General features: G+C 36.6%; 3 protein-coding genes and 3 pseudogenes across 3 annotated transcripts; 2 read left to right on the top strand and 4 right to left on the bottom strand.

The window, feature by feature from the left end:
• Positions 1-31,123: 31,123 nt before the first annotated feature.
• On the bottom strand, positions 31,124-34,158 carry LOC113304599 (DNA-directed RNA polymerase III subunit RPC10-like). Its single transcript, XM_026553743.1, has 4 exons — positions 34,049-34,158; positions 33,179-33,338; positions 32,988-33,081; positions 31,124-31,458 (listed from the first exon to the last, which is right to left on the bottom strand). The coding sequence occupies exons 2-4, from the start codon at positions 33,290-33,292 to the stop codon at positions 31,334-31,336; spliced, it is 333 nt and encodes a 110-aa protein (XP_026409528.1). The 5' UTR covers positions 33,293-33,338; positions 34,049-34,158; the 3' UTR covers positions 31,124-31,333.
• Positions 34,159-34,516: 358 nt separating this feature from the next.
• On the top strand, positions 34,517-36,268 carry LOC113302423 (annotated as a pseudogene).
• Positions 36,269-37,942: 1,674 nt separating this feature from the next.
• Positions 37,943-40,750, bottom strand: LOC113306869. Its single transcript, XM_026555795.1, has 6 exons — positions 40,291-40,750; positions 40,064-40,166; positions 39,785-39,978; positions 39,672-39,699; positions 38,443-38,551; positions 37,943-38,361 (listed from the first exon to the last, which is right to left on the bottom strand). Exons 1-6 carry the CDS (start codon positions 40,582-40,584, stop codon positions 38,280-38,282), a joined length of 810 nt encoding a protein of 269 aa, XP_026411580.1. The 5' UTR covers positions 40,585-40,750; the 3' UTR covers positions 37,943-38,279.
• An 11,413-nt stretch (positions 40,751-52,163) lies between these two features.
• On the bottom strand, positions 52,164-55,149 carry LOC113304603 (DNA-directed RNA polymerase III subunit RPC10-like). Its single transcript, XM_026553747.1, has 4 exons — positions 55,036-55,149; positions 54,166-54,325; positions 53,975-54,068; positions 52,164-52,444 (listed from the first exon to the last, which is right to left on the bottom strand). Exons 2-4 carry the CDS (start codon positions 54,277-54,279, stop codon positions 52,320-52,322), a joined length of 333 nt encoding a protein of 110 aa, XP_026409532.1. The 5' UTR covers positions 54,280-54,325; positions 55,036-55,149; the 3' UTR covers positions 52,164-52,319.
• A 176-nt stretch (positions 55,150-55,325) lies between these two features.
• LOC113301637 lies at positions 55,326-57,041 on the top strand (annotated as a pseudogene).
• Positions 57,042-58,874: 1,833 nt separating this feature from the next.
• LOC113301206 lies at positions 58,875-61,806 on the bottom strand (annotated as a pseudogene).
• Between the last annotated feature and the right edge of the window lie 10,283 nt (positions 61,807-72,089).

Raw genomic sequence — 72,089 nt, 5'->3', positions numbered from 1 at the left:
ACTGGTAGTTGAGCCGAGTATAATTAATTAGGGTGTTGATCATGGGATCAACATAAAAATATTAGCGTTTGAATCTGGAATTATGAACCTTGGATTCAAAACCCTAATTATGATCAACTGCTGAATTGATGATTTATTGAAAATCATTCATGAAATGAAAAAGGGACCGGTTACATGGGATGATGAACCGACCATGTAGAGCCCAGATTCTCAAGTGAGAAAAATACCCAAGTCTCTGGAAGACCCGTTGGTGAAAAGATGATTAAATGCTGGTTTAATCATTTATTAAAATAGTGCTCGTGTGAGCATCAGGTAGTAGAACCTGATTATGGAGAGATGAGGAACCGACCAAAAGGGCATAAAACCGGCTCTTGGTGGTCGTGGGACCAGCTGGTGGTCGTTCGAGCAAACTCCAAGTTGTTTGAGAAGAGTTTGGACCCAATATGAGCAATTGAGCAAATTAGGTCAAAATTGTTAAAACACGTAGGACCGGCTCTTTGCAAGCCTCAGGGCCGCCCTTGGTAGGTCAAGGAGACATGCCCGTGTAACCATAATGTCCGTGTCTCAGTCCTGAGAGTTTCCATATTTTCTGATACGCGTTTGAGCAACATTTTGAGAAAATATGAAGAAATCATGGATTTTTCCTGAAACTAGGAAAACTTCATGAGATGAAGGAGCAAATAATAAAATAATGAAGTAATCATGAAGTGTGGGACCGGCTATGACCAAGGCATGGCCGTCCGGCCAAAGAGCCTGATCCCAAGGCACTTTTCCTAATTTATAATATTTTCATGATTTTAGAGAAATATCATAAAATCCAAGAGTTTGTTGAAACCAAGGAATTTGTTGAGATCAAGGAGTTTACATGAGATTAGGGAAACATAAACAATAATAATAATAAAATAAGGGGCATGTGGGACCGGCTAGGGCATGACTGGCCGGCTAGGGCCCGGTCCCATGGGTTTCTCTAATTTTACATTATTTTTATGACTTGAGGGAGATTTCAAGAATTCAAGGAGTTTGCTGAAACTAGGAGTTTCCTTGAAGTGGAGGAGTTTCCATGAGATGAGGGAAACTAATAATATGAAAATAATGAGACAAGGACGTGTGGGACCGGCCACGGTTAGGGCATGGCCGGCCGGCCAATGAGCCCGGGTCCCGTGCATTTTCTCCCTAATTTTATATAATTTTCATGAATTTAGGAAAATATCATGAAATCAGGGAATTTTCATGGGATGAGGGAAATAATAAAATAATAAGGATTCATGAGGTGTGGGACCGGCCACGGCTAAGGCATGGCCGGCCGGCTAGTGGGCTTGGTCCCGCAACACCTTTCCTAAATTTTATTATTTCTTTGATACGAGGAAACACCATGAGACTGGGGAATTTCCTTAAGATGAAGGAGATTTGTTCAAATGAAGAGATTTTCATGAGATCAGAGAAAAATAATAAAATATGATAAAATATAGAATTGGGCGTGGGACTGGTGGGCCCAGTTCCCAACGCCTCGATTAATATTTTATTATTTATTATTTTCTTCCTATTTTTCATAGGTTCATCGTTCCTTCGTGTTTTGGAATGCTCGTTTGTGCATTCAGGTGCTCATTTATGCTTTATTGCTGAGTACACTTGCACCATTTTGGCCGGGGCTTACTCGAGAGCTGCTCAGATGCCCACACATTGAATTTTTATCACTAACCCGTGGAATTCTGCTGGGAAGAACCATAAGTTGAAGTGACGAAATATTACGAAGAATCGTAGAATATTACTGAATATTCAGTTAACGATTAGAGATAATTAATCGATGGATATATACTAGCAGACATGCTGTCTAGGAGCATTAATTATCTGAGAATTGAGAAACATGAGCTTGTTGAAACGTCATATTTCTTTCGTATAGTCAGGGAAAACCTTGTTGCATCCTGAAGACGTTATTGCTCTATACTAGCAGGCTGTCTAGGAGCCGTCCAATCTTTCGATTTTATAAAGAAATAATTACTGATATTGCTCAGTATTCATGAGATGTGTCGTTGCCTCAGCTGAGAGATTACCCATCCACATATACTCTGAGAGACAGCCTTCTCAGTCAAAGATTTTATGGCATGAGCTTTCATGCTTCAATGAGAGACATGAGCCTCAATACTCATCTGATTTCCGGATCAGGAGCATGTATAATTATGGTTTTACGATTTTAACCCTTTATAGAAAATCCACCATCTACAAACGCTTATACATTTCCTCTTCAAATTCATTCCTTTTTTTTCTTTTTCTCTAATTTTCTTGCTCTCTTCTCCCTTTTCATTGAATCATCACTGCTTTCTTCTATTTCTTCTCCTTCATAGTTATTCTTTTCTTTATCTTCATTATCACTCTCAGTCATACTTCGAGTTTTCCCCCATGATACCTTCTGTTAGAGCATAGCTCGGTTGAACCCACCAAGCGTTGGCATGTCAAGTTTGGTTGTCATATTTTAGTGAAACAAAACTCATGTTAATAGTCGCTTGATTATGTACTAGAGTCAACTTTGTATAGATTAGCTTGAAAATATTAGGATATATAATGAGACTTTACAAGTGTTGCGAAGACTTGAAGATGTGAAGAAGCAAGGAGCTACAACGACAACATCATCCTTCCACTTGAGGTTAGTTTTATTTGACTTGAACTGTTTCATTTCCTAACGTATCTTTCAAGTCGTGCATATTGAAAACAAAACTGCGAAGCATGATTGAGCTCTAAATAGACATAGTATTAAGGAATACAATACAATGTCTATTTCTTAACCATTAAACTTTGTAGATAAGACATCGCCATAATCATTTGAATGCTATTGTGATTATGTATGGGTATGAGGTGAGGATTTCATCCTAGGGAACAATGTTTACATGTGTTCTAAGGAAGTAAATTCATGAACTTGGTTTTTGAATCGAAAAGGAATTCGCCAAGTGTTATTGGTATTGTTATTCATTGCATATCTTTTGAACAACCAATATGTGTGATTAATATAACCGTTCATGACTTGTTTGTTTTCTTGGTAAAACTATTCACAAAGGCATGACTTATGCATTAGTATGACTTTTATTAGTGAAACCGATCTTAAGTAATCACCTGAGATGGTATGATCGAGTTTGTGATTTTATGTCTGACCAAATCTGGGTAACGGGGAACCGATCCTAGTAAGATGTGTAGTACATCACAAATGGGAATCGATCCTTGTATGAGATGCAGCAGGTTTATAGCAGAAAGAGGAACCGATCCTATGGACATGTGCAACACATTTTTAGGCAAAGGGGAACCAATCCTATGGACATGTGCAACACATTCAAGTTAGATAACATATATATGTGGGGAACCGATCCTAGTACCTAGTCAACCGAATTTTGGAAAGCTAATGTGACTATGCACAGTACTCACATGGAGGTAGAACCAAAACTTGTTTTGGTAGAACCGTTACAACCATGTTTTCTGATTGAATGTTATTTGATCAATCACATAGTTCTTGAAAGTCAGATGAACCAATTCTAAACTTGTTTATAAGAGTGGCAAGTCGGTTTCAAGGTTGTAAGCACGAAAGAGGACTTGCAAAGTAAGGATGTCGACACACTTTGAACACGTGCTGTGAATGTTTATATTTAATTGTTCAAAGTTATTCCTTAATAGCTAAGGGAAGAGAATCCCAGGATCGAAACATAAATAAGTTAAGAATCTTTTAATTAAGGTTATTAATTTTATTTTTAGGAAAATAAGAATTAGTAATGTGCATTTACTAATTAGAGATTTTCTGAGAGATTTCGATCATTATTTTTGGACAGAGCATTTCCAGGAATTATGGAAACCGAATTTGTGATTTAATGAATATCTTGAGAATATTTTTGGTTTTGGAAATTCCTTTGTGTCCAAACTTCCTAGTCTATAAATACTTGAAGTTTGCATTTCTAACAAACGAATCCTTCGTAACAGCAAACTACCTCTTTTTGTTCTGCTACTGGTAAAGCCGCCTATTCGGAGAGGAGAGTAACGTAATTAGGCGAAATCTCTTACGACCTCTCAGTTTAAAGTCTTTTTTGGGATTGAGAAGCTCTATTAGTACCGTTGGTGGGAAACTAGATAATTGCGGTTTATCTTTTGTTTTCATTTATTTGATTGACTAACGGTGGTTGAACTTTGATTGCACCTAGTTTATTTATGCTTGAGGATCTTCTCTTATGATATAAGATTCACTCAAACTAGTTCAGAGTTTCGACAGGGATCTTTAGACTGTTTGTAGTTCTAAAGACGATCTTGTGATAATCCATTATTAGCAGACTCCGTTCTGAGCGTGATTGATCACAAGAGATTCAAGTGATTGTGTGAAGGTATTTATTGAAGATCTAAGAAGATTTGAAGACAAAGAAGATGTGAAGACAAAGAAGATATTGAAGATTTCTGATTTCGGGTTCATAATCTTTGGTGTGCACAATACTTGTTTCGGTAAAAAGAGGATCCAACTAGTAATCGGTTTTATCCTTGTGATAGAATTGGATTGATTAGTTGAGTAGATCGGCATCAACACAATTCTTTGGATTAAGAGTGTTGATTGCAAAATCTTAACGATTACTTCGGTAATTGAACATAAGATAAATCTAAGGACCTGACGAATGAGTTTATGTTAAGATAAACAAAAGAGCCTTTGTCCGACTCATATCACTTGGTTGAAGAGAGTTGATACCAAACATATTTGTTGTTCCTTTACTGTTTGGAATACGAACCAAAGGAATTGTTCCAAGCACGTGACTTATTTATAAGTTGGAGGCGTGGGAATACAGACGGAACTAACTATAAGTTTAGTTTCTTGGTCTCAACTATATGAAGTTAGGTGTAATTTTTTGTAGCGGCTTAATCCTGAGAGTATTCAATTCTGGACAAGGTCCCGGGGTTTTTCTGCATTTGCGGTTTCCTCGTTAACAAAATCTTGCTGTGTCATTTACTTTTATTTTCCGCATTATAATTGTTTTATTATAATTAAAGTAAATTACACAAACGTTAATTCCTATTTACTTGATAAGTAATCCTATTGTGTTTGGTTAAGTACGAACCTTTTTATCAAGTAAACATACTTCGTTGTTGTATTTTCTCGATCTCGTATCCATAGACGATCACATGAAGTGTGAACCGAATAGTTCACTTTCGGAGAAAGGACTTATAGGTAGGAAAAGTTTTAGATCGAGGTATATTTGGGTACCCTCGTCTTTTCAATTGGTATCAGAGCAGGCAAACACGAAAAGATCTAACAATCTGTGTTTGGTGCGATACAACCTATAAGAATGAAGTCGAGTTTCATGAATCGACTTCAATTAACGTACCGCCAAGATTTGACAAAACAAACTATCTATGATGGAAATATGCTATGAGATCTTTTCTTCAATCACGAGACTTTAATAGATGGCTATTAGTCATCGATGGTTATATTCTTCCAAAGATAGAAAATTCAGAAACTGAGTTTAAGCGCTTAGTAGAATTTTGAACGAAGAAAGGGCACTTGCAAAGAAGAATTCAGATGGGTTGAATGCTATAATACATGCTGTAAGCCGTGATCTACAACATCATGTATCAACATGTCAAACTTCGAAAGAAGCTTGGGATAATCTTCAGATCGTATTCGAAGGAAATTCACCAGAGAAACAAGCTAGACTTCAAACTCCCACTTTCGATTGGGAAAACCTTCGAATGGATGACAACGACACTTTGGAAGAGTTTCATATTAAACTCTCTGAGATAATTATTGCTTCTTTCTCATTAGGAAAGACTATTTCTGAAAAGGATATAGTATGCAAAATTCTCATATCGTTGTCATCAAGATACGATTCTAAGAAGCATGCAATCAAAGAAGCAAATGATCTTTCAACTCTCTCATGAAGCACACTCGTTGGTAAGTTAAAGATATTTGATCATGAACCATAGTCTATTCAAGGTAAAGGAAACGCTTTTAAAGCTGCAAGAATTCTGAAAGCTCCAATGGAAAGGAATAGACAAATGGATGATTCATATGAACAAATTGTTGAAAATTCTGATGATGAATTTGAACATTCATTATCATTGATTACTAGACAGTTTCGAGATCTCTTAAAGAAAAGAAATAAGAGATTCTTTAAGGATACTCATCGATCTTCTCGTCCACATGATCGAGTTCCTGTCAAAAAGTATCATGAAGAAGATGATGATTATCAGCCGCAATGCTTCAAGTGTAAAGGGTTTGGTCATATTGCTAAAGACTGTCCCAATCTTAAGAAATACACTAGAAGCAAGGCTCTAGCTGTAACTCTAGATGAGACCTCCGATTCATATGATTCTGAAGAAGAGGAAACAACTAATATTGCATTAGTTGTTAATCCTATTCCTTCCTCCTTCATTAGTGATTTAACCATTTTAAGAATGGACATGTCTTCCGATGTTATTAAATCACCTAATGGTAAAGGTAAAAATAAGACAAGATGCAAAAACTGTCTCAAAAACAGAATTTCTAAAAGTTGCATATGCAATTCCAGTCAATCTCAAGATACTTCGTTAGTTCGGGGTAACAGAAGGAGATATTTTCATACTATACTAGATCAAGAACACTTTGATTGTTAAAAATTCCATAATGAGAGAAAATCTCATACTAATGCCACTTGATAGGTATTAGAATTCTTTCCTCACCACGTGTGCCAAATCTTTGAGTGAGGAAGAAGAAAAATCAAGGCACTTTTGTGTAGATTATGGAAATAATATCTAGTATTTGAAGATATTTGATAGTATGAAAAATATATAAAAATATCTTTCTCCTAATTTGGTCATTCCTTGTCCGAACTATGGGTCTGGATTAAATGGCTTCTCTGGAAAAGATGCTAGGTCAGAAAGATCACTTGAAGAATAAGCCAAGACCGTCTCTTGCTATTAAGAGTAAAATCAAAAAAGGAGATTGTCTTAGCAAGAAGGAAAGAGAGAATACGCTGAAGAAAGATCAGTGTATTGAAGCATTGACACACTTTTGTGTTCAATCAAAGACAGAATTACATGTTCTTGCAGAATCCTTCACGAAAATTTCTCATCTGCAAGAAATTCTGGTCAAGCAACAAGGTTTTATACTTGAAGAAATTCAAAATCTGAAGAGTAGTAATCCGCCTTCATTTATTACTGACATGAAGGACTGAGTTGTAGTAAAATAGACATCAATTTTTGATTCCTTTCAATGATTGTATTGGTCTATTATGAATAAAACTATTATGAATAAAACTATTATGAATAAAATTATTATGAATAAAATTATTTGATTTATAATTTTTCTTGTGATAGTTTTCGGTTTACATAGCATGTGCTTAAATGCTTTATATTATTGCTATGTATGTTTATGGGATGTTTGATTTCGGTTTCATAACCTTGATATTCGATCTCATAATGTTGTGAACCCTTGTGGTTTGGGTGACTTTTTGATGTAGCAGGATTAAGTTCTAGACCATGTTGGTAGGCTTTATCAAAGAATCATGAGGGATTCTGGTAGAAACAATATGTGAAAAAGTCACAATATGTTGAACCGGTTTTGGTTTAGCGTAAAAGAATACGTGTTTCGACGGTTTTCAACTTTTGCTTGCAATTGTTAAAACCGATTTTCAACCTTTCTCTGGTAAAGGTTGGTTGTTGTTATTCTTTTGTTTTGCATAAGGATGAAAACATGATGATATTTCGATATCAATTCTCCCTGGATGAAGATGCAAACATTTTGGAGAAGTGGATGCGAAATTTGAGGTAACGAGTTTGTTAGTTAATCGTTTTCCTGTTTAAGAAAAGCCTGAGTTTATTTCATATATATTTATTGCTTTTGCTTAACAAAATTTTGGAACAATTGATGTTTATTCCATTATATGTGTATGGATGTTTATGTAATTCAATTGTTTCCGGTTAAGAAAAAATATTGTTATCTTGCTTTATTGTGTGGTATAAATTGCTTAGGCTTACAAAATTTCGGTGCAATTGCGGTGCTTTAATGTCTATGTTGTTTCAATTGCTTCCAGTCGAGGTGAATAATTAAAAGTTTATTTATTTGGTTTGTATGAATTATTTATGGCTTAACGAAAGAAAAGGTTTACAGGATGAGTTGTTTAGTCTAATTCGATTCCGGATAAGAGAAACTAAGTTAATTTTGATCTTAGTTAGACTTATCGAAGTGAGGTTTCGGTTATTCAAGTCTAATCGAATGCCTTAACAATAAATGCTAGTTAACTAACCTAGTACTTGTCTTGTTTAAAATTGAAAGGTCTAAGTTTATGGATAATTAGAACCTGATGAGAAAAATAGAGTTATCTTTATTTTGGTCTTATCGAATAAGCGATTATTTTTGTACAATCGGTTTAGCAAAGGAACTAAGATGCTTATTTGATTTTTGGTTTGCTAAACTAAAATGGAAAAATTGTTTCGGACAATTGTTTCCTTGGTAACATATCAAAATAAAACTACTTGTAGTTTCGGTTTTGATATTGGTTATCAGAACATGGTGGGTGGAACCCTCGTGCTAACTCTACAGGTTGCAAGTCTATTTTGAGATTTGTAAGATTCTTTTCGGTTTGTCCTTTATTTTTTCGTTTCTTTGTCATTTTGTGACAAAAAGGGGGAGAAATATATGGAGTAAACAAGTGATACTGGCATTGATTTTATATTGATTGGTATCACTAAGGAAAAGAACATTGGTGCTTAAACGTTTATCAAAACGAAAGAGTGAAAGCACAGACTAAGGGGGAGTAACATATCATATTAATTGGTATAAAAAAGACGTGTGGATTGAAAATCTACCTATCTTCCTTAGGGGGAGTATTAGCTTTATTATTATAATGTCAACAACGACATTTTTAAGGATTGAATGTATGCATATTACTGTGCTGATGAATTCGGGAATCAAGCGTATGTGTAATGAATTCTTGTAATTTGTTTATCCATATGATGTAAGAGTTTTGTTACTAAAATTGACAAAGGGGGAGATTGTTAGAGCATAGATCGGTTGAACCCATCAAGCATTGGTATGTCAAGTTTGGTTGTCATATTTTAGTGAATCAAAACTCATGTTAAGAGTCGCTTGATTATGTACTAGAGTCAACTTCGTGTAGGTTAGCTTGAAAGTATTAGGATATATAATGAGACTTTACAAGTATTGCGAAGACTTGAAGATGTGAAGAATCAAGGAGCTACAACGACAACATCATCCTTCCACTTGAGGTTAGTGATATTTGACTTGAACTGTTTCATTCCCTAACGTATCTTTCAAGTCGTGCATATTGAAAACAAAACTGCGAAGCATGATTGAACTCTAAATAGACATAGTATTAAGGAATACAATACAAGGTTTATTGCTTAACCATTAAACTTTGTAGATAAAACATCGCCATAATCATTTGAATGCTATTGTGATTATGTATGGGTATGAGGTGAGGATTTCATCCTAGGGAACAATGTTTACATGTGTTCTAAGGAAGTAAATTCATGAACTTGGTTTTTGAATCGACAAGGAAATCGCCAAGTGTTATTGGTATTGTTATTCATTGCATATCTTTTGAATAACCAATATGTGTGATTAGTATAACTGTTCATGACTTGTTTGTGTTCTTGGTAAAACTATTCACAAAGGCATGACTTATGTATTGGTATGACTTTTATTAGTAAAACCGATCTTAAGTAATCACCTGAGATGGTATGATCGAGTTTGTGATTTTATGTGTGACCAAATCAGGGTAAAGAGGAACCGATCCTAGTAAGAGGTGAAGTAGATTACAAAGGGGAATCGATCCTTGTATGAGGTGCAGCAGGTTTATAGCAGAAAGGGGAACCGATCTTATGGACATGTGCAACACGTTTTTAGGGAAAGGGGAACAGATCCTATGGACATGTGCAACACATTCAAGTTAGATACCATATATATGTGGGGAACCGATCCTAGTACCTAGTCAACCGAATTTTGGAAAGCTAGTGTGACTATGCACAATACTCACATGGAGGTAGAACCGAAACTTGTTTAGGTAGAACCGTTATACCCATGTTTTGTGATTGAATGTTATTTGATCAATCACATAGTTCTTGAAAGTCAGATGAACCAATTCTAAACTTGTTTAGAAGTGTGGAAAATCGGTTTCAAGGTTGTAAGTATGAAAGAGGACTTACAAAGTAAGAATGTCGACACACTTTGAACACGTGCTGTGAATGTTTATATTTAATTTTTCAAAGTTGTTCCTTAATATCTAAGGGAAGAGAATCCCAGGATCGAAACATAAATAAGTTAAGAATCTTTTTATTTAGGTTATTAATTTCATTTTTAGGAAAATAAGAATTAGTAATGTGCCTTTACTATTAAAGATTTTATGAGAGATTTCGATCATTATTTTTGGACAGAGCATTTCCAGGAATTATGGAAACCGAATTTGTGATTTAATGAATATCTTGAGAATATTTTCGGTTTTGGAAATTCCTTGGTGTCCAAACTTCCTAGTCTATAAATACTTGAAGTTTGCGTTTCTAACAAACTAATCCTTCGTAACAGCAAACTACCTCTTGTTGTGCTGCTACTGGTGAAGCCGCCAATTCGGAAAGGAGAGTAACCTAATTAGGAAAAATCTCTTGCGGACTCTCAGTTTAAAGTCTTCTTTGGGATTGAGAAGCTCTATTAGTACCGTTGGTGAGAAACTAGATAATTGCGGTTTATCTTTTGTTTTCATTGGTTTGATTGACTAACGGTGGTTGAACTTTGATTGTACCTAATTTTTTTATGATTGAGGATATTCTCTTCTGATATAAGATTTACTCAAACTAGTTCAGAGTTTCGACAGGGATCTTTAGACTGTTTGTACTTCTAAAGACGATCTTGTAATAATCCATTGTAAACAGACTCCGTTTTGTGCGTGATCGATCACAAGAGATTCAGGTGATTGTGTGCATGTATTTATTGAAGATCTAAGAAGATTTGAAGACAAAGAAGAGATTGAAGATTTATGATTTCGGGTTCATAATCTTTGGTGTGCACAATACTTGTTTCGGTAAAAAGAGGATCCAACTAGTAATCGGTTTTATCCTTGTGATAGAATTGGATTGATTAGTTGAGTAGATCGGCATCAACACAATTCTTTGGATTAAGAGTGTTGATTGAAAAATATTAACAATTACTGCGGTAATTGAACATAAGATAGATCTAAGGACCTGACGAAGGAGTTTATGTTAAGATAAACAAAAGAGCCTTTGTCCGACTCATATCACTTGGTTGAAGAGAGTTGATACCAAACAGATTTGTTGTTCCTTTACTGTTTGGAATACGAACCAAAGGAATTATTCCAAGTACGTGACTTATTTATAAGTTGGAGGCGTGGGAATACAGACGGAAATAGGTGAACTATAGGTTTAGTTGCTTGGTCTCAACTATACGAAGTTAGGTGTAATTTTTTGTAGCGGCTTAATCCTGAGAGTATTGGACAAGGTCCCGGGGTTTTTCTGCATTCGCGGTTTCCTCGTTAACAAAATCTTGTTGTGTCATTTACTTTTATTTTCCGCATTATAATTGTTTTATTATAATTAAAGTAAATTACACAAACGTTAATTCATATTTACTTGATAAGTAATCCTATTGTGTTTGGTTAAGTCCGAACCTTTTTATCAAGTAAACATACTTCGTTGTTGTATTGTCTCGATCTCGTATCCATAGACGATCACAGGAAGTGTGAATCGATTAATTGTACTGTCTCGACTCAGTCCATAGACAATCACTTTCGGAGAAAGGACTTATAGGTAGGAAAAGTTTTAGATTGTATTTGGGTACCCTCGTTTTTTCACCTTCCATTCTCCTCTTCGCTGAAGTCTCCCCCTGTGTCGTCGTGCATCAAAAACATCTAATTTTCTCATCCATAATTGAAACTCCTCATCATTCTCAATTCTTTGTCTCTCATATTCTTTTCTCTCTTCTTTCTCTTTCTTCTTGGTCTTCTCCAGATTCAGATGAGCAATCAAACTCTCCATCTCCAAACTGGTTAAAGCCTCAACTGCTCTTTTTGCATGGCATCTCTTAAATAATGGTGGTACATTAGCCATAAATATCCTTTTATGGCATTTGGTCAAGCATCTTGTCGCTTGGCTATTCACACCACTTCAATGCCATGAACAACCCTTTAGATCCCATCATTACCCTACTAAACCCTATTTTCAAAGTCTAATTTTAGACGTTTCATTTACCTTCAATTCTGTTGGAATTACCTTTAAGAGGTTTGTAATTAGGCCAATTAATCTTGAAAAGTTTATTTGGGTTTTAATTAAAACTATTGGTTTTATGCAGATTCAGAGTAAGCATCACCTGTTGGGAGGCATTATTTATAATTGGGGTACCAGCAACAGTTAGATTATTTCTTACATTTCTCAGGAAAACATGCCCCTTCATAACATATAAAAACCCTCTTCTTTCAACACTAGTAAATCCAAGCATAACCCTAGTAAATTTCACTCACACTCACACTATCACTAGATTTTATTTTTACTCTCCACAACTATGTTTATGGCATTTGGAAGGTTGTGCAAAGATACTCAGGGTTACTACCTACGCGAAGACAAAGCTCTTAAATACTCACCAACCTTCATATCCATCATGCTTACGTATGTCCACGACATACAAAGAATAAAGTTAAGTAATCTGGTTGAGTATACCTCTTGCTTGTTTCTTGGTCACAAGTACCACGTGACATCTAAGCCTTTGTCACTTTCCGCTGCTCCAATAAAGGGTACCAGGTTATCTAGTATCTCTGATAAGATCTCTTTGTTTAAATATAAAAACCGGGAACCTTTCATAAAACCATACCATTCTCCACCTCCCCACTTTCCAGACTATTTTCAACTCTCTCAGAGTTCCGATTTTAAGGATCAGTCTGCTTTTGATGACTCAATCTGTCCGCATCTTCAAATTTGCTTGATAGGACCTTATCACCATCCTTGCACTGCTATAAGAATCTTTTACTTTCATATTCTTATTTTAATCCCTAGCCAATCTCTCTTCTCTGATAAAATCTCTATTCTCACTATATCTATTATAATCTATATGGAACCCTCTCCACCTCAGACCTCTACTTCATCTGAAAACCTTGAAATTAAAAACCTCACAAATCAAATGGCAGCAAAGCTTACCCTACCCTCTTCTTTAGCTGAACCCGACTTTATAGATAAAACTGTTATCTTATATGAGGATGATAATAGTTGGAAATGGTGTATGGTTGGCTATATTTGTTGTGAAACTCTTATCCCCACCTCTTCTATTCGATATTACATTTGCAATCAATGGCCTTTAGCTCAAACTCCCTTTGTCACTACCTTCAATGGATTGAGAAACAAAGTTCTTATCAGATTCTTAGCTGAGAGTGATTTCATCAGGGTTAATACCCAGAGACCCTGGTATGCTTGTGGGCACTTAATGGTCCTCAAGGTTGTTCCCCCTAATGGCTGGCCTGCAAATCACCAAGTCTCCTTTATCGAGAAACTGTTTTGGCTCATTTTATACAGCATCTTAAAGGAATGCACCGAATTCGATGATCTTAAAAAACATACTCTCAAGATGGGTGAATTGGTAGAAGCTAAACCACCTTATGGAAATCATCCTCTAAAGAAAAATGTCAAGGTCTGCGTGAGAGTGTGTGTTCAAAAAGCTTTATCAACTGGAATCCCTCTCTTCACTTCAGGAAGAGAGAAACCCTTTCTCATTGAACACAGATATTATAAAGTCCCTAAGTACTTATGTACTTCTTGTCGTGTGTTAGATCATAAACATGCTGAAAAAGCGGGGTACAACAACCACACCCAATATTTCTCTTAGCAATCTGTATGGACAAACTCCAATATACTTTCTAGAGAATCAACTAGACAGTCAAACTCAATCTAGATAACAGTATATGAAAGAGTTATAATATCTCTCTTTCTCGATTCAATTCTTACTCAAGCAAATAGAAATCTGCGAGTCTAATTGAATACAAGATAAAACACTTGAACGGTACCAAAGACCAATGTTCAAGTATCAATCAATTTCAATCAACAACCAAAGGTCGGATTTCCAATTGATTGATTCTAACGCACAACATGTGATATTTCAATTATAAAGATAAACAGTATAATGCGGAAATAGAAATAACACAGACACCAGAATTTTGTTAACGAGGAAACCGCAAATGCAGAAAAACCCCGGGACCTAGTCCAGATTGAACACACACTGTATTAAGCCGCTACAGACACTAGCATACAACAAACTAACATCGGTTTGGAATGTAGTTGAATCCTAATCAATCTCACACTCTCTGATCCCAGCAGGATGCTACGCACTTGATTCCTTAGCTGATCTCACCCACAACTAAGAGTTGCTACGACCCTGATAGACACATTTTTGTGTCTGAATTGTCCTCAATGTCTCTATTGCTAGTGCTTGATTTTGTACTTATTATGGTGTTTTTATGTTTGTGTAGGTGTTTTTGGAGAAATACACTTGTGTGGAAAAAGTTTCTCAAAAAGTGCCATTTGGACCCCTGGAGGACATTTGCTATACGGACCCCAGATTTGGCTAAAGGGCACCCAAGGTTATGCGTAGCCCAAATTCATCCTCGGCACCCAAATTTGTCCTCAACACCCATCTGCTATTCGCACCCCAGAAAAGGATAGGGGCACTTCATCTTCACCATTTCAAAAATAAAAATGGCGGGAAAAATATTCACTCTACTGACAGTTTTCAGTTCGTGATTTGGAGGGATTATAGTGTGATTCAATGGCTAAAATTTCATGGGAAGACTTGATTGAGCGTACCAGGCGTGGTATGATTGGTGGTTTCGATTAAATTTGGCTAGATTTTCCGACAGATGAAATATGGCAGTTCGTACACCGCAAGGAGATTTTCACGAGATTACAGCAAGTTAGACGTGCGCTGCTCATGTTTGGATGGCACTCGGTCTCTGCAGAAGCGTGGAGAAGTTAAATAAGGGAGATTCTTAAGCTGTAGACGCGTGAAGTGTTAAAACAGGGAATAAAATTTCCGTATCTTGCATGGGAATATTTTTCATTGACTGCCGGATTATTTGGAGTTATGAGGGCTTATTTTCAGTCCAATTGAGTATTTAAGGATTTACAGGAGCCAGTAAGAGGTTACGGAGAGTTTGGATGAGATTAGAGAGCTGTGAAAGTCGAGTTGCAGAAGAATCACCATTTCTGCTGCTGTGAAGAACACCAAGAACATTAGGCGCGCAACATCAGTCGTTTCTCAACAGTGGAAACGACACACATGAGAGGGTCGAGAATCAGCGACAGTACTATGTTCTATCGTTCTTTTCAGTTTGTAACACTTATAACTGCTGCAAACCCGGTTTTTAATATTTTCTCTCCATTTCATCTTTGTAAACAATTTTTGAAGCAATAAACAAATATTTTGAGCGTGTTTACACAATGATGAGCTAAACCCATCCTCTGGGGCGAAGGAGGAAGCTATTTCACCAATGTAAAGTGGTAATCTCTAATTTATGCAATCATTATATGATTATTTTCCTAGATAAATAAATTGATAAAATGGTTTTTGTTAAACAATTGTCATTTCAATTGATGGAGCATGCTAGCCTAGGGTTTTAATGTCCCATACTTTCGATCTACAATTATTATTTCTAAAAAATCAACTATTGCAATATTAAGAATCAATTTGAATGTATGATTTGCATGATTATAATTAGAGAATATAAATCACTTTGATATTGGTAAATAGTGGATTCCATAGCCCAGTCTTCTCCATATTTTTCATATCGCTTTTATTTAAGTTTGCTATATTTTTAGTCTTAAAAATTAAATCTAATATCTATTGTTTTTACAAGTCTCAACGAACCTACTACTACAACTCAATTTGAAATCACATCAATTTTTGGCGCCGCCGACGCGGACTTGTCTTTAGGCTAGAGTTTTTAGATTTTTTTTTTTTAGATTTTTATTTGTTTTTCATTTTTATTTTATTTGTTCTTCTTTATGTTTCTGGGTTTTTGTCTTTTCCTTACAGATTTTGGAATTTGAAGCGAAAGAAAAATTTGCCAAAGCTTTTGGTGAATACTTAAAGATTTGGAGTAAAAGCAAAGCGAAAGGAGCGAAAGAAAAGGAGAATAAAAATTAATTAAAAATAAATAGAGAGAGAGAGAGAGACAATTTTTTTTTTAGAATTTCTTTTATATTATCTTTATCTTTTGCACTTTATTTTTGGACTTTGGACTGTGGACTTTGGGACTTTATTTTTTTAAACCCTACGGAAGGGTAGTTTAAATATAAACTGTTTGCAGAGAAGGATGGCGATTACGATATCGCCTCGGCCCCTCCTGTTCGTACATGAAATAGGAGTCGTGGCCCGAGTCGACTTCAGCGGTTCATCCCAGTCTAGTACGCGAGGTAAGTTTGTCGAAACACTCGCGAATCTTCTGTCAGCGAGTTACTGTATTCCTTCGTTTTCATATATGCTGAGGATTTGAAAACGACTGCTTTAATTTCCTAGTAAAGGGCAAGGTCTGGCCATACAAGATAAGGGTTCGGATTTCATCACGTTCCCTTCTTGCCCGCCTTAGGAAAACGAAACCAAACGCGAACCTAAGCCTAAAATTTGACTAGAACGAGACCTATAAGGTAACGAGCTTAATAGGAAAGTCATTCAAAAATATTGGTTACTCTTTTAAGCATGCTTCAAAGTTCATGATGGTTTCTGCGAGTTGAATACGTCGCCTTGTAACGTCGGTGAGGCCTTGGGTATCAAAGCTCCATTGAGCTTCCCTCGTCTCGATTCAACTTACTTAAACTCGGATTGATTCCAGAGGGGTTTGCTTAAATTGTAACGAATTCCCTTTCGAAGGATTAGAAGCTGGTCTAGAAACAACCTAAGTGGAGCCATCGTGCTTTTTGTTTGCTAAAAATCTTTAGGTTTGCTTTGGCGGAGTCAGCCTGCTTTGTGCTTGCATAGAACCTCCCTTCCTTTTAGGATTTTTTTTCTTTTTCTTTTGTTTTTCTTGTGTGTGCCCAAGGTTATTAAAGAGCGGGCTTGGAAAAGAAACACTCTAGGTCGTTTGATTAGTTATAAACCTAGTAGTTCTACTTGTGAAAGAGGGGAGCTCGAAGACTCTTCTTTTGAGAGCCCTGTTTTTGGAAACTTCAGTTTTGAGAATCTGTCTCTTCGTGAGGAAAATTCCCCTAGTACTTAACTTGTGCCAGCGATGGCAACTTTGAAAGATTACATGTTCCCAACTAGGTCCACCCGAGCTTCGTGCATTAAATTTCCAGCCACTACGGCTAATTTCGAGATAAAACCTAGTATTCTGCAGATGATCCCTATATTCTTAGGAAAAGATGATGAGAACCCTTATTTTCATATTAGGTACTTTGAGGAAATTTGTGGGAAAATTAAAATAAAAGACCTTACTGATGAAGTCTTGAAACTTAAGATGTTTCCCTTTTCCGTGAGAGATAAAGCCAAGACCTGGCTGAACAACCTACCATCTGAATCCATTGAAACATGGCAGGAACTTATTGCTGCTTTCTATATGAAATTCTACCCTAAGCATAAAACTGCGTCTGTTAGGCAGAAAATTAGTGCTAGTGTGCAACAAGAGGGAGAGTCTCTTTATAGGTTCTTAGAGAGATTCAATGATCTCCTATCCCAATGTCCTCACCATGGATTTGATAAGATGAAACTCGTAGAGATTATTTATGATGGTTTAGACTATTCAACCAAAGCCATGGTTGAGTCTATGTGCGCTGGTGAGTTCACTAGTAAAAGTGTTGATGATGCTTTCACCTTCTTAGGAGATGTCGCTGAAAAATCCCAACAGTGGGAGTCTTGTGTTGAACCCCCCAAAAGACTCTTGTTCAATAAAAGTAGCACCAATGTGGTAGATACAAGCTTCGGTTCTGATGCTAAGTTTGATGCTTTGTCTAGAAGGTTAGAAGCTTTGAAATTGAATCATCCTAAACATAAGTCTCTTGTTGAACCTGATGATAGGTTTAGAGCCTCTAAAGTGTCTAGTTGTGGAGTAGAACCCAATAACTCGTTTTGGGAAGGTCAGGTTAGTGAAGAGCAAGCCCATGCTGTCTATAACAATGCTAGGTTTGAGAATCGTCAGAAGTTTGACCCATACTCAGAGACTTACAACCCTGTTTGGAGAAACCATCCTAATTTTTCTTAGCCTAAGGGTCAAAATCAAGGACAGTATAATAATTCTCAGCCTCCCCCAGGTTTTGGTTATGCTAAGAACTCTTCAGGTCAACCCCAGTTTCAGAATGAGAAAAAGATCTCCACCTTAGAAGAAACCCTTACCATGTTAGCAAAGAACCATGAGATGTTATCAAAGAAACACTGTGGTTTTCAAGAAGAAACCAGGCAGAATTTTAAGAATAATTCCCAGTCTCTTGCTAACTTAGAACTTCAAGTCGGCCAAATAGCTAAGTTTCTTAGTGAAAGAGAAGATGGAAGATTCCCTAGTCAAACTGATCCTAACCTTAAAGGAGAGAAATCGTACAATCATGTGAATTCTATAACAACCCTTAGGAGTGGGAAGAAAGTTGACAATAAGGTTGCCATGCCTGATAGTGAACATGCTGTAGTTCACCCTTCTGAGCCAGAAAATGAGGAGACTGATAGAGTCTCCAAAGAGACCAATGAGGGTCATGCTGAGACCGTCTTTGTTCCCAGAGCCTCGTTCCCACAGCTGCTAGTTCCAACTAAGAGGGAGTCCAACTTTAATGATATATTGGAGGTTTTAAGAAGGTTACTATCAACCTTCCCTTGTTAGATGCGATTAAGAAGATTCCCTCTTATGCCAAGTATCTTAAGGATATGTGTACGCGAAAGCGAAAACTTAGTGTCCAGAAGAAAGCCTTCCTAGCTAGTCATGTGAGTTCTATTATTCATAATACCACTACTCCTAAGTATAAAGACCCAGGGTCCCCTACTATTTCTTGCAAAATAGGTAAACACCGTGTCGAGAAAGCTTTGCTTGACTTAGGAGCCAGTGTGAACTTACTGCCATACCATGTGTACCTTAAGCTAGGACTTGGTGAGATGAAACCTACCCAGATGACACTTCAGTTAGCTGATAGGTCCGCTAAAATTCCTCGTGGTGTGATCGAGGACGTTCTTATTGAGGACAACAAGTTTATTTATCCAGTGGATCTTGTTATCCTAGATACCCAACCTGTCCCTGACCCAGAGAACCAAATACCAGTGATTTTAGGTCGCCCGTTTTTAGCTACATCCAATACGATCATTAACTGTCGAAATGGTATTATGAATTTGTCTTTTGGTAATATGACTATTGAGCTGAAAAATTTTAATATTAGTAAGCTACCCTCTGAACTAGATGACTCGAACATAGAAGAGGTGAACATGATAGGAACATTAGTCGAGGAGTCATTACCAAACACTTTGTTAGAAGATCCATTAGAGAAATGCATAGCCCACTTTGGGATTGATTTTGATGATGACGATGTGATTAATGAGGTGAATGCTTTGTTAGATTCAACCCCTTTGATAGACACTAGTAATGGCTGGAAACCTAAGTTCGAACCTCTACCCGTTTCTGAGTCTACCCTAGTTCCTTCGTTAGAAAAGCCTCCTAAGTTGGACCTTAAACCATTACCATATTCCCTGAAGTATGTGTTTTTAGGACCATCTGAAAATTTACCTGCGATTATAGCATTCGACTTGGATAGTGATCAGGAAAGTAGGCTAGTGATTGTCCTTCAGAATAATAAGGAAGCTTTAGGGTGGACCATAGAAGACATTAAGGGTATAAGTCCTACTGATTGTATGCATCAGATCTATTTAGAGAGTGACACCAAACCTTCTAGGGAGATGAAACGTCGGCTGAACCCTAATATGAAAGAAGTAGTTCAAACCGAGGTTCTTAAGCTGTTAGATGCAGGCATTATCTACCCCATTTCAGACAGTAATTGGGTCAGCCTCGTTCAGGTTGTTCCCAGGAAATCCGGTATTACTATAGTCCAGAAAGATAACAATGAGTTAATCCCAACCCAGGTGACCACGGGTTGGCGTGTCTGTATTGACTATAGGAAATTGAACAAGGTCACTAGGAAGGACCACTTTCCCCTTCCCTTCATCGACCAAATGCTAGAGAGATTAGCTGGACATATCCATTATTGCTTTTTAGATGGATACTGCGGTTATAATCATATTTTCATAGCCCCAGAAGACCAAGAGAAAACCACTTTTACCTGTCCCTTTGGTACCTTTGCGTATAGATGCATGCCTTCCGGGATATGTAATGCCCCTGCGACCTTTCACGTTGTATGTTGAGCATATTTTCTGACATGGTAGAACGGTTCTTAGAGGTCTTTATGGATGATTTTTCAGTGTTTGATTCGTCTTTCGATGAGTGCTTGCATCATTTGTCATTAATTTTGACTAGGTGTAAGGAAAAGAATTTAGTGCTTAATTGGGAGAAATGTCACTTCATGGTTCGTTCAGGAATTGTTCTAGGGCATATCGTATCTTCGAAGGGTATAGAGGTAGATAGAGCCAAAGTTGACCTCATTAAAACTTTACAGGTCCCAAAAACCGTAAGAGATATTAGGTCATTCTTAGGGCATGCAGGTTTTTCGTCGATTCATTAAGGATTTTAGCTTAATTTCTAGACCTCTTTGCAATTTGCTTGCAAAAGACGTTAAGTTTGTCTTTGATGATGCTTGTTTAGAGGCTTTTGAGAAGCTTAAGAATTTACTCACTACCACCCCCCCCATAGTCCAGGCACCCAACTGGAACCTACCCTTTGAGATCATGTGTGATGCTTCAGATTATGCTATTGGTGTTGTGCTAGGTCAGCGAGAAAATAAGTTACTTCATGTGATTTACTATGCTAGCAAAACTCTGAATGATGCCCAGTTGAACTATACCACTACGGAGAAGGAACTATTAGCTATTGTGTTTGCCTTAGACAAGTTTAGATCCTACCTCTTAGGTTCTAAGGTCATAATCTTTACTGATCATGCTGCTTTGAAGTATCTTCTTTCCAAGAAGGATACTAAACCTAGATTGATTAGATGGATCCTATTGTTGCAGGAATTTTCCTTAGACATTAGAGATAAAAAAGGTGCAGAAAATGTAGTAGCAGACCACTTGTCTAGGCTTGTTGTGGATACCCTTAATGATTCTCCTCCTGTTAGGGATAGTTTTCCTGATGAACAACTGTTCTTTGTTACCCAAGCACCTTGGTATGCGAATATAGTGAATTATCTTGTTACTGGTCGAATGCCCCAACATTGGGGTAAACAAGATCGTTCTAGGTTTTTAGCCGAGGTGAAGCACTTCTTTTGGGATGATCCTTATTGTTTAAGTATTGTCCAGACCAGATTATTAGGAGATGTATACCTGAGAGTGACCAGTCCAGTATTATTTCCTTTTGTCATGATCATGCTTGTGGGGTCACTTTAGTGCTAAGAAGACTGCTGCTAAGATATTGCAGTGTGGATTCTATTGGCCTTCGTTGTTTAAAGACTCCCATAGTCACTGTGTTACTTGTGAGCGTTGCCAGAAATTAGGAACCATTTCCCATAGGAACATGATGCCCTTGAACCCTATTTTAGGTTTTGAGGTCTTTGACGTGTGGGGTATTGACTTTATGGGTCCGTTTCCTAATTCTTTTGGTAACCTTTACATCCTTGTCGCTGTAGACTATGTCTCTAAGTGGATTGAGGTGGTTGCGTGTAAAACTAATGACCATAGGGTTGTGATTGAGTTCTTGAAAAATAATATACTTACACGTTTTGGTACACCGCGAGCTATAATTAGTGATGGAGGGTTGCACTTTTGTAATGGACCTTTTAGGCTTTTGATGAAGAAATATGGTATTACACATAAGATAGCTACCCTATATCATCCACAGACTAGTGATCAGGTAGAGGTTTCCAATAGGGAGATAAATCGTATATTAGAGAAAACAGTTAATCCTAATCGGAAAGACTGGTCGTCTAGGATTACTGATGCCTTATGTGCTTACCGTACTGCTTTTAAGACCCCCATTGGAATGTCGCCTTATCGGCTTGTGTATGGCAAGGCATTTCATTTACCTGTTGAGTTAGAACATAGAGATTATTGGGCTGTTAAGCAGCTAAATTTTTCACTTGACAAGGCAGGAGCCCATAGGAAACTCCAGCTCAATAAGTTGGAAGAGATTCGTACAGATGCTTACGATAGTGCGAAGGACTATAAGAACAAAATGAAACTTGTGCATGAGAGGAATATTTTAAGAAATTCATTTTCTCCAGGTAAAAAAGTTCTTCTGTATGATACCCGCTTGCATCTTTTCCCTGAGAAGTTACGTTCTCGGTGGACGAGTCCTTTTATTGTTCGCACTGTCTTTCCTCATGGAGTTGTTGAGATCGAGACACCAGATGGTAGAAGTTCTTCGAAGGTTAACGATCATAGGTTGAAACCCTTTTTAGAGTCCTTTCCTACAGGTGATGTTGAGGAGGTCCCTCTGGAGGACCCTGTTTACCCTTGATTGACCATCGAGGCGATTTTATGTTGTATATTAGTTTTTGATTTCTCTCTTCACCCAGGTACTATTTTTCCGACTTCTCTCTTTACTGATTCCTCATGTTACTTTGGTTTTTGGTATTGCTCTTTCATTAGAAACATTGAGGACAATGTTAGATTTAAGTTTTGGGGTGGGGAAGAAACTTTTTGTTAGCTTTTAGTTGCAATAAATAAACTCCAGAGCCTAGAAATTTATGCTTATTAAGGTTGGCACTAACCAATCTAAGTGGACGAGAACATCTTAGTTGTAGGAGTTGAGGAACCAATCTGATTAGATGGAAACATCTAAAGAGTCTATTCATAAAAGCACAAAGCTCAGGTGTTAAAATTAAAAAAAAAAACATGGTAGTTTCGCCATAACTCGTTGAATCCCAATCCCTTCTGTTTTTATTTCTTAAGTGATTTGGTGGGGCACATGACTCAAGTTGTTACCATTTCTAGGGTGAAATAGGGTGATTGAGATACCAAAAAAAAAAAAATTGAGACCAGACCATCAGACCAACCGGAATAAATTCAATAAAGTCGACCACTGGTGCCCTTGTATATCCAGTTTTGTTGACCTAGAGTTAGGTTCATCGACCACTGGTCCCCTTATATATGCCAGTTGTGTTGATATTAGTCAGACCGGTATCTCAATCCATTAGGATAGGATCATCTTGGCAAAGGCCTTCAGACAGATATGGGAAACACCGTTCACTTTAACCATCTATTTTTCTCTTTGTCCATCTTCTTAATCTTTCCATATGATTGGTTGACTCCGGTTATGATGTCTAGAAACTATCTGAGTAGAGCTCTGTCACTTATATATGAATTATAGTATGCTTAGTGCAAACTCGTGTACAGCAATTGGAAATTCGCAGCAGGGTACTTCCTCCTATAGTCAATGTTTGTATGCCAACCAAGGAGATTCTTTAGGGACTTCCAAGGTTCTGCGTAGATATCTAGGGTCTGTAGTAATGGTTTTGTGGGTACACCTCTGGTAAACCCTCCGGAGACAACACTCCGTCGCTAGGGCCACCTAGCGGTTTAACGGCTTGTTGCACGTGCTAAGTGTAGTCATTTTATATTATATTTGCTCGAGGACTAGCAAAATAATAAGTTTGGGGGTATTTGATACACATTTTTGTGTTTGAATTGTCCTCGGTGTCTCTATTGCTAGTGCTTGATTTTGTACTTATTATGGTGTTTTTATGTTTGTGTAGGTGTTTTTGGAGAAATACACTTATATGGAAAAAGTTGCTCAAAAAGTGCTATTTGGACCCCTGGAGGACATTTGCTATACAGACCCCAGATTTGGCTAAGGGCCACCCAAGGTTATGCGTAGCCCAAATTCATCCTCAGCACCCATCTGTTATTCGCACCCTAGAAAAGGATAGGGGAACTTCATCTTCAACATTTCAAAAATAAAAATGGCGGGAAAAATATTCACTCTCCTGACAGTTTTCAGTTCGTGATTTGGAGGGATTATAGTGTGATTCAATGGCTAAAATTTCATGGGAAGACTTGATTGAGAATAACAGGCGTGGTATGATTGATGGTTTCGATTAAATATGGCTAGATTTTCCGACAGATGAAATATGGCAGTTCGTACACCGGAAGGAGATTTTCACGAGATTACAACAAGTTAGACGTGCGCTGCTCATGTTTGGATGGCACTCGGTCTCTGCAGAAGCGTGGAGAAGTTAAATAAGGGAGATTCTTAAGCTGTAGACGCGTGAAGTGTTAAAACAGGGAATAAAATTTCCGTATCTTGCATGGGAATATTTTTTCATTGACTGCCGGATTATTTGGAGTTATGAGGGCTTATTTTCAGTCCAATTGAGTATTTAAGGATCTACAGGAGCCAGTAAGAGGTTACGGAGAGTTTGGATGAGATTAGAGAGCTGTGAAAGTCGAATTGCAGAAGAATCACCATTTCTGCTGCTGTGAAGAACACCAAGAACATTAGGCGCGCAACATCAGTCGTTTCTCAACAGTGGAAACGACACACATGAGAGGGTCGAGAATCAGCGACAGTACTATGTTCTATCGTTCTTTTCAGTTTGTAACAATTATAACTGTTGCAAACCTGGTTTTTAATATTTTCTCTCCATTTCATCTTTGTAAACAATTTTTGAAGCAATGAACAGATATTTTGAGCGTGTTTACACAATGATGAGCTAAAACCCATCCTTCTGGGCGAAGGAGGAAGCTATTTCACCAATGTAAAGTGGTAATCTCTAATTTATGCAATTATTTTTTCCTAGATAAATAAATTGATAAAATGGTTTTTGTTAAATAATTGTCATTTCAATTGATGGAGCATGCTAGCCTAGGGTTTTGATGTCCCATACTTTCGATCTACAATTGTTATTTCTAAAAAATCAACTATTGCAATATTAAGAATCAATTTGAATGCATGATTTGCATGATTATAATTAGAGAATATAAATCACTTTGATATTGGTAAATATTGGATTCCATAGCCCCAGTCTTCTCCATGTTTTTCATTTCACTTTTATTTAAGTTTGCTATATTTTTAGTCTTAAAAATTAAATCTAATATCTATTGTTTTTACAAGTCTCAACGAACCTAATACTACAACTCAATTTTAAATCACATCAGACCCAAAGTCGAAGACTTTAATAAACAAATTTGTATCACACAGAAAAGTATACCATGATAGATAAATCCGTCTCCCACGGATATACCTATAAGTTTTGTTCCGTCTTTTGATAAATCAAGATGAACAGAAACCAACTGATAACCCGGACTTATATTCCTGAAGAACAGCCTAGTATTATCAATCACCTCACAATAATCTTAATCGACGCGGCGAAAGAAGATATTGTGGAATCACAAACGATGAGACGAAGATGTTTGTGACTCATTTTATATCTTGCCTATCGGAGATATCAATCTCAAGCCAATCTTTACGATTGTACTCGTACGATAGAATATGCAATATCATATCACACAACTACAAGAAAGTAGTATCGGTCTGGCTTCACAATCCCAATGAAATATTTAAGTCGTTAACCTGGTTTAGAAGAAGAAACCAAAGGTTAAAGGAGAATCGAATCTAGCTTACACAACTAGTATCACACGTAAGGTGTGGGGATTAGGTTTCCCAGTTGCTAGAGTTCTCCCTTATATAGTTTTTCAAATCAGGGTTTGCAATCAATGTTAGCTTGGTAACAAAGCATTCAATATTCACCGTTAGATGAAAACCTGATTAGATTCAAGCTAATATCTTTCAACCGTTAGATCGAAAACCTAGCTTGTTACACAAATGAAATGCAGTTTCTAGGTTTGTGTAACCGTACCCAAACATGTACATTTGTTGGTTCAACAATATTAACCAAATGGTTAGCCATATGAGCACTTTCATATCAACCATATTCTTCTTCACCATAACTAGTTCAAATGACTCAAATGAACTAGTTAGAGATTGTTCAATTGCAAGGAAATCTTATGTAACTACACAAGACACAATCGAAGCAAAAACGATTTGATTCACTCGAATCGGTTTATGAACTTTAATAGCCACGGTTCGCAATTAGCATTCCTTAGTTTATATAAACATGAGTTCACAAACATCGTCTTTAGATATAACCTAACTCAAGTTCGCGGACTTAGTTCCCGGAAGGAGTTGTCAACTCCGCAGATTTTCTCGAGTCGAGAACTTCTTCCAGTTCACGGACTGGGTTCGCGGACTTATTTCCACGGCTCTTGTTCCGGTTCTCTGATCAACAAAGTTCGCAAACTTCGGTTCAAGGAATAACGACTTATACATATATGTGTTTCCACAACAATGCTTATATCCATCATTGGTTATATAATCTAAACTCTCATTTTCAATCATTGAAACATTCTTAGAGGACGTTATATAGTTGTTATTCACAAACCATTTTTCGTCAAATCAATTTTCAAAGTGATTGAAACATAACATGACTTTCGTCACTAGGTAAAGAGAACTTGGCTAAAGAGAAAGCTTACCAACACATATTTCGAGAAATATATAGGTGAGATAAACTCGGCTCGAAATACAAATGTGTATAATCTAAGTCTATTTAGAAAAAAGACTTTTGAACATAGTCCTGATCTTATTCTTGAACGTCTTGATAGATGTCTTATTAATCCCACTACTGAAACCTTGTTCCCTAAACTGTGTTAATAATTTTCCTATAAATTCGTCTGATCATTGTCCCATGCATATTGGTTTTAATTATGATGATATCTGTATGCCTAGGCCTTTCCACTTCATAGCTATGTGGATAGAGGATTCCCAACCTGTAGAGACATTACAGCCAACTCTTGGTCTGTTAATGTAGTGGGATCTCCTGCCTGTAAGCTTAAAGTTAAATTGTTAAATACTAAGAAAGGTCTTCGTGATTGGAACAAATCCTCTTTTGGTAATATTCAAACTAATATTTCTACTACTAGAAAGGAACTATTTGACTCTCAGACCATCACTCATACAGATTGTAGGGCTCTTTCTAGACTCAAAGCTAGATTGGAATATCTCTACAATCTGGAAGAACTTTACTCGAAGATAAATCCAGAGAGGTATGGCTTATGGAAGGTGATAGAGACTCACCATATTTTCATAGAGTCACCTTATTCAGGAGAAAGAGAAATGATATAGCTGGATTAAGAATGTTGTTGGTACTATTCTAACCGATAGACATAGTATTGGCACATCTTTTGTAATTATTTCAAGAATCTATATTCTTATCCCCTCAACATTTCAAGAGATATCCTTCTTGACCTTCCTGTTAAATTTTCTGAAAATGATAATTCCTTCCTTAATTCTCCTCTTCTGCAGAGAAGATTAAGAATGTTGTTTTTTCAAATGGGTGAAAAAAGCCCCATGGCCCTGATGGTTTTACTGGTCTTTTTTATCAAAAACATTGGGATATTGTGGGAGAAGCTGTGTGTTGATATGACTCAAACTTGCTTTAGAACTGGAAATATAGCTTAAGTTTTTAATCATACCAACATAGCTCTCATCCCCAAAGTCCCTCTAACTGAGTTGGTCTCTCAATATAGACCCATAGGACTTTGCAATTTTATTTACCAGATCCTATCTAAAACTCTAGCTAACATATTAAAGCCCTTTATGAATAATATTATTTCCCAAACCAAAGTGCCTTTGTTCCTAAAAGGAGTATTTCTGATAACATCCTTCTAGATAATGAGCCATCTATGATGTCAATCACCATGATAAAGCTATTGGTATTGCTGCCATCAAACTTGACATGTCTAAGGCCTATGATAAACTGGAATGGTATTTTTTGGAGAAAGTTTTGAAAAAAATGGGTCTCTCTGATCACTGGGTTAAACTCATAAATCAGTCTATTTCCATTGTTTCTTATTCTATTCTTCTTAATGGTAGTCCCACTGGTCTTATCAATCCAAGAAGAGGGTTAATACAAGGAGACCCTCTGTCCCGTTATCTTTACATTATCTGCTCTGAGGCTTTGTTCTCTTATATATATGTTCTAACTAGAAAATGTTTGGTTGAAGGCATAAAGGTGTGTAAAGATGCTCCTGCCATGACACGCCTTCTTTTTGATGATGATTCCCTACTATTTTCTAAAGCTACTATTGAAGACTTCCAGACTATCAAGAGTACCTTCAAAAGTACAGCTTGGATTCTTTCCAAGAAATTAATTTTGATAAGTATGGTATTCTGTCTAGTAAAAAATTCCAGAACATCTTAAACAGCACCTAGTATCCTTGATATTAGTAAGGGATTTAGGAGAAAAAAATTTGGGTAATCCCATAGCTTTTAAGCTTCAAACATCCAAATCCACATGGGTATTCTCCAGGTTGTTCATGCTAGAATCTCTATCTGGCTTCATAAGCTTCTTTCTCAAGATGCTAAAACCACCTTAATTAAGCACATTGGTCAGGCCATCCCCCTATATCAAATGAGTGATTTCCTTATCCCCAAACACCTTTGCAGGAAATGGACTCTCACCTATTTAAATTTTGGAGGGGAACCCTTGACCCAAAAGATAAAAAAACTGCATCTTTTGGGTTAGGATTTGCTTTGCTCCTAAGTCCGAAGGAGGGCTTGGTTTCAGGAAAGTTGAGCTCAATAATCTTGCTATGCTTGCTAGAAATGCCTGCGGGATAATTGAAAACCCTGATTGCCTGTTAGCTTCCACCCTTAAAGCTAGATACTTTCCCAGAACTGATTTTTTAAATGCTAAGTGTCCTGCTAATTGTTCATGGACCTGGAAATGCTTGCATGCTATCAAATAGCGTATTAAACCTTTTATCACTTGGATTGTTGGAGATGGTCAAATAGCGTATTAAGCCTGTTAGATTAAACACCCACTTTGATGATGCTTCTGCTAAGAAGATCTTCACTATTCCCTTAAGCCAGTTTTTCACTCATGATAGGAGGGCTTGGGATCTTTCAAAGAATGGTAGATTTACCTCTAAATCTGCCTACTTGGGACTTCGAGGGCTCAGGCCTTCCCCTTGTAGTGCTCTTTGGAAGCATATTTGGAAAATTAATGTGCCTTATTGAATTCAAGTTTTTAGTTGGAAAGCTGCCAGAAATGCCTTACCTGCTAGAACTGTCCTTCGTACTAGAATGCCTATGAACTCTGTTGATTGTTCTATATGTAATGATCCTTCTGAATCTATTATGCATGCTCTTGTCATTTGCCCTTTTGCTAGTCGTGTCTGGTTCTTAGCTTCATTCTGTTTCAACGCTAAGGTCTTTAGTAGTAATCCTTTATTGATTGGATGTTATTCTGGTTAGTGAATCCTGTTTCTAAACTCCCTGATGGGGATCAATGCTTGTTTGTTGCTATTCTTTGGTCTTTATGGCAAAGTAGGAATAACCTGATTTTTCAAATATCAAAGAAAACCATATTGTTGTTCTGATAAGAGCTAGAGCCATGTTATTGACTAGAAAACTAGTGTTTTTGCTTCCCCTATGGGTCCTGTTAGAGTATGTGACAAATGGATTCCCCCACCAACTGGTTGGATAAAATGTAATACTGACGGAGCTTATGATGAACTTTTTGGTAACAATGGTGCAGGCTTTGTGATGAGGGACTTCTCCACACTTCCTTCTTTTGTGCTTCGACAGTTTTTCAAGTAAAGTCTGCTGAAAAATTAAGCTGAAGCCAGAGCTATTTGGGTGGCCTTGAAAAAAGTTGTGGAGCAAAAGATTACCCATCTAATTATAGAGAGTGATGCTCAGAGTCTGATCAATCAATTTTCTGCTGGCTTGTTTGATGGAAACTCTAGAACGGATGCTCTTTAAGAAACCTGTTTTGAGGCATACCATTCTTATACCATCTAGGGTGGGTTTATAAGGGGTGTCTAAATAGTGCAATTACCTATATATCCTTAAACAATTTAAATTACCAGAGCGCCCTTATCCTCAAAAACCTAAAATAAAAAATCAAAATAAACTTTAAACTTAAACATCTTGGACTCCAATTCAATCAAGAAATTATCAAGCAAAGCAAACACGAATCGAAGTGAGCGATATTGGAGTGCGAAATCCAAATCTCAATTGCTCTTAGATGTATTTTAGAATGTATGTGTAACAAACCCATCTTGTTTTTGATTGTTTTTATTTTGTTTGATCGATAGAATATGATTTCAAATATGAAATTAGGGTTTTCAGAAGATCAGTTCGGCTGATCTGGAGTATCAATTTTGAGCCGAACCTAGTGTATGATTTAGAGAAACACTATGTTCGGCTAACGCGACTTTGCTAAATTTTGTTCGAATCAGCCGAACCTAAATTTGTCAGTTTCATAGTGAAGTTCGGCTGACAACTTTTCAGCCGAACCTCTGTTTTTAAAAATATACCTAGTTGTCAGCTGAACCCTAGGTATATTTTCAAAAACGGAGGTTCGGTTGAAAAGTTATCAGCCGAACTGTTCATCTGGTCAGTAGATTTGGGTTTTAAAAATTCATTTTTTTGACAGATTCAACTTATAAAAAGAATTAAACCTCGTATAGAAGTCTACCTCTGATTTGAATCACCCATTTGTCACTTCTAATCACTAAAACTAAAATTCAAAACCCAAGGGGGCTCACGGCGCGGCGGCGGCCGCGCAAAAATCCCAACTCTCACATAAAATTTGATATCTACTAATTCACCACTAATAATTTTATTTTTAATCAATCCTTAAAATTCCTAGCTAATCAAATCTAATCATAATCATTAACACTAATTATGTAAGGGTAGTTATGCCATTATCAAAAAGGGTGGATAAGGGGTGATGTTTTTTTATTTAGTGACCCTATTTGGCATTATTTAGTATGCCTCAACAAAATTCAGTATGCCTCAAAACATGTTTCATCTTTAAGGATATCCAGTTTTTCTCTTCTAATCTTGTAGCATGTTTGTTCATTTTCCAACCTCGCACTTGTAATTTTGTCGCTCATTGACTTGCGTTTTGGGCTAAAACAAACAATTCTACTATGTACTGGTCTGTTCCTCCAATATGGTTGTGGTGGAGTAGAAAAAGGCGGTCCATGGAGAAGAAAAAGTGTTTACAGTTTAGTTGCATGATCCTATATAGTTGATGGGTGCAAATATAAAGTCAAAAAGGAAGTATTTAGGATATATAGGAATTCAAGGTGGCACATGGGTAGAAAGTAGAAAATAGATAAAACCTATAGATTATCAATGAGTGAAACTTTCCTATCATGAAAAATATTTAAGAATGTTCCAATACATCTGGGCCAAGAGAGCGGGGCGAAGTGCCGCCACACCAAATTAACAATTCCCATCGACCCCGGTAATGTTCAGTCTTCGCGCCAATGCCTAGAGCAATTGCAGCACTCATAAAACCTTGTCATGGGCTCATCAGCAGACCGAGTCTGGAACTCCTGAAAATAGGCCTCCCCATGCCTGCAACTGGGACATTGTGCTAGTTCACAGAACAAACAAGAAAAGTATAAACAAATAAATTAGATGTAATTAGGAGAAAAATCGACAAGCAAAAATAATGTTGACCGGTTTAAATTGGAGAGCAACCCAATTAAATGAGCATGTGGTGTAGTAAAATATATTTCAACATGTTAATAGGCATCTCAGAGGGGGCATTAGAAGAGTTAAAGTAGCTTGGGTCTTGTTTTCAGTGTATAAGACAATGCAATTACAGGAATAGGACAGTTTTTGCTACATATTTTTCCAAACAATGAAATTATTACAAATGAAAAAGAAGCTTCATCTCATCGACATATTACTTCTTCAAATTTTCACAGGTTCCAGTATCCATTGATTTCTTATTTAACTGTTTCAAATTTCAGATGAACATCTTAAAAAGATATATTTATACAGTTATTATCTATAACTACGTCTAACTTCATTTAAGTGTCACATGAGGTAACATGGAGACTCTTCACAACACACCCACTTATACCCAACACATTCAAACAACAAAGATAACAATTCAAGTAAAAATAACAACAGGTTACTTGAACAAATCGAAGAGAATAACGTGGGGAACGCTAAAAAATTCATTTGGCCTAAGCCTTTAACCCATCAAAATGATTATCAAGTGAAACCTCTGACACCAGCCGATATCTAAGACTGAGGTTAAAGCACTTCACAGCCGGAAGTTGACCTCTCATAATCCCCTCACAAACATGCAGAATCAAGACATAACTGATTCCTTCTCCCTTTTAACAACCAACTGTTTGAACTCAAATAGCACAAGGTGAAAAATAAGGTAAAGAAAGGCTGAGATCCAACACAGGTATTTAGGACCAGTGTACCCCACACTCCAAAGTTAGGATATTTAATGTTTACCTTGCCTCGTAAGTGACTGGATTCCTCAATAACATAGAATGTTAGCTTACATACTAGGTGATTGTATAACTAACTCATACTCCCGTTTACTGATTTTCCAAGCCTAATGGGTGTATTTTTCTCATATCCTATACCAGATCTATTGGATGGCCAGTAATATTAGTTACCCTTATGGAGAAACACATTAATTGGTAAAGGCCTAAGGGGTTATATTCCCAAACAATTTTCACCATTTTAGGTTTGATATCACTGAATAATTCTTTTTGACAGAACAAATCACTAGAATCCCCAAAACTAATTTTCTTTGCTTTCCCCATATTTTATCAACATAACTAGTACTAATACTACTGTCGTGAAAAAAAGTATAAATTAAATTGGACTTAAGAGACTATATTGTTTTATTTTCATCTGAAGTATACAATTATATTGTACATAGTTGGGCATTAACACTCTGCGTAAACGTGAAACCAAGTATCTGAATCCATTAATATGTGAACTGTGAAACCAAATGCGTGAACCAATTACCATGTGACTGCGAATCTGAATGCGAATCAATTGATAACTTATAGCAGGCAAAATTGAAACCCAGACTACTACGAAAAATAAAACCCAATTTACAGATAAAGGAAAGGAAGAGGATGATACCTTGTGTTTTGGGGGCCACTGCCATAGCATGTGCACCACTGAAAATAGGTTCAATCTGTTTCTTCACAAGAGGTTGTCTTTTCTTGAGCTTTACCTGTTATATTTTAAGCATAAAAAGAATATAAAAAATTCCCCAACATAAACTGTTACAGAGGGAGAAATTGATGATGTTCTAGAGTGTAGGATTTTACATTGGTTCCTATTTGTGCAACATAGGGACAAGTAGGGCAACGAAGGCTAGCTTTAAATCCAACAGTTGCAGGATCAAACTTTAACATATTCCCACAAGTTGGACAAAACTCCATTCTTTTACTGCTTCCACTCTCTAACAACAAACAGCTGAGTACGATTCTACACAAACACAAACAGGAAAGGAAGGTTATTCACTGATTACAGTTCTCTAGTTTCACAGGTCGTAACTGTCTATATTGAGGACTGCATGTGTCTAAAAGCCTGAAATTTAAAGTTCGAACTCTCTATATGACTTTATTTTCTTCCCAAACAACGAACCCAGATGGACCCTGTTCTCTTTTAACCTTACGATTATCAACTACGGGTAGAATATCTGACAGCTGAATAATCAAAACCGAAGTTGGATTTGATTATTATAATTCAACTTAGGTTTTATTATGGTAAATAAGACTAGCACGATGTGATTACTCTAAAAAGGAAACTCCTAAGCCAACAATTCCTTCGCCACACTGCAACGAAAGACAAGGGTTTCAAACTTTCAAACCTAAGCTTTACTAGTCTCCTGCATCCCCCAAGATAATGAATTTCCAGAATTTCAACATTACCAAAGAACACCCAAGTGACGTTCTACACGTAACACCATTTTTACCCTAAAATGAATTCCTTACAACTAAACTACATTCCATCTGTATACAAGCGATTCCACGAAGAAGACAATTTTCTAAAACAAGAATTCCTTTGACGCACGGCGTTAGGGGTTGAATAACAAAACACTTAATCAAACATAAAAGACAAATCCCGACGTCAAAAATTGAGCAAAATTGATTAAATCTTTTGATGAAGAATCAGAATTCGGAAAAGAGAAATACCTGATTTGCGCAAGCTTTCCGTAACCCTAGTTTCTCCTTTAGATTGATGAGAAACTAGGGTTTAGCAGGGGAGTTTAACAAGAGTCTAATGCACACAAAAACTCCTAGTCACCTTCGTTTCGTCTCGGCTTATAACAAAACCCTTAAAAGTCGTCTTAAACCTTTGGTCCATCACGACCGTTGGATGTATACCATCATCTGCACCATGTCAGGGCTTAACAACCGTTGGATCTTCTACTTTCCTCTAAATAAAACTCCACAATTTAGCAAGATTACCCGGTAAAAAAGAAACACACACGAAAAAGAAAGGGTTTCCTCTCTCAGAGGAAACACACTAGCCATGGCGACTAACCAAACCCTAAACCTCATCAAAAGATCATCTAGAAAACTATTCTCATCATCAGAAGCATCTCGTAGTATCCAACCTACTAGATGTTTCTCAACATCAGCTTCAATGTATCAGGTAAACCGTCAACCCCAAATGTTATGATCTATGATCGTTTAGCTGAAGAAGTTAAATCAAAAATCAAGAAATTAGAAAACCCAGATTCTAGGTTTCTTCAGTATAACTCTCCCCATCCAGTTATATATGATCATTCAAAAGTATTATCTGCACCTGAGACTAGGGTTACGACATTAGAGAATGGGTTGAGGATTGCTACTGAGTCCAATCTAGCTGCAAGTACAGCTACTGTTGGTGTTTGGGTGGATTCTGGTAGTAGATATGAATGTGGTGAACTCATGGTACTGCACATTTTCTTGAACATATGTTGTTTAAAGGAACTGAGAATAGATCTATTAGGGCTTTGGAAGAAGGGATTGAAAATATGGGAGGGCATCTCAATGCATATACATCTAGGGAACAAAAACTTATTATGCTAAGGTGTTGGGTAAAAATGTGGATGATGCAGTAGCTATTCTGGCTGATATTTTGCAAAATTCTTGCTTCCCTGAGGATCGTATTACCAAGGCACGTAGTTGCATTCTGCAGGAGTTGGAAGAGGTTCATCACCTGGTTGAAGAAGTAATATGTGACCATTTACATGCAGCAGCGTACCAGTACTCTCCACTGGGTAGAACCATTATTGGACCTGCAGCCAATGTTAAGGCTATTACCAAAAAACATCTTGAAAGTTACATTAAGGATCACTACACGGCTCCCAGAATGGTTATTGCAGCTGCTGGGAATGTGAAGCATGAGGATATTGTTAATCAAGTAAAGAAGCATTTCACAAAGTTGTCAACCGATCCTACAACAGCTGCTCAACTGTTTCAATTTGAGCCAGCAATTTTTACTGGTTCTGAGGTTAGGATAATTGATGACGGTGTTCCTCTTGCACATTTCGCAGTAGCATTCAGTGGAGCATCTTGGACAGACCCGGATTCTGTTGCTTTGATGGTCATGCAGTCCATGCTGGGTTCCTGGAATAAGAGTGCAGGGGGGGAAAGCACATGGGTTCAGAGCTTGCACAGAGGGTTGGCATCGATGATATAGCTGAGAACATGATGGCCTTTAATACCAACTATAAGGACACTGGTCTATTTGGTGTTTATGCTACTTGCAAGCCTGATTGCTTGGATGATTTAGCCTTTGCCATTATGTACGAAGTGAGCAAATTATCTCACAGAGTCTCAAAAGAGGATGTCACTCGTGCGCGCAATCAGTTGAAATCTTCTCTTCTACTTCACATTGATGGAACAAGTCCAGTTGCTGAAGATATTGGGCGTCAGCTACTTACATATGGTAGAAGAATCCCGTTTGCTGAACTGATGGCGAGGATTGATGCTGTTGATGCAGGTACCGTAAAACGTGTTGCTAAACCGTTTTATCTTCGACAAGGACGTCGCAATCGCTACAATGGGACCCATTCAGAAGCTCCCAGACTACAACTGGTTCGGACGTAGAACCTACTTGAACCGTTACTAGGAGGAAGGGATATTACCAGGTGGAAGGGACTGTTTAGATTGCAAAGACCAGACAATAGGATTACAGATGCACGCATCTTTCTTTTGAGGAGCCCCAAGATGCACACATCTTTCTTTTGAGGAGCCTTTGGGGCCTTTATAATTTTACTTTTGGTTCTGTAAATATTTCCTCGAACTCTTTAGCTATTTCATCCCAAATGACAAAAGCTGCATTGTTGCATCTTGCATACACAGACAATGTTATTCCTTATGGGCATGATTTTTCATAGACTACTTCCCTTTATTTTTCTGGCATCCAGCTTTTCCATTCTTTTGTAGTGTTTGGAAAAAATTGTCATTCTGGGTCACGCGGAATTTGGCTTGATTTTCCTCCTTTTAGACTTTTTTAGACTTCTGTAAGAGGAAACGACACAGTTACTTTGTGGTTTGCCAAGGAAAGTTGGAAACATTGTAGAGGTCTTTTAACCAAGGCTGAATTGGGGGCCATGGAAACTAATGGGGGGCCAGGACACATTTTACACCCAAAAGATATATTGGGCTTCCAAAATGATGGTGAAATAACTATTTTATCCTTCTCTAATAATTTTTTCTCCTCCCATTCTTCTTCTCCTCCGCTCCCTCTCTCCCACTGTTTCCCTTTTCATTAACGATTTCTGAGAAAAAAAAATTCTCACTGATTCATCGTCGTAAGTGAACTAAAAAAAATTAGGTTTTCAACTGCAAAATTGCAGTTACAGTTCCAGGGTCGTTAACCACGGTTTTTTATTGCTTAACGATTTTTGATATGCATGTTGGATTGATAAAAAATCGTTAATCATTAGGGTGTAGTATATAACGACCCTAAACCTGGTTTTCTGCCCAAGAATAGTGTCGTCTAGGGATTTCTAAATCGCTAACGACTCTATATGGCTCGCTAGGGTCGTCAGTATATAGGAATGCCAAATTAACGACCCTAAGAGTAACATCTTCAGAGAGTAAAAAGTTTTAGAGTCGTTGGGTTCTAAACATATTAAGTTAACGACTCTATATGACCTAACTGGCTGGAGTCGTCAATTATATCACACTTGGTTGACGATTTTTCATAACCTGCAAAAGTTGCAGGTTTGAGTCGTCAAAGGTTGTGTCAAGTAATTGACGACTCCTTGGAGTCGTTCGTTTATTACCCTCTCGACTTAACGACCCTCACTCTGAGTAGTTGCATAGTGTACATGAATCGACCACTTGGGGCATCATTCATACAATTTGAAGAGTATAGAAAGTTTACCTGATTGTTTTGAGCTTCGGGTTCTTCATTTTGAGGATTGGTTCCTTCATTTTGAGCAATATGATTCCTCTACTGGAATCCCCCAAAAACTCAACTTCTTCCTCTCCACAACAGAAACACAATTTTTCTTTTATCAAAATTTTATCCCTAAATCTGATTTTAATCTAATTAAACTAAATAACAATTAATTAACTTAATTACCACTAATGATTTGGGGTAGTTTAGCCATTTAAAAAAATTGGGGATAAGGGATAACTCCCAATTACTATTTCATGACCTTTTTTTATCCTGTAACTAGGGTCCCCAATTATTTTTCCAGGACCCCCAATTCAGCCTTGCTTTTAACCCATTGGCAGAAAGACCCGGGATGAGGTCACATCTTAGGTGTCAACACAAATGATCTTAGGTGTCAACACAAATGATCTGCTGTAATAGAAAGCCCAGAATGTGTTCATGTAGTGACAGTTTTATTTTTAGCATGACCTAATCATACAAATGAACTTCCCTTTGAGCAACCCTACAGAGCCTGAGAATGATAAGAACCCCGGTGATATCCATCAACCAATCACTTAGATCACATAACTATCATCTCTTAAACGTATCTCTTAAACGTGAAGGATTAAAAGAGTCCTCGCAAACTTAATCTATTAGGAAGAATTAAAATTATTTAATTAAAAATGACAAATTATCCACAAAGTGCGAGGTGCATTTACCGGTTAGGTTGACTTTATATACATGAACAGAAAACCCAAGAAGTACAGGAATGCCAATTTGCATTCAGAGAACCAAACGAAACAAGATTCAAAACCGAAACCAAATAGTTCTGATACTGTACAAAGTTCAAGAGCCAATCAGGAACGGTAAACAGGCCTGAAAATATATACACAGGAGCTGTAGGTTCTGTTACAGGTATGACTTGATACAGATGACAGGGCCCAGTGACGATGACATAAATAAGACAAACACACAGAAAATAGCAAGCTTCTATTACAGTGTTTTGGTTGATCTTCACATGTTTAGCATAAAGGATTATGTAACCATTCAAAGAGCTTTCATAACTAATTTACCAGACGCTCCAATCCCTTTTGCAGCCACTTTCAGGACTCCACGATGCCTATACAACCTGCAATACAAATCCAATTATGAAAAAGAGCACAGCAAAAAGAAAATAACACCAGACAGGAGTTTAAGTAAGAAGACTAACCCTGACAGTGCAAGTCCCCACATAGCTAACCCATAAAACATTGTTCCAGCATGCCAGATGTTCATCAACTGCTCCATTCTGTTCACACCTTCCAAAGCCTTGGCCACAGCTGCAAATTCCAAATTTAGTTAGAGAAAGGGCAAACATAAAGAAGTTCAAATCCACATCAAGCTAATAAACCCTCTACCAGAATGGGACTATTAACATCTCAAGCACCCATCAGAAAGCTTAATCAACAGCCCCAGTCAGTAATCAGGCATTTGAGAAAACAGATAGTACCAAACTTTAGAAAGATAATATTCTCGCACAACACAAGATAAAACCAGAGAAAAGCTGTGAAATTATAGCAGGCAAATATAGTGGTTGACCCCTCAAAAATGCAATATGTTCATTATGACCAGCTGCAGAACCCCAGTAAGATAATGCTTTGAGCACTTCTAAGCAATTAAAGGCTAATTTCAAGAATTGTTTTCATCCGAAATGCAAATGTTAACTTTTTACAACTGAAGGGAAGTGGTTAAGTGAGCGACCACATTGTATACTGACCAATCATCTAGGCTGCAAAATGTGAAAGGAAGTACAAATCCCAGCATTAAACGTATTCTCAATTGAAATGTTACAGAGTGACTCCTATCTACACTACATGACCCAGATTAATGAATGATGACTAATAAGTATCAAGAAACAAGGTTGTATTTTTTAACGAACACTGGATTTTCACACATGTAAACACTGGGTATGGGTCAGCTACTGTATCTGTTTTTGTAAACACTGGATTTTGGCACTAGTAAGTGCGTACAGCCAGGTCAGCTACCGCTGAAATTAATTGCTATTCCGATGAGAAATTTTGTTGACAAAACCCTTTGGGCCATCTATTCATTATTGTTGTTAATGAGGAAGAAGTAGATAACAACTAGTGCTGACTACAGTGACAAATATGACTCCTGCTGTGCTTTCCCACCTAAGGTACCGTTTGCAAGTTTCATCCTCCCGAAACAACAGTCACAGCATAATTCGTTCTCCAAGTTCAGTAATGTGAATATCATGGTTGGTTCGGGAATTTCCCTGTTGGTAATCTAACTTAATTCAGTAAGTAAAGAACTACAGGGTATTAGGTTGCATACTTGTATTCATATAAATCAAATGCATAAAACTAGCATTAAAACAGCTATACGGACTACTAGTATAAAGATTAGAAAAAATTATATTGAATTCAAGTATAAACTTACTTTTCTGCAGCTCCTGTGGTGTTAATTTCTGTAATTTTAACACACCATAACCAAGTCAGATAAATAATTACCTTAATAAGCAAAACTCAAAAGCTTTATTTCAGTTTTATAACCTGAGTTTTGGGATTAGAAATGATGCATTTAGCCATAAAGTTGGCAACACCTTCCACCACATCATCTTCACTAACAATTACATAAGTTTCATTATCAATTCCACTCCGCTCTTCTACGAGCTTCTCATCTGTTACCCATACCCATCGACTCCTCTCCCCATTCACTAAAATTTCCACGGTTACCAGATCAGCTTCTGCATCAACAGCACCCATAATCAGTTCACAATCAAGATAATTGATAAATAAAAAAGTAAAAAAAAAACAAGTTAATGAATAGACCTGTAGTTTCTTCAAAAGGAAAGTTATTAGATGCTTGATGAAGTGATTCAAGCTGATTTAAGAACTTAGTAGATTCCACAGCCGCTTCAAGACGTTTATAGAGCTGAAAATTGAATAATTCAGATATTTTAAGATATTAATTCTCAGTAATTTGGGGGAAAATTCTATAACAAGCAATCCAACTGAAATTGAGGGAATTTAACATTAGTTTTTAATTTTGAAATTACATCAGCAGGGCAATCTTTTGTTAGAGATGGAGACTGAGAGATATTTTGAAAAAGCTTGAGATTTTCTTCAAGTATGTTTCTAAGTCGATGATTCTCATACCGAAGAGCTTCAATTTCTTTTTCTTCTTCGATTGAAAGAGCTTGATGATATTGTTGTTCTTTTTCTGATTTGTTGTGATCATCATGATGATGGTCAAGATGATTATGCTTGAATTCAACAGCTTCAAAAGCTACTTTTGCAACTCCCATAACTGTTTCTACCATTTCTAACGAGTGATTGATCCCATGAACCATCTGTGTAGATAGAAATTCTCACTTCTGATTATTCTGTTTGGTTGTTGATTTGAATTTGGGGATCGAAGAAACCCTAAATTATTGGAATTCGTTCTGCACCGGAGATCGCGTGTAATGGAAAAAGTCGCCAATTCGCCTAATAAATTTAAAACTTCCTATCATTAAGATTGGGTGCCCATATATATCTCTATTTTCCATCATAGCTACCAACTAGTATCCACATGGGTCATGAATCATGATACCATGAGTCCCATGACCTTAGAGCAAGCCCAACTATTACTCGGGATCCGGCCGCCGGGAAGCCCCGTAGAATTTGCATTTTGACCATTAATTTTTCTCCGACTGCAACTCCGATAATGGGTGTCTACATCCACCGATAAAAGGAGGAAAGGAATTTACTGATCATTGAGGTTGCATTCTTTGAACCTCGTTACAAAGTTTTAGGAAGTTTTTGAGAGATAATAGGAAGAGAAAAGAAATCGGTCTTCTCTCCAACCTAATCGCTTTCGTTTATAAGGGAAAGTAGAGATTCGGGAAATTATTTTTCTGTCCTTATTTTAACGCTGAAGCACTCTCATAACTGATATTGTACGAGGCACCACTTTGTATTATCTTGTTTCGACTCTCACTGCTTGTCACGTGTCAGGTACACTTTGATGTGATGTGTTGTGGAAGTGGTAAATAAAGATGTCGTTCACTCAGACTTGTTGAGATTTAATTTAAGATTTAATAATTAAAAAAATACTAAAAATAAAGAAAACATGGTCACAATATGGAGAGAAACTAGGACTCTTGGATTTCATCAATTTTCATATTTATGTGGTTCAACTAATTATTATAGACATTTATAGCTTAAATAATAACAATGTATTGACTCTAACAGGGGGTTAGTCGTGGGAGAGTTTGAGAGATTTTAATGTATTTAAATCCCTAGGGATTTAGAGGGTGCGTATGAGAGTCTAGACAATTTAGGGGAGTTTAACCCTAACTCCCCAGAAATCTCTTGTTTTTTGAGAGATTTTGTCCAACTACAAAAACATCATGAAACTCTCTCAAACTCCCCTAAATTGTAAACTCCATATAACTTTAGTGTTTTACGACTAACGGGGATTTTAAAAGATTCTAATCAAATCTCTCACCACTAACAAGGGAGTTTAAGGGATTTTGAGGTAGTTTTAGAAACTCCCTAGAAATATCTCACCACTAACAGAGATTTTAAAATATTTTGACAAACTCCCCCACGACTAACAGGGGATTTGCCAACTCTATTGAAATACATTAAAATCTCCCACGACTAACACCCTGTAATTCATTGCCAAATGTAAACTTTTGAAAGTAATGACTGTAAATCTAAAGCATGGATCATTAAAACACTTAATCTAAGCATGGACATCAATTAAAATTACAAATATTCAATAAAAATTATAAATCCATTAAATTTAATGTAAAAAGTCATAAAAGAATTAAATAGAATTACCACAATCGTGAAAAATGGCTTCCTCCGTCATCCCGGTGTTGGGGTTAGCTCCTCATACTCAAAACACATTCAAAATAATATTTCATAGCTCAAAAGGTGTTTTTATTGATGAAATATGAGAAAAGGAATAAAGCAGCTCAATTGCAACGTTTATAAGCGTTGTAGATTGCGTGTTATAAAGAAATAGTGGCCAAAGATCGAGATCTATCGCTGAAGGGCTATTGCAAGTAAAACCGGAACTGTTCAAACAATGACATTTCTATGCGACTGTCTTAAGGCGTTTATTGTTCTTCTTCTACCTTTATTCCCTGAAATTGCAGAAAATTACTCTGCACTTTCTTTTCTTTAAACTCCGCTCTCTGCAGCTTCCCCAACTCCCTGTTGGTTTTCCCAACTCTCGATTAAACTTTATGACCTCTCCCGTTCCTATTTATACACAACAAGTGTAGATATGTCGTGAAAATCTTCCGAAAAATCTCGCTGCCTTTCACCAAAAGTTATAGAGTTCTCCCTTTTTAACTCATCTCTTACGCGACTCTCTGTTTAATCCAAATTTCTTCTAAAACTCGGCAGCACCAAATATAACAACCAATATATCCAATGCACGTGAATCCTAAGATAGAGTCCACTATCTTAAGTTGTTTCAGTCTCTCTGAAGACTTTAAACACTCAACCTTTCCGATCGTGTTCCAAACAATAAAGGACTAATCTGTTTGTTAACCACTCTCCTATCTCGGGAAATCAATCAGAGATATTTATGTTGAGTATGACAAAGGCTTTTCTGTTGACAATCAATTAAAATCCTCTGTCGGGTTTTAGATCCTTCAAGATTTGTATTAAACAAATTAACCAGATCGAGTTAAACAGAACTACCAGATTCAGATACTGATGAGTACCACCAAATGATAGCTTGTCGATCTAAATACGACTAATCAATAATCAGTCTGTCGAAAGATAAACTAGATCTAGTCGGATCCCAGCCGATCAAGTTACACGAAAAAATCACGAAGATAAAAGACCAATAAGAAAAATACTCTTGTCTTCAATCTTCAATAGTCTTCTGTACCTGCACAATAACAAAATTGATTCCTGACTTATGATCGATCATGCAAAGAACAGACTCTATTAACAATGAATGATCACAAAACAATGTTATACTCTTGATCTAGTTTGAGTGGCCTTATGCCAGAAGAGAAGGAACTCAAGAATAATAAAAGTAGGTGCAAATAAAAGGCTAACCACCGTTAGTCAATCAAATCAATAATCAAAAACTAAAATAACAGTGAAATTATATTTTCCTACCAACGGTGCTAGTAGACGCTTCTTGATCCCAAAGAAGTCTTTAAATTAACGGACGTAATAGATTTCGCCTAATTATGTTACTCTCATCTCCAAGATAGTATTACAAGAATACTATTAGTCGGCTACACTAGAAACAACAAAGATGAAGTTCGCCTGGCTCAGGATAAGTTTGTTAGAAGAAAAAACTTCACTATTTATAGACCATGGTAGTTTGGACACCAACGAATTTCCATAACCGAAGATATTCTAAAGATATGCAATAAAGCACCTGAATTCGATTTTACAAAATGCCAACCAATATCCAACTGTATAATCGATACCTTCATGGACAACTCAATATTAACTAGCACTTAACTAATATATATTTCCAAAGATATATTTTAATTGCTGGTAAAACAAAACATATTAATTTTGAAAATCTCAAAAATATTCTCTAATATTTCGGTTTGTGATATCACCTTGAGTATCAATGAACATCTTTGAACAATTAAGAAATAAGATTTCAGCACATGTTTAGATTACTCACTATGTTGACATCTTGAACTTTACTATTTTCCAAATTCAATATCCAAATCATATAAACCCCAAAGTATACGTGACTTAGAGAAATCAGTTTTTCCTATTAGGACTGATTATAATATGATACCTAAATCAAGTTAGGATTGGTTCTACCTTGACTCCCAATATAGGTAAGATCGGTTCTACCTTAACTCCCAACATAAGTTAGGATCGGTTCTACCTTAATTTCCTATATAGGTTAGGATCTGTCCAACCTTAAGATCTTCAATGAAAACCGGACTTTCAATCCTTTTGATTTTCTTTTGACTATGAAACAAGTTCGTATGTCTACTTCCTTAAACCCATGTAATTAAACATAGTTTTATAGGTATGAAATCAAACTTATGTTTACTACATAATTTAGTAACGAGTTACGAAGATTATGTCGATGATGCAATTACGAAGTTCAAATGATAAGCATTATACATCGTTAGTCAATATACCAATATAAAGCATTTATCAATATTGTTATATTGTTCCTTGAAAATTTGATCACAATATGATGATCAAGTCTATTATACTAGAGTTTCATGTATATAAACTTCACATGTTATGTTTTCAATCAGAAACGTCTTGAAAGCTTACGATATAGAAATGAAAACAAGTTAAGTCATGTATTACTGATCTTAAGTGGAAGGACGATGCTATCGTTGATGTCGATACTGTTAGAGAATTGATCGTTCGAACTCAAAAGTATTGTTATCTCAAGCTTGTTGTCAAAACTATATCTTGATTCTACTCTACAATTAGTTAAGTCTCTGATAGACGCATTTATGTGTCTAATATAGCTCATTTGTATATATTGTTAGTGCTCAATTTTGTACTTATTTGGTTATTTTATTTATTTGTAGGTGTTTTAGAAGAATAAGGATTTGCGGCGAAATTGGCTGAAAATGCGGCGTTTGGACCTCCGTTGATAGAGTACCGGAAGCGCCCCAGAAGTGTACCGGAAGTACCCCAGAAATACCCCGGAGGAACCCCGGAAAAAGTGCGGAAAATGCCCCAGAGGACACTTGCTATACGGATCCTTGATTTTGGATAAGGGGTAACCTAATTACTAAGGGGTGACCCATTTCCAGGCAGCTGCTAAAGGGAGACCAGCCACAGATAAGGGGAGGTCAACTTCTCAAATTTAAAAGCAAATTTTGGCGGGAAAATGCATGCATCGTCTGGCAGATTTTGGTTCGATTATTGGAGGAGTTTTAATGCGATTAAACACCGGAAATCAGTTGGGATAATCCTGTTAGACCTAAACAGACCCTATGCAAGTGATTGGGCTGATCGAATTGGGCTGGAATGGCCGTGAGAAGCGATCAAAGTCCAAACAGAATATGTGTTCTCTGTGAAGTTTTCAAATATATTTAGAGATTCTGGGAGAGTTTTACGTTGAAGTAAAGTGTATCTAGTCTTGTTTAAGGATTAGGAGAATTTTGGAGCGTAATAAATTGCCAGAAGACGCGTACAAAGCAACAGAAAAGAGATTTCTCTCTCAACTGCACGTGAAGAAAAAAGGGAGATAAACTCGGATTTAATCGAGTTATTTGGACCCTATTGGTATATAAAGGCTGGTGGGAAGTGAGAGAAAGTTTTATCAAGAGTTAGGGGTCGATTGGGAGGCCAGCAGAGAGGCGCAGGAGGAGTTGCAGGAATTGTACCTGCTGCTGCTGGCCATTAACAAAGCTCGAAGAACACGAAGAACACACCAGCATAGACGTCGTTTATCAACAGTGTCAACGACTAGCATCCGAGGGTCTTAAAAACAGCAGCGTCAACAGCAGCCGTGAGGTATCGTTTTTACAGCAGTGGTATTCTATTCTATCGTTCTCTGGACGCTTAAAGAGGGTCGTAGTTTCACTGTATATTTTTTCACTCTTTTAATCATATTTTGAGCATCAAGTATGTATTTTAAGAACATGATTATTATGAGTAGCTAAACCCCAATACTGGGATGATGGAGGAAGCTGTTTTTCAGCCATGTGGTTATTTAAATAATTCTTAATTCACTTTTTGCACCGATTTTAATTGATTTATGATTTCAATTAATTACTTGTGATTTTGTTTGATGGAACATGCTTAGTCCTAGGGATTCTTGATGTTCCATGCTTATCATATACAAGTAATATTTTATGGAATCTAATTTGGCAAAGATAGAGTTAATACTTGTTTTATTTTGAGCTATAATCGCCTAGAATTATTTTCTGAGCCACTTGAATATGAAACACATTGGAATCCTGAGTCCTGGTTCCTCTTGATCTTGTGACATATTGTGTATATTTTTGTTTTAAAAATCTTTTCAAGTCCGAGCATCGAATCCGTATTTACCGCAAATTGAATTACTACAACAAAATGGCGCCGCCGACGCGGACTTGTATATAGATTTGTTTTTAGGTTTAATTTTTTTATTTATTTATTATTATTTGTTCCTTTTTACGTTTCTTTTTGTGTCTTTGATTTACAGGTTCGAAGTGGAATACTAAGGACTTGGGAACAAAAAGCTTAAAGCTAAAAGCTAAAAGAGAAGAGAAAAAAGACATAATTTTTTTTTTTAGGATTTAATTTTATTTTTATTATTATTTTTATTTATTTTTGTATATAGCTTTTATATATTTTTTTTAGAATTTGTAAATAGGCTTTATTTTTCATAATTTTTGTATCACACGTAAGGTGTGGGGATTAGGTTTCCCAGTTGCTAGAGTTCTCCCTTATATAGTTTTTCAAATCAGGGTTTGCAATCAATGTTAGCTTGGTAACAAAGCATTCAATATTCACCGTTAGATGAAAACCTGATTAGATTCAAGCTAATATCTTTCAACCGTTAGATCGAAAACCTAGCTTGTTACACACAAATGAAATGCACGTTTCTAGGTTTGTGTAACCGTACCCAAACATGTACATTTGTTGGTTCAACAATATTTAACCAAATGGTTAGCCATATGAGCACTTTCATATCAACCATATTCTTCTTCACCATAACTAGTTCAAATGACTCAAATGAACTAGTTAGAGATTTGTTCAATTGCAAGGAAAATCTTATGTAAACACAAGACACAATCGAAGCAAAAACGATTTGATTCACTCGAATCGGTTTATGAACTTTATAGCCACGGTTCGCAATTAGCATTCCTTAGTTTATATAAACATGAGTTCACAAACAATCGTCTTTAGATATAACCTAACTCAAGTTCGCGGACTTAAGTTCCCGGAAGGAGTTGTCAAACTCCAGCAGATTTTCTCGAGTCGAGAACTTCTTCCAGTTCACGGACTGGGTTCGCGGACTTATTTCACGGCTCTTGTTCCGGTTCTCTTGATCAACAAAGTTCGCAAACTTCGGTTCAAGGAATAACGACTTATACATATAGTGTTTCCACAACAATGCTTATATCCATCATTGGTTATATAATCTAAACTCTCATTTCAATCATTGAAACATTCTTAGAGGACGTTATATAGTTGTTATTCACAAACCATTTTTCGTCAAATCAATTTTCAAAGTGATTGAAACATAACATGACTTTCGTCACTAGGTAAAGATGAACTTGGCTAAAGAGAAAGCTTACCAACACATATTTCGAGAAATATATAGGTGAGATAAACTCGGCTCGAAATACTAAATGTGTATAATCTAAGTCTATTTAGAAAAAGACTTTTGAACATAGTCCTGATCTTATTCTTGAACGTCTTGATAGATGTCTTATTAATCCCACTACTGAAACCTTGTTCCCTAAACTGTGTGTTAATAATTTTCCTATAAATTCGTCTGATCATTGTCCCATGCATATTGGTTTTAATTATGATGATATCTGTATGCCTAGGCCTTTCCACTTCATCGCTATGTGGATAGAGGATCCCACATGTAGAGACATTACAGCCAACTCTTGGTCTGTTAATGTAGTGGGATCTCCTGCCTGTAAGCTTAAAGTTAAATTGTTAAATACTAAGAAAGGTCTTCGTGATTGGAACAAATCCTCTTTTGGTAATATTCAAACTAATATTTCTACTACTAGAAAGGAACTAGTTGACTCTCAGACCATCACTCATACAGATTGTAGGGCTATTTCTAGACTCAAAGCTAGATTGGAATATCTCTACAATCTGGAAGAACTTTACTCGAAAGATAAATCCAGAGAGGTATGGCTTATGGAAGGTGATAGAGACTCACCATATTTTCATAGAGTCACCTTATTCAGGAGAAAGAGAAATGATATTAGCTGGATTAAGAATGTTGTTGGTACTATTCTAACCGATAGACATAGTATTGGCACATCTTTTGTAGATTATTTCAAGAATCTATATTCTTATCACCCTCAACAATTTCAAGATGATATCCTTCTTGACCTTCCTGTTAAATTTTCTGAAAATGATAATTCCTTCCTTAATTCTCCTCTTTCTGCAGAGAAGATTAAGAATGTTGTTTTTCAAATGGGTGAAAAAAGGCCCCATGGCCCTGATGGTTTTACTGGTCTTTTTTATCAAAAACATTGGGATATTGTGGGAGAAGCTGTTGTTGATATGACTCAAACTTGCTTTAGAACTGGAAATATAGCTTAAGTTTTTAATCATACCAACATAGCTCTCATCCCCAAAGTCCCTCTAACTGAGTTGGTCTCTCAATATAGACCCATAGGACTTTGCAATTTTATTTACCAGATCCTATCTAAAACTCTAGCTAACATATTAAAGCCCTTTATGAATAATATTATTTCCCAAAACCAAAGTGCCTTTGTTCCTAAAAGGAGTATTTCTGATAACATCCTCTAGATAATGAGCCATCTATGATGTCAATCACCATGATAAAGCTATTGGTATTGCTGCCATCAAACTTGACATGTCTAAGGCCTATGATAAACTGGAATGGTATTTTTTGGAGAAAGTTTTGAAAAAAATGGGTCTCTCTGATCACTGGGTTAAACTCATAAATCAGTCTATTTCCATTGTTTCTTATTCTATTCTTCTTAATGGTAGTCCCACTGGTCTTATCAATCCAAGAAGAGGGTTAATACAAGGAGACCCTCTGTCCCGTTATCTTTACATTATCTGCTCTGAGGCTTTGTTCTCTTATATATATGTTCTAACTAGAAAATGTTTGGTTGAAGGCATAAAGGTGTGTAAAGATGCTCCTGCCATGACACGCCTTCTTTTTGATGATGATTCCCTACTATTTTCTAAAGCTACTATTGAAGACTTCCAGACTATCAAAGAGTACCTTCAAAAGTACAGCTTGGATTCTTTCCAAGAAATTAATTTTGATAAGTATGGTATTCTGTCTAGTAAAAAAATTCCAGAACATCTTAAACAGCACCTAGTATCCTTGATATTAGTAATAGGGATTTAGGAGAAAAACATTTGGGTAATCCCATAGCTTTTAAAGCTTCAAACATCCAAATCCACATGGGTATTCTCCAGGTTGTTCATGCTAGAATCTCTATCTGGCTTCATAAGCTTCTTTCTCAAGATGCTAAAACCACCTTAATTAAGCACATTGGTCAGGCCATCCCCCTATATCAAATGAGTGATTTCCTTATCCCCAAACACCTTTGCAGGAAAATGGACTCTCACCTATTTAAATTTTGGAGGGGGAACCCTTGACCCAAAAGATAAAAAAACTGCATCTTTTGGGTTAGGATTTGCTTTGCTCTCCTAAGTCCGAAGGAGGGCTTGGTTTCAGGAAAGTTGAGCTCAATAATCTTGCTATGCTTGCTAGAAATGCCTGCGGGATAATTGAAAACCCTGATTGCCTGTTAGCTTCCACCCTTAAAGCTAGATACTTTCCCAGAACTGATTTTTTAAATGCTAAGTGTCCTGCTAATTGTTCATGGACCTGGAAATGCTTGCATGCTATCAAATAGCGTATTAAACCTTTTATCACTTGGATTGTTGGAGATGGTCAAATAGCGTATTAAGCCTGTTAGATTAAACACCCACTTTGATGATGCTTCTGCTAAGAAGATCTTCACTATTCCCTTAAGCCAGTTTTTCACTCATGATAGGAGGGCTTGGGATCTTTCAAAGAATGGTAGATTTACCTCTAAATCTGCCTACTTGGGACTTCGAGGGCTCAGGCCTTCCCCTTGTAGTGCTCTTTGGAAGCATATTTGGAAAAATTAATGTGCCTTATTGAATTCAAGTTTTTAGTTGGAAAGCTGCCAGAAATGCCTTACCTGCTAGAACTGTCCTTCGTACTAGAATGCCTATGAACTCTGTTGATTGTTCTATATGTAATGATCCTTCTGAATCTATTATGCATGCTCTTGTCATTTGCCCTTTTGCTAGTCGTGTCTGGTTCTTAGCTTCATTCTGTTTCAACGCTAAGGTCTTTAGTAGTAAATCCTTTATTGATTGGATGTTATTCTGGTTAGTGAATCCTGTTTCTAAACTCCCTGATGGGGATCAATGCTTGTTTGTTGCTATTCTTTGGTCTTTATGGCAAAGTAGGAATAACCTGATTTTTCAAATATCAAAGAAAACCATATTGTTGTTCTGATAAGAGCTAGAGCCATGTTATTGACTAGAAAAACTAGTGTTTTTGCTTCCCCTATGGGTCCTGTTAGAGTATGTGACAAATGGATTCCCCCACCAACTGGTTGGATAAAATGTAATACTGACGGAGCTTATGATGAACTTTTTGGTAACAATGGTGCAGGCTTTGTGATGAGGGACTTCTCCAACACTTCCTTCTTTTGTGCTTCGACAGTTTTTCAAGTAAAGTCTGCTGAAAAATTAAGCTGAAGCCAGAGCTATTTGGGTGGCCTTGAAAAAAGTTGTGGAGCAAAAGATTACCCATCTAATTATAGAGAGTGATGCTCAGAGTCTGATCAATCAATTTTCTGCTGGCTTGTTTGATGGAAACTCTAGAACGGATGCTATCTTTAAGAAACCTGTTTTGAGGCATACTCATTCATTATACCATCTAGGGTGGGTTTATAAGGGGTGTCTAAAGGTAGTGCAATTACCTATATATCCTTAAACAATTTAAATTACCAGAGCGCCCTTATCCTCAAAAACCTAAAATAAAAAATCAAAATAAACTTTAAACTTAAACATCTTGGACTCCAATTCAATCAAGAAATTAATCAAGCAAAGCAAACACGAATCGAAGTGAGCGATATTGGAGTGCGAAATCCAAATCTCAATTGCTCTTAGATGTATTTTAGAATGTATGTGTAACAAACCCATCTTGTTTTTGATTGTTTTTATTTTGTTTGATCGATAGAATATGATTTCAAATATGAAATTAGGGTTTTCAGAAGATCAGTTCGGCTGATCTTGGAGTATCAATTTTGAGCCGAACCTAGTGTATGATTTAGAGAAACACTATGTTCGGCTAACGCGACTTTGCTAAATTTTGTTCGAATCAGCCGAACCTAAATTTGTCAGTTTCATAGTGAAGTTCGGCTGACAACTTTTCAGCCGAACCTCTGTTTTTTAAAAATATACCTAGTTGTCAGCTGAACCTAGGTATATTTTCAAAAAACGGAGGTTCGGTTGAAAAGTTATCAGCCGAACTGTTCATCTGGTCAGTAGATTTGGGTTTTAAAAATTCATTTTTTTGACAGATTCAACTTATAAAAAGAAATTAAACCTCGTATAGAAGTCTACCTCTGATTTGAATCACCCATTTTGGTCACTTCTAATCACTAAAATCTCAAAATTCAAAACCCAAGTTTTTTTTTCTCACTTCTTCTTCTTCTTCCTCTCAAAAATCCCAACTCTCTCACATAAATTTGATTTATCTACTAATTCACCACTAATAATTTTATTTTTAATCAATCCTTAAAATTCCTAGCTAATCAAATCTAATCATAATCATTAACACTAATTATGTAAGGGTAGTTATGCCATTATCAAAAAGGGTGGATAAGGGTATGTGATGTTGTTTTTTATTTAGTGACCCTATTTTGGCATTATTTAGTATGCCTCAACAAAATTCAGTATGCCTCAAAACATGTTTCATCTTTAAGGATATCCAGTTTTTCTCTTCTAATCTTGTAGCATGTTTGTTCATTTTCCAACCTCGCACTTGTAATTTTGTCGCTCATTGACTTGCGTTTTGGGCTAAAACAAACAATTCTACTATGTACTGGTCTGTTCCTCCAATATGGTTGTGGTGGAGTAGAAAAAGGCGGTCCATGGAGAAGAAAAAGTGTTTACAGTTTAGTTGCATGATCCTATATAGTTGATGGGTGCAAATATAAAGTCAAAAAGGAAGTATTAGGATATATAGGAATTCAAGGTGGCACATGGGTAGAAAGTAGAAAATAGATAAAACCTATAGATTATCAATGAGTGAAACTTTCCTATCATGAAAAATATTTAAGAATGTTCCAATACATCTGGGCCAAGAGAGCGGGGCGAAGTGCCGCCACACCAAATTAACAATTCCCATCGACCCCGGTAATGTTCAGTCTTCGCGCCAATGCCTAGAGCAATTGCAGCACTCATAAAACCTTGTCATGGGCTCATCAGCAGACCGAGTCTGGAACTCCTGAAAATAGGCCTCCCCATGCCTGCAACTGGGACATTGTGCTAGTTCACAGAACAAACAAGAAAAGTATAAACAAAATAAATTAGATGTAATTAGGAGAAAAATCGACAAGCAAAAATAATGTTGACCGGTTTAAATTGGGAGCAACCCAATTAAATGAGCATGTGGTGTAGTAAAATATATTTCAACATGTTAATAGGCATCTCAGAGGGGGCATTAGAAGAGTTAAAGTAGCTTGGGTCTTGTTTTCAGTGTATAAGACAATGCAATTACAGGAATAGGACAGTTTTTGCTACATATTTTTCCAAACAATGAAATTATTACAAATGAAAAAGAAGCTTCATCTCATCGACATATTACTTCTTCAAATTTTCACAGGTTCCAGTATCCATTGATTTCTTATTTAACTGTTTCAAATTTCAGATGAACATCTTAAAAAGATATATTTATACAGTTATTATCTATAACTACGTCTAACTTCATTTAAGTGTCACATGAGGTAACATGGAGACTCTTCACAACACACCCACTTATACCCAACACATTCAAACAACAAAGATAACAATTCAAGTAAAAATAACAACAGGTTACTTGAACAAATCGAAGAGAATAACGTGGGGAACGCTAAAAAATTCATTTGGCCTAAGCCTTTAACCCATCAAAATGATTATCAAGTGAAACCTCTGACACCAGCCGATATCTAAGACTGAGGTTAAAGCACTTCACAGCCGGAAGTTGACCTCTCATAATCCCCTCACAAACATGCAGAATCAAGACATAACTGATTCCTTCTCCCTTTTAACAACCAACTGTTTGAACTCAAATAGCACAAGGTGAAAAATAAGGTAAAGAAAGGCTGAGATCCAACACAGGTATTTAGGACCAGTGTACCCCACACTCCAAAGTTAGGATATTTAATGTTTACCTTGCCTCGTAAGTGACTGGATTCCTCAATAACATAGAATGTTAGCTTACATACTAGGTGATTGTATAACTAACTCATACTCCCGTTTACTGATTTTCCAAGCCTAATGGGTGTATTTTTCTCATATCCTATACCAGATCTATTGGATGGCCAGTAATATTAGTTACCCTTATGGAGAAACACATTAATTGGTAAAGGCCTAAGGGGTTATATTCCCAAACAATTTTCACCATTTTAGGTTTGATATCACTGAATAATTCTTTTTGACAGAACAAATCACTAGAATCCCCAAAACTAATTTTCTTTGCTTTCCCCATATTTTATCAACATAACTAGTACTAATACTACTGTCGTGAAAAAAAGTATAAATTAAATTGGACTTAAGAGACTATATTGTTTTATTTTCATCTGAAGTATACAATTATATTGTACATAGTTGGGCATTAACACTCTGCGTAAACGTGAAACCAAGTATCTGAATCCATTAATATGTGAACTGTGAAACCAAATGCGTGAACCAATTACCATGTGAACTGCGAATCTGAATGCGAATCAATTGATAACTTATAGCAGGCAAAATTGAAACCCAGACTACTACGAAAAATAAAACCCAATTTACAGATAAAGGAAAGGAAGAGGATGATACCTTGTGTTTTGGGGGCCACTGCCATAGCATGTGCACCACTGAAAATAGGTTCAATCTGTTTCTTCACAAGAGGTTGTCTTTTCTTGAGCTTTACCTGTTATATTTTAAGCATAAAAAGAATATAAAAAATTCCCCAACATAAACTGTTACAGAGGGAGAAATTGATGATGTTCTAGAGTGTAGGATTTTACATTGGTTCCTATTTGTGCAACATAGGGACAAGTAGGGCAACGAAGGCTAGCTTTAAATCCAACAGTTGCAGGATCAAACTTTAACATATTCCCACAAGTTGGACAAAACTCCATTCTTTTACTGCTTCCACTCTCTAACAACAAACAGCTGAGTACGATTCTACACAAACACAAACAGGAAAGGAAGGTTATTCACTGATTACAGTTCTCTAGTTTCACAGGTCGTAACTGTCTATATTGAGGACTGCATGTGTCTAAAAGCCTGAAATTTAAAGTTCGAACTCTCTATATGACTTTATTTTCTTCCCAAACAACGAACCCAGATGGACCCTGTTCTCTTTTAACCTTACGATTATCAACTACGGGTAGAATATCTGACAGCTGAATAATCAAAACCGAAGTTGGATTTGATTATTATAATTCAACTTAGGTTTTATTATGGTAAATAAGACTAGCACGATGTGATTACTCTAAAAAGGAAACTCCTAAGCCAACAATTCCTTCGCCACACTGCAACGAAAGACAAGGGTTTCAAACTTTCAAACCTAAGCTTTACTAGTCTCCTGCATCCCCCAAGATAATGAATTTCCAGAATTTCAACATTACCAAAGAACACCCAAGTGACGTTCTACACGTAACACCATTTTTACCCTAAAATGAATTCCTTACAACTAAACTACATTCCATCTGTATACAAGCGATTCCACGAAGAAGACAATTTTCTAAAACAAGAATTCCTTTGACGCACGGCGTTAGGGGTTGAATAACAAAACACTTAATCAAACATAAAAGACAAATCCCGACGTCAAAAATTGAGCAAAATTGATTAAATCTTTTGATGAAGAATCAGAATTCGGAAAAGAGAAATACCTGATTTGCGCAAGCTTTCCGTAACCCTAGTTTCTCCTTTAGATTGATGAGAAACTAGGGTTTAGCAGGGGAGTTTAACAAGAGTCTAATGCACACAAAAAACTCCTAGTCACCTTCGTTTCGTCTCGGCTTATAACAAAACCCTTATAAAAGTCGTCTTAAACCTTTGGTCCATCACGACCGTTGGATGTATACCATCATCTGCACCATGTCAGGGCTTAACAACCGTTGGATCTTCTACTTTCCTCTAAATAAAACTCCACAATTTAGCAAGATTACCCGGTAAAAAAAGAAACACACACGAAAAAGAAAGGGTTTCCTCTCTCAGAGGAAACACACTAGCCATGGCGACTAACCAAACCCTAAACCTCATCAAAAGATCATCTAGAAAACTATTCTCATCATCAGAAGCATCTCGTAGTATCCAACCTACTAGATGTTTCTCAACATCAGCTTCAATTGTATCAGGTAAACCGTCAACCCCAAATGTTATGATCTATGATCGTTTAGCTGAAGAAGTTAAATCAAAAATCAAGAAATTAGAAAACCCAGATTCTAGGTTTCTTCAGTATAACTCTCCCCATCCAGTTATATATGATCATTCAAAAGTATTATCTGCACCTGAGACTAGGGTTACGACATTAGAGAATGGGTTGAGGATTGCTACTGAGTCCAATCTAGCTGCAAGTACAGCTACTGTTGGTGTTTGGGTGGATTCTGGTAGTAGATATGAATGTGGTGAAACTCATGGTACTGCACATTTTCTTGAACATATGTTGTTTAAAGGAACTGAGAATAGATCTATTAGGGCTTTGGAAGAAGGGATTGAAAATATGGGAGGGCATCTCAATGCATATACATCTAGGGAACAACAAACTTATTATGCTAAGGTGTTGGGTAAAAATGTGGATGATGCAGTAGCTATTCTGGCTGATATTTTGCAAAATTCTTGCTTCCCTGAGGATCGTATTACCAAGGCACGTAGTTGCATTCTGCAGGAGTTGGAAGAGGTTCATCACCTGGTTGAAGAAGTAATATGTGACCATTTACATGCAGCAGCGTACCAGTACTCTCCACTGGGTAGAACCATTATTGGACCTGCAGCCAATGTTAAGGCTATTACCAAAAAACATCTTGAAAGTTACATTAAGGATCACTACACGGCTCCCAGAATGGTTATTGCAGCTGCTGGGAATGTGAAGCATGAGGATATTGTTAATCAAGTAAAGAAGCATTTCACAAAGTTGTCAACCGATCCTACAACAGCTGCTCAACTGTTTCAATTTGAGCCAGCAATTTTTACTGGTTCTGAGGTTAGGATAATTGATGACGGTGTTCCTCTTGCACATTTCGCAGTAGCATTCAGTGGAGCATCTTGGACAGACCCGGATTCTGTTGCTTTGATGGTCATGCAGTCCATGCTGGGTTCCTGGAATAAGAGTGCAGGAGGGGGAAAGCACATGGGTTCAGAGCTTGCACAGAGGGTTGGCATCGATGATATAGCTGAGAACATGATGGCCTTTAATACCAACTATAAGGACACTGGTCTATTTGGTGTTTATGCTACTTGCAAGCCTGATTGCTTGGATGATTTAGCCTTTGCCATTATGTACGAAGTGAGCAAATTATCTCACAGAGTCTCAAAAGAGGATGTCACTCGTGCGCGCAATCAGTTGAAATCTTCTCTTCTACTTCACATTGATGGAACAAGTCCAGTTGCTGAAGATATTGGGCGTCAGCTACTTACATATGGTAGAAGAATCCCGTTTGCTGAACTGATGGCGAGGATTGATGCTGTTGATGCAGGTACCGTAAAACGTGTTGCTAAACCGTTTTATCTTCGACAAGGACGTCGCAATCGCTACAATGGGACCCATTCAGAAGCTCCCAGACTACAACTGGTTCGGACGTAGAACCTACTTGAACCGTTACTAGGAGGAAGGGATATTACCAGGTGGAAGGGACTGTTTAGATTGCAAAGACCAGACAATAGGATTACAGATGCACGCATCTTTTGAGGAGCCCCAAGATGCACACATCTTTCTTTTGAGGAGCCTTTGGGGCCTTTATAATTTTACTTTTGGTTCTGTAAATATTTCCTCGAACTCTTTAGCTATTTCATCCCAAATGACAAAAGCTGCATTGTTGCATCTTGCATACACAGACAATGTTATTCCTTATGGGCATGATTTTTCATAGACTACTTCCCTTTATTTTTCTGGCATCCAGCTTTTCCATTCTTTTGTAGTGTTTGGAAAAAATTGTCATTCTGGGTCACGCGGAATTTGGCTTGATTTTCCTCCTTTTAGACTTTTTTAGACTTCTGTAAGAGGAAACGACACAGTTACTTTGTGGTTTGCCAAGGAAAGTTGGAAACATTGTAGAGGTCTTTTAACCAAGGCTGAATTGGGGGCCATGGAAACTAATGGGGGGCCAGGACACATTTTACACCCAAAAGATATATTGGGCTTCCAAAATGATGGTGAAATAACTATTTTATCCTTCTCTAATAATTTTTTCTCCTCCCATTCTTCTTCTCCTCCGCTCCCTCTCTCCCACTGTTTCCCTTTTCATTAACGATTTCTGAGAAAAAAAAATTCTCACTGATTCATCGTCGTAAGTGAACTAAAAAAAATTAGGTTTTCAACTGCAAAATTGCAGTTACAGTTCCAGGGTCGTTAACCACGGTTTTTTATTGCTTAACGATTTTTGATATGCATGTTGGATTGATAAAAAATCGTTAATCATTAGGGTGTAGTATATAACGACCCTAAACCTGGTTTTCTGCCCAAGAATAGTGTCGTCTAGGGATTTCTAAATCGCTAACGACTCTATATGGCTCGCTAGGGTCGTCAGTATATAGGAATGCCAAATTAACGACCCTAAGAGTAACATCTTCAGAGAGTAAAAAGTTTTAGAGTCGTTGGGTTCTAAACATATTAAGTTAACGACTCTATATGACCTAACTGGCTGGAGTCGTCAATTATATCACACTTGGTTGACGATTTTTCATAACCTGCAAAAGTTGCAGGTTTGAGTCGTCAAAGGTTGTGTCAAGTAATTGACGACTCCTTGGAGTCGTTCGTTTATTACCCTCTCGACTTAACGACCCTCACTCTGAGTAGTTGCATAGTGTACATGAATCGACCACTTGGGGCATCATTCATACAATTGTAAGAGTATAGAAAGTTTACCTGATTGTTTTGAGCTTCGGGTTCTTCATTTTGAGGATTGGTTCCTTCATTTTGAGCAATATGATTCCTCTACTGGAATCCCCCAAAAACTCAACTTCTTCCTCTCCACAACAGAAACACAATTTTTCTTTTATCAAAATTTTATCCCTAAATCTGATTTTAATCTAATTAAACTAAATAACAATTAATTAACTTAATTACCACTAATGATTTGGGGTAGTTTAGCCATTTAAAAAAATTGGGGATAAGGGATAACTCCCAATTACTATTTCATGACCTTTTTTTATCCTGTAACTAGGGTCCCCAATTATTTTTCCAGGACCCCCAATTCAGCCTTGCTTTTAACCCATTGGCAGAAAGACCCGGGATGAGGTCACATCTTAGGTGTCAACACAAATGATCTTAGGTGTCAACACAAATGATCTGCTGTAATAGAAAGCCCAGAATGTGTTCATGTAGTGACAGTTTTATTTTTAGCATGACCTAATCATACAAATGAACTTCCCTTTGAGCAACCCTACAGAGCCTGAGAATGATAAGAACCCCGGTGATATCCATCAACCAATCACTTAGATCACATAACTATCATCTCTTAAACGTATCTCTTAAACGTGAAGGATTAAAAGAGTCCTCGCAAACTTAATCTATTAGGAAGAATTAAAATTATTTAATTAAAAATGACAAATTATCCACAAAGTGCGAGGTGCATTTACCGGTTAGGTTGACTTTATATACATGAACAGAAAACCCAAGAAGTACAGGAATGCCAATTTGCATTCAGAGAACCAAACGAAACAAGATTCAAAACCGAAACCAAATAGTTCTGATACTGTACAAAGTTCAAGAGCCAATCAGGAACGGTAAACAGGCCTGAAAATATATACACAGGAGCTGTAGGTTCTGTTACAGGTATGACTTGATACAGATGACAGGGCCCAGTGACGATGACATAAATAAGACAAACACACAGAAAATAGCAAGCTTCTATTACAGTGTTTTGGTTGATCTTCACATGTTTAGCATAAAGGATTATGTAACCATTCAAAGAGCTTTCATAACTAATTTACCAGACGCTCCAATCCTTTTTGCAGCCACTTTCAGGACTCCACGATGCCTATACAACCTGCAATACAAATCCAATTATGAAAAAGAGCACAGCAAAAAGAAAATAACACCAGACAGGAGTTTAAGTAAGAAGACTAACCCTGACAGTGCAAGTCCCCACATAGCTAACCCATAAAACATTGTTCCAGCATGCCAGATGTTCATCAACTGCTCCATTCTGTCACACCTTCCAAAGCCTTGGCCACAGCTGCAAATTCCAAATTTAGTTAGAGAAAGGGCAAACATAAAGAAGTTCAAATCCACATCAAGCTAATAAACCCTCTACCAGAATGGGACTATTAACATCTCAAGCACCCATCAGAAAGCTTAATCAACAGCCCCAGTCAGTAATCAGGCATTTGAGAAAACAGATAGTACCAAACTTTAGAAAGATAATATTCTCGCACAACACAAGATAAAACCAGAGAAAAGCTGTGAAATTATAGCAGGCAAATATAGTGGTTGACCCCTCAAAAATGCAATATGTTCATTATGACCAGCTGCAGAACCCCAGTAAGATAATGCTTTGAGCACTTCTAAGCAATTAAAGGCTAATTTCAAGAATTGTTTTCATCCGAAATGCAAATGTTAACTTTTTACAACTGAAGGGAAGTGGTTAAGTGAGCGACCACATTGTATACTGACCAATCATCTAGGCTGCAAAATGTGAAAGGAAGTACAAATCCCAGCATTAAACGTATTCTCAATTGAAATGTTACAGAGTGACTCCTATCTACACTACATGACCCAGATTAATGAATGATGACTAATAAGTATCAAGAAACAAGGTTGTATTTTTTAACGAACACTGGATTTTCACACATGTAAACACTGGGTATGGGTCAGCTACTGTATCTGTTTTTGTAAACACTGGATTTTGGCACTAGTAAGTGCGTACAGCCAGGTCAGCTACCGCTGAAATTAATTGCTATTCCGATGAGAAATTTTGTTGACAAAACCCTTTGGGCCATCTATTCATTATTGTTGTTAATGAGGAAGAAGTAGATAACAACTAGTGCTGACTACAGTGACAAATATGACTCCTGCTGTGCTTTCCCACCTAAGGTACCGTTTGCAAGTTTCATCCTCCCGAAACAACAGTCACAGCATAATTCGTTCTCCAAGTTCAGTAATGTGAATATCATGGTTGGTTCGGGAATTTCCCTGTTGGTAATCTAACTTAATTCAGTAAGTAAAGAACTACAGGGTATTAGGTTGCATACTTGTATTCATATAAATCAAATGCATAAAACTAGCATTAAAACAGCTATACGGACTACTAGTATAAAGATTAGAAAAAATTATATTGAATTCAAGTATAAACTTACTTTTCTGCAGCTCCTGTGGTGTTAATTTCTGTAATTTTAACACACCATAACCAAGTCAGATAAATAATTACCTTAATAAGCAAAACTCAAAAGCTTTATTTCAGTTTTATAACCTGAGTTTTGGGATTAGAAATGATGCATTTAGCCATAAAGTTGGCAACACCTTCCACCACATCATCTTCACTAACAATTACATAAGTTTCATTATCAATTCCACTCCGCTCTTCTACGAGCTTCTCATCTGTTACCCATACCCATCGACTCCTCTCCCCATTCACTAAAATTTCCACGGTTACCAGATCAGCTTCTGCATCAACAGCACCCATAATCAGTTCACAATCAAGATAATTGATAAATAAAAAAGTAAAAAAAAAACAAGTTAATGAATAGACCTGTAGTTTCTTCAAAAGGAAAGTTATTAGATGCTTGATGAAGTGATTCAAGCTGATTTAAGAACTTAGTAGATTCCACAGCCGCTTCAAGACGTTTATAGAGCTGAAAATTGAATAATTCAGATATTTTAAGATATTAATTCTCAGTAATTTGGGGGAAAATTCTATAACAAGCAATCCAACTGAAATTGAGGGAATTTAACATTAGTTTTTAATTTTGAAATTACATCAGCAGGGCAATCTTTTGTTAGAGATGGAGACTGAGAGATATTTTGAAAAAGCTTGAGATTTTCTTCAAGTATGTTTCTAAGTCGATGATTCTCATACCGAAGAGCTTCAATTTCTTTTTCTTCTTCGATTGAAAGAGCTTGATATTTGTTTTTTTTTCTGATTTGTTGTGATCATCATGATGATGGTCAAGATGATTATGCTTGAATTCAACAGCTTCAAAAGCTACTTTTGCAACTCCCATAACTGTTTCTACCATTTCTAACGAGTGATTGATCCCATGAACCATCTGTGTAGATAGAAATTCTCACTTCTGATTATTCTGTTTGGTTGTTGATTTGAATTTGGGGATCGAAGAAACCCTAAATTATTGGAATTCGTTCTGCACCGGAGATCGCGTGTAATGGAAAAAGTCGCCAATTCGCCTAATAAATTTAAAACTTCCTATCATTAAGATTGGGTGCCCATATATATCTCTATTTTCCATCATAGCTACCAACTAGTATCCACATGGGTCATGAATCATGATACCATGAGTCCCATGACCTTAGAGCAAGCCCAACTATTACTCGGGATCCGGCCGCCGGGAAGCCCCGTAGAATTTGCATTTTGACCATTAATTTTTCTCGACTGCAACTCCGATAATGGGTGTCTACATCCACCGATAAAAGGAGGAAAGGAATTTACTGATCATTGAGGTTGCATTCTTTGAACCTCGTTACAAAGTTTTAGGAAGTTTTTGAGAGATAATAGGAAGAGAAAGAAATCGGTCTTCTCTCCAACCTAATCGCTTTCGTTTATAAGGGAAAGTAGAGATTCGGGAAATTATTTCTGTCCTTATTTTAACGCTGAAGCACTCTCATAACTGATATTGTACGAGGCACCACTTTGTATTATCTTGTTTCGACTCTCACTGCTTGTCACGTGTCAGGTACACTTTGATGTGATGTGTTGTGGAAGTGGTAAATAAAGATGTCGTTCACTCAGACTTGTTGAGATTTAATTTAAGATTTAATAATTAAAAAAATACTAAAAATAAAGAAAACATGGTCACAATATGGAGAGAAACTAGGACTCTTGGATTTCATCAATTTTCATATTTATGTGGTTCAACTAATTATTATAGACATTTATAGCTTAAATAATAACAATGTATTGACTCTAACAGGGGGTTAGTCGTGGGAGAGTTTGAGAGATTTTAATGTATTTAAATCCCTAGGGATTTAGAGGGTGCGTATGAGAGTCTAGACAATTTAGGGGAGTTTAACCCTAACTCCCCAGAAATCTCTTGTTTTTTGAGAGATTTTGTCCAACTACAAAAACATCATGAAACTCTCTCAAACTCCCCTAAATTGTAAACTCCATATAACTTTAGTGTTTTACGACTAACGGGGATTTTAAAAGATTCTAATCAAATCTCTCACCACTAACAAGGGAGTTTAAGGGATTTTGAGGTAGTTTTAGAAACTCCCTAGAAATATCTCACCACTAACAGAGATTTTAAAATATTTTGACAAACTCCCCCACGACTAACAGGGGATTTGCCAACTCTATTGAAATACATTAAAATCTCCCACGACTAACACCCTGTAATTCATTGCCAAATGTAAACTTTTGAAAGTAATGACTGTAAATCTAAAGCATGGATCATTAAAACACTTAATCTAAGCATGGACATCAATTAAAATTACAAATATTCAATAAAAATTATAAATCCATTAAATTTAATGTAAAAAGTCATAAAAGAATTAAATAGAATTACCACAATCGTGAAAAATGGCTTCCTCCGTCATCCCGGTGTTGGGGTTAGCTCCTCATACTCAAAACACATTCAAAATAATATTTCATAGCTCAAAAGGTGTTTTTATTGATGAAATATGAGAAAAGGAATAAAGCAGCTCAATTGCAACGTTTATAAGCGTTGTAGATTGCGTGTTATAAAGAAATAGTGGCCAAAGATCGAGATCTATCGCTGAAGGGCTATTGCAAGTAAAACCGGAACTGTTCAAACAATGACATTTCTATGCGACTGTCTTAAGGCGTTTATTGTTCTTCTTCTACCTTTATTCCCTGAAATTGCAGAAAATTACTCTGCACTTTCTTTTCTTTAAACTCCGCTCTCTGCAGCTTCCCCAACTCCCTGTTGGTTTTCCCAACTCTCGATTAAACTTTATGACCTCTCCCGTTCCTATTTATACACAACAAGTGTAGATATGTCGTGAAAATCTTCCGAAAAATCTCGCTGCCTTTCACCAAAAGTTATAGAGTTCTCCCTTTTTAACTCATCTCTTACGCGACTCTCTGTTTAATCCAAATTTCTTCTAAAACTCGGCAGCACCAAATATAACAACCAATATATCCAATGCACGTGAATCCTAAGATAGAGTCCACTATCTTAAGTTGTTTCAGTCTCTCTGAAGACTTTAAACACTCAACCTTTCCGATCGTGTTCCAAACAATAAAGGACTAATCTGTTTGTTAACCACTCTCCTATCTCGGGAAATCAATCAGAGATATTTATGTTGAGTATGACAAAGGCTTTTCTGTTGACAATCAATTAAAATCCTCTGTCGGGTTTTAGATCCTTCAAGATTTGTATTAAACAAATTAACCAGATCGAGTTAAACAGAACTACCAGATTCAGATACTGATGAGTACCACCAAATGATAGCTTGTCGATCTAAATACGACTAATCAATAATCAGTCTGTCGAAAGATAAACTAGATCTAGTCGGATCCCAGCCGATCAAGTTACACGAAGAAAATCACGAAGATAAAAGACCAATAAGAAAAATACTCTTGTCTTCAATCTTCAATAGTCTTCTGTACCTGCACAATAACAAAATTGATTCCTGACTTATGATCGATCATGCAAAGAACAGACTCTATTAACAATGAATGATCACAAAACAATGTTATACTCTTGATCTAGTTTGAGTGGCCTTATGCCAGAAGAGAAGGAACTCAAGAATAATAAAAGTAGGTGCAAATAAAAGGCTAACCACCGTTAGTCAATCAAATCAATAATCAAAAACTAAAATAACAGTGAAATTATATTTTCCTACCAACGGTGCTAGTAGACGCTTCTTGATCCCAAAGAAGTCTTTAAATTAACGGACGTAATAGATTTCGCCTAATTATGTTACTCTCATCTCCAAGATAGTATTACAAGAATACTATTAGTCGGCTACACTAGAAACAACAAAGATGAAGTTCGCCTGGCTCAGGATAAGTTTGTTAGAAGAAAAAACTTCACTATTTATAGACCATGGTAGTTTGGACACCAACGAATTTCCATAACCGAAGATATTCTAAAGATATGCAATAAAGCACCTGAATTCGATTTTACAAAATGCCAACCAATATCCAACTGTATAATCGATACCTTCATGGACAACTCAATATTAACTAGCACTTAACTAATATATTTCCAAAGATATATTTTAATTGCTGGTAAAACAAACATATTAATTTTGAAAATCTCAAAAATATTCTCTAATATTTCGGTTTGTGATATCACCTTGAGTATCAATGAACATCTTTGAACAATTAAGAAATAAGATTTCAGCACATGTTTAGATTACTCACTATGTTGACATCTTGAACTTTACTATTTTCCAAATTCAATATCCAAATCATATAAACCCCAAAGTATACGTGACTTAGAGAAATCAGTTTTTCCTATTAGGACTGATTATAATATGATACCTAAATCAAGTTAGGATTGGTTCTACCTTGACTCCCAATATAGGTAAGATCGGTTCTACCTTAACTCCCAACATAAGTTAGGATCGGTTCTACCTTAATTTCCTATATAGGTTAGGATCTGTCCAACCTTAAGATCTTCAATGAAAACCGGACTTTCAATCCTTTTGATTTTCTTTTGACTATGAAACAAGTTCGTATGTCTACTTCCTTAAACCCATGTAATTAAACATAGTTTTATAGGTATGAAATCAAACTTATGTTTACTACATAATTTAGTAACGAGTTACGAAGATTATGTCGATGATGCAATTACGAAGTTCAAATGATAAGCATTATACATCGTTAGTCAATATACCAATATAAAGCATTTATCAATATTGTTATATTGTTCCTTGAAAATTTGATCACAATATGATGATCAAGTCTATTATACTAGAGTTTCATGTATATATAACTTCACATGTTATGTTTTCAATCAGAAACGTCTTGAAAGCTTACGATATAGAAATGAAAACAAGTTAAGTCATGTATTACTGATCTTAAGTGGAAGGACGATGCTATCGTTGATGTCGATACTGTTAGAGAATTGATCGTTCGAACTCAAAAGTATTGTTATCTCAAGCTTGTTGTCAAAACTATATCTTGATTCTACTCTACAATTAGTTAAGTCTCTGATAGACGCATTTATGTGTCTAATATAGCTCATTTGTATATATTGTTAGTGCTCAATTTTGTACTTATTTGGTTATTTTATTTATTTGTAGGTGTTTTTAGAAGAATAAGGATTTGCGGCGAAATTGGCTGAAAATGCGGCGTTTGGACCTCCGTTGATAGAGTACCGGAAGCGCCCCAGAAGTGTACCGGAAGTACCCCAGAAATACCCCGGAGGAACCCCGGAAAAAGTGCGGAAAATGCCCCAGAGGACACTTGCTATACGGATCCTTGATTTTGGATAAGGGGTAACCTAATTACTAAGGGGTGACCCATTTCCAGGCAGCTGCTAAAGGGAGACCAGCCACAGATAAGGGGAGGTCAACTTCTCAAATTTAAAAGCAAATTTTGGCGGGAAAATGCATGCATCGTCTGGCAGATTTTGGTTCGATTATTGGAGGAGTTTTAATGCGATTAAACACCGGAAATCAGTTGGGATAATCCTGTTAGACCTAAACAGACCCTATGCAAGTGATTGGGCTGATCGAATTGGGCTGGAATGGCCGTGAGAAGCGATCAAAGTCCAAACAGAATATGTGTTCTCTGTGAAGTTTTCAAATATATTTAGAGATTCTGGGAGAGTTTTACGTTGAAGTAAAGTGTATCTAGTCTTGTTTAAGGATTAGGAGAATTTTGGAGCGTAATAAATTGCCAGAAGACGCGTACAAAGCAACAGAAAAGAGATTCTCTCTCAACTGCACGTGAAGAAAAAAGGGAGATAAACTCGGATTTAATCGAGTTATTTGGACCCTATTGGTATATAAAGGCTGGTGGGAAGTGAGAGAAAGTTTTATCAAGAGTTAGGGGTCGATTGGGAGGCCAGCAGAGAGGCGCAGGAGGAGTTGCAGGAATTGTACCTGCTGCTGCTGCTGCCATTAACAAAGCTCGAAGAACACGAAGAACACACCAGCATAGACAGTCGTTTATCAACAGTGTCAACGACTAGCATCCGAGGGTCTTAAAACAGCAGCGTCAACAGCAGCCGTGAGGTATCGTTTTTACAGCAGTGGTATTCTATCGTTCTTCTCTGGACGCTTAAAGAGGGTCGTAGTTTCACTGTATTATATTTTTCACTCTTTTAATCATATTTTGAGCATCAAGTATGTATTTTAAGAACATGATTATTATGAGTAGCTAAACCCCAATACTGGGATGATGGAGGAAGCTGTTTTTCAGCCATGTGGTTATTTAAATAATTCTTAATTCACTTTTTGCACCGATTTTAATTGATTTATGATTTCAATTAATTACTTGTGATTTTGTTTGATGGAACATGCTTAGTCCTAGGGATTCTTGATGTTCCATGCTTATCATATACAAGTAATATTTTATGGAATCTAATTTGGCAAAGATAGAGTTAATACTTGTTTTATTTTGAGCTATAATCGCCTAGAATTATTTTCTGAGCCACTTGAATATGAAACACATTGGAATCCTGAGTCCTGGTTCCTCTTGATCTTGTGACATATTGTGTATATATTTTTGTTTTAAAAATCTTTTCAAGTCCGAGCATCGAATCCGTATTTACCGCAAATTGAATTACTACAACAAAATGGCGCCGCCGACGCGGACTTGTATATAGATTTGTTTTTAGGTTTAATTTTTTTATTTATTTATTATTATTTGTTCCTTTTTACGTTTCTTTTTGTGTCTTTGATTTACAGGTTCGAAGTGGAATACTAAGGACTTGGGAACAAAAAGCTTAAAGCTAAAAGCTAAAAGAGAAGAGAAAAAAGACATAATTTTTTTTTTAGGATTTAATTTTATTTTTATTATTATTTTTATTTATTTTTGTATATAGCTTTTATATTTTTTTTAGAATTTGTAAATAGGCTTTATTTTTCATAATTTTTGTATCACACGTAAGGTGTGGGGATTAGGTTTCCCAGTTGCTAGAGTTCTCCCTTATATAGTTTTTCAAATCAGGGTTTGCAATCAATGTTAGCTTGGTAACAAAGCATTCAATATTCACCGTTAGATGAAAACCTGATTAGATTCAAGCTAATATCTTTCAACCGTTAGATCGAAAACCTAGCTTGTTACACACAAATGAAATGCACGTTTCTAGGTTTGTGTAACCGTACCCAAACATGTACATTTGTTGGTTCAACAATATTTAACCAAATGGTTAGCCATATGAGCACTTTCATATCAACCATATTCTTCTTCACCATAACTAGTTCAAATGACTCAAATGAACTAGTTAGAGATTTGTTCAATTGCAAGGAAAATCTTATGTAACTACACAAGACACAATCGAAGCAAAAACGATTTGATTCACTCGAATCGGTTTATGAACTTTATAGCCACGGTTCGCAATTAGCATTCCTTAGTTTATATAAACATGAGTTCACAAACAATCGTCTTTAGATATAACCTAACTCAAGTTCGCGGACTTAAGTTCCCGGAAGGAGTTGTCAAACTCCAGCAGATTTTCTCGAGTCGAGAACTTCTTCCAGTTCACGGACTGGGTTCGCGGACTTATTTCACGGCTCTTGTTCCGGTTCTCTTGATCAACAAAGTTCGCAAACTTCGGTTCAAGGAATAACGACTTATACATATATGTGTTTCCACAACAATGCTTATATCCATCATTGGTTATATAATCTAAACTCTCATTTCAATCATTGAAACATTCTTAGAGGACGTTATATAGTTGTTATTCACAAACCATTTTTCGTCAAATCAATTTTCAAAGTGATTGAAACATAACATGACTTTCGTCACTAGGTAAAGATGAACTTGGCTAAAGAGAAAGCTTACCAACACATATTTCGAGAAATATATAGGTGAGATAAACTCGGCTCGAAATACTAAATGTGTATAATCTAAGTCTATTTAGAAAAAAGACTTTTGAACATAGTCCTGATCTTATTCTTGAACGTCTTGATAGATGTCTTATTAATCCCACTACTGAAACCTTGTTCCCTAAACTGTGTGTTAATAATTTTCCTATAAATTCGTCTGATCATTGTCCCATGCATATTGGTTTTAATTATGATGATATCTGTATGCCTAGGCCTTTCCACTTCATAGCTATGTGGATAGAGGATCCCACATGTAGAGACATTACAGCCAACTCTTGGTCTGTTAATGTAGTGGGATCTCCTGCCTGTAAGCTTAAAGTTAAATTGTTAAATACTAAGAAAGGTCTTCGTGATTGGAACAAATCCTCTTTTGGTAATATTCAAACTAATATTTCTACTACTAGAAAGGAACTAGTTGACTCTCAGACCATCACTCATACAGATTGTAGGGCTATTTCTAGACTCAAAGCTAGATTGGAATATCTCTACAATCTGGAAGAACTTTACTCGAAAGATAAATCCAGAGAGGTATGGCTTATGGAAGGTGATAGAGACTCACCATATTTTCATAGAGTCACCTTATTCAGGAGAAAGAGAAATGATATTAGCTGGATTAAGAATGTTGTTGGTACTATTCTAACCGATAGACATAGTATTGGCACATCTTTTGTAGATTATTTCAAGAATCTATATTCTTATCACCCTCAACAATTTCAAGATGATATCCTTCTTGACCTTCCTGTTAAATTTTCTGAAAATGATAATTCCTTCCTTAATTCTCCTCTTTCTGCAGAGAAGATTAAGAATGTTGTTTTTCAAATGGGTGAAAAAAGGCCCCATGGCCCTGATGGTTTTACTGGTCTTTTTTATCAAAAACATTGGGATATTGTGGGAGAAGCTGTTGTTGATATGACTCAAACTTGCTTTAGAACTGGAAATATAGCTTAAGTTTTTAATCATACCAACATAGCTCTCATCCCCAAAGTCCCTCTAACTGAGTTGGTCTCTCAATATAGACCCATAGGACTTTGCAATTTTATTTACCAGATCCTATCTAAAACTCTAGCTAACATATTAAAGCCCTTTATGAATAATATTATTTCCCAAAACCAAAGTGCCTTTGTTCCTAAAAGGAGTATTTCTGATAACATCCTTCTAGATAATGAGCCATCTATGATGTCAATCACCATGATAAAGCTATTGGTATTGCTGCCATCAAACTTGACATGTCTAAGGCCTATGATAAACTGGAATGGTATTTTTTGGAGAAAGTTTTGAAAAAAATGGGTCTCTCTGATCACTGGGTTAAACTCATAAATCAGTCTATTTCCATTGTTTCTTATTCTATTCTTCTTAATGGTAGTCCCACTGGTCTTATCAATCCAAGAAGAGGGTTAATACAAGGAGACCCTCTGTCCCGTTATCTTTACATTATCTGCTCTGAGGCTTTGTTCTCTTATATATATGTTCTAACTAGAAAATGTTTGGTTGAAGGCATAAAGGTGTGTAAAGATGCTCCTGCCATGACACGCCTTCTTTTTGATGATGATTCCCTACTATTTTCTAAAGCTACTATTGAAGACTTCCAGACTATCAAAGAGTACCTTCAAAAGTACAGCTTGGATTCTTTCCAAGAAATTAATTTTGATAAGTATGGTATTCTGTCTAGTAAAAAAATTCCAGAACATCTTAAACAGCACCTAGTATCCTTGATATTAGTAATAGGGATTTAGGAGAAAAACATTTGGGTAATCCCATAGCTTTTAAAGCTTCAAACATCCAAATCCACATGGGTATTCTCCAGGTTGTTCATGCTAGAATCTCTATCTGGCTTCATAAGCTTCTTTCTCAAGATGCTAAAACCACCTTAATTAAGCACATTGGTCAGGCCATCCCCCTATATCAAATGAGTGATTTCCTTATCCCCAAACACCTTTGCAGGAAAATGGACTCTCACCTATTTAAATTTTGGAGGGGGAACCCTTGACCCAAAAGATAAAAAAACTGCATCTTTTGGGTTAGGATTTGCTTTGCTCTCCTAAGTCCGAAGGAGGGCTTGGTTTCAGGAAAGTTGAGCTCAATAATCTTGCTATGCTTGCTAGAAATGCCTGCGGGATAATTGAAAACCCTGATTGCCTGTTAGCTTCCACCCTTAAAGCTAGATACTTTCCCAGAACTGATTTTTTAAATGCTAAGTGTCCTGCTAATTGTTCATGGACCTGGAAATGCTTGCATGCTATCAAATAGCGTATTAAACCTTTTATCACTTGGATTGTTGGAGATGGTCAAATAGCGTATTAAGCCTGTTAGATTAAACACCCACTTTGATGATGCTTCTGCTAAGAAGATCTTCACTATTCCCTTAAGCCAGTTTTTCACTCATGATAGGAGGGCTTGGGATCTTTCAAAGAATGGTAGATTTACCTCTAAATCTGCCTACTTGGGACTTCGAGGGCTCAGGCCTTCCCCTTGTAGTGCTCTTTGGAAGCATATTTGGAAAAATTAATGTGCCTTATTGAATTCAAGTTTTTAGTTGGAAAGCTGCCAGAAATGCCTTACCTGCTAGAACTGTCCTTCGTACTAGAATGCCTATGAACTCTGTTGATTGTTCTATATGTAATGATCCTTCTGAATCTATTATGCATGCTCTTGTCATTTGCCCTTTTGCTAGTCGTGTCTGGTTCTTAGCTTCATTCTGTTTCAACGCTAAGGTCTTTAGTAGTAAATCCTTTATTGATTGGATGTTATTCTGGTTAGTGAATCCTGTTTCTAAACTCCCTGATGGGGATCAATGCTTGTTTGTTGCTATTCTTTGGTCTTTATGGCAAAGTAGGAATAACCTGATTTTTCAAAATATCAAAGAAAACCATATTGTTGTTCTGATAAGAGCTAGAGCCATGTTATTGACTAGAAAAACTAGTGTTTTTGCTTCCCCTATGGGTCCTGTTAGAGTATGTGACAAATGGATTCCCCCACCAACTGGTTGGATAAAATGTAATACTGACGGAGCTTATGATGAACTTTTTGGTAACAATGGTGCAGGCTTTGTGATGAGGGACTTCTCCAACACTTCCTTCTTTTGTGCTTCGACAGTTTTTCAAGTAAAGTCTGCTGAAAAATTAAGCTGAAGCCAGAGCTATTTGGGTGGCCTTGAAAAAAGTTGTGGAGCAAAAGATTACCCATCTAATTATAGAGAGTGATGCTCAGAGTCTGATCAATCAATTTTCTGCTGGCTTGTTTGATGGAAACTCTAGAACGGATGCTATCTTTAAGAAACCTGTTTTGAGGCATACTCATTCATTATACCATCTAGGGTGGGTTTATAAGGGGTGTCTAAAGGTAGTGCAATTACCTATATATCCTTAAACAATTTAAATTACCAGAGCGCCCTTATCCTCAAAAACCTAAAATAAAAAATCAAAATAAACTTTAAACTTAAACATCTTGGACTCCAATTCAATCAAGAAATTAATCAAGCAAAGCAAACACGAATCGAAGTGAGCGATATTGGAGTGCGAAATCCAAATCTCAATTGCTCTTAGATGTATTTTAGAATGTATGTGTAACAAACCCATCTTGTTT

The sequence above is a fragment of the Papaver somniferum genome, chromosome 8 (genome assembly GCF_003573695.1).
Source record: "Papaver somniferum cultivar HN1 chromosome 8, ASM357369v1, whole genome shotgun sequence".
In the NCBI taxonomy this organism is placed as follows: Eukaryota; Viridiplantae; Streptophyta; class Magnoliopsida; order Ranunculales; family Papaveraceae; genus Papaver; species Papaver somniferum.
Note: the sequence above shows the minus strand (reverse complement) of the source record. Positions and strands in the feature narration are given on the sequence as shown.

Coding starts and splice junctions, on each gene's coding strand:
- LOC113304599 (XM_026553743.1), bottom strand. CDS start 33,292: ATGGAGTTTTGTCCAACTTGTGGGAATATGTTAAAGTTTGATCCTGCA. Junction 33,082..33,178: donor TTGCACAAATAGGAACCAAT/GTAAAATCCTAC, acceptor AAAATATAACAG/GTAAAGCTCAAGAAAAGACA. Junction 31,459..32,987: donor AGTGGCCCCCAAAACACAAG/GTATCATCCTCT, acceptor TCTGTGAACTAG/CACAATGTCCCAGTTGCAGG.
- LOC113306869 (XM_026555795.1), bottom strand. CDS start 40,584: ATGGTTCATGGGATCAATCACTCGTTAGAAATGGTAGAAACAGTTATG. Junction 40,167..40,290: donor CAAAAGATTGCCCTGCTGAT/GTAATTTCAAAA, acceptor TTCAATTTTCAG/CTCTATAAACGTCTTGAAGC. Junction 38,362..38,442: donor TGGGGACTTGCACTGTCAGG/GTTAGTCTTCTT, acceptor TTTGTATTGCAG/GTTGTATAGGCATCGTGGAG.
- LOC113304603 (XM_026553747.1), bottom strand. CDS start 54,279: ATGGAGTTTTGTCCAACTTGTGGGAATATGTTAAAGTTTGATCCTGCA. Junction 54,069..54,165: donor TTGCACAAATAGGAACCAAT/GTAAAATCCTAC, acceptor AAAATATAACAG/GTAAAGCTCAAGAAAAGACA. Junction 52,445..53,974: donor AGTGGCCCCCAAAACACAAG/GTATCATCCTCT, acceptor TCTGTGAACTAG/CACAATGTCCCAGTTGCAGG.